General features: G+C 27.5%; 2 protein-coding genes across 4 annotated transcripts; both read right to left on the bottom strand.

Moving 5' to 3' along the window:
* Positions 1 to 4,554: 4,554 nt before the first annotated feature.
* LOC135930066 (probable serine/threonine-protein kinase clkA) lies at positions 4,555 to 22,507 on the bottom strand. 3 transcript variants are annotated; one of them, XM_065466854.1, is made up of 13 exons: positions 22,427 to 22,507; positions 12,206 to 12,277; positions 11,901 to 11,993; positions 10,586 to 10,892; positions 10,271 to 10,315; positions 9,763 to 10,140; positions 8,682 to 9,417; positions 7,577 to 7,732; positions 6,205 to 6,274; positions 6,049 to 6,161; positions 5,941 to 5,993; positions 5,801 to 5,893; positions 4,555 to 5,401 (listed from the first exon to the last, which is right to left on the bottom strand). In XM_065466854.1, the coding sequence occupies exons 1-13, from the start codon at positions 22,430 to 22,432 to the stop codon at positions 5,145 to 5,147; spliced, it is 2,379 nt and encodes a 792-aa protein (XP_065322926.1). In that variant the 5' UTR covers positions 22,433 to 22,507; the 3' UTR covers positions 4,555 to 5,144. The 3 variants fall into 3 exon arrangements, with proteins under 3 accessions (XP_065322926.1, XP_065322932.1, XP_065322939.1); XM_065466860.1 differs by lacking the exon at positions 11,901 to 11,993 and having other exon boundaries at positions 22,427 to 22,506; XM_065466867.1 differs by lacking the exons at positions 11,901 to 11,993; positions 22,427 to 22,507 and adding an exon at positions 22,294 to 22,312.
* Positions 22,508 to 30,042: 7,535 nt separating this feature from the next.
* Positions 30,043 to 42,947, bottom strand: LOC135922967 (brahma-associated protein of 60 kDa-like). Its single transcript, XM_065457525.1, has 11 exons — positions 42,871 to 42,947; positions 42,734 to 42,821; positions 42,571 to 42,693; positions 42,449 to 42,527; positions 41,953 to 42,362; positions 39,375 to 39,536; positions 32,760 to 32,963; positions 32,501 to 32,581; positions 31,589 to 31,711; positions 30,722 to 30,823; positions 30,043 to 30,261 (listed from the first exon to the last, which is right to left on the bottom strand). The coding sequence occupies exons 1-11, from the start codon at positions 42,912 to 42,914 to the stop codon at positions 30,211 to 30,213; spliced, it is 1,467 nt and encodes a 488-aa protein (XP_065313597.1). The 5' UTR covers positions 42,915 to 42,947; the 3' UTR covers positions 30,043 to 30,210.
* Between the last annotated feature and the right edge of the window lie 18,001 nt (positions 42,948 to 60,948).

Genomic DNA, 60,948 nt, shown 5'->3' with positions numbered 1-60,948 from the left:
TTTTGGATATTATAATATTCATATTCTAAAATATTTAGTTCGGATAGGATTTGAATTCCATTTCGGGCTTTTTTTTTTATAATCCGGGCTCGGGCCTTGAAAAATAATATTTTTTTACCGACCTCTACTACCACTATCGCTATTTTTTTTTTGAAATGTAGCACACAACTTTAACAACGCTAAATTAGATTGATTTTAACAAAAAAAAACTCACTTGCACATTTTTATGCAGAAGTCCAATTTTCAGGCCCAGTCTGGATTTTAATATCTATTCCAATTTTCCAGATTAGATTAATAAAAATATTATGGCGGAGATCGGATTTTCAAAATATTGTAATTCGTATGAAACAGCAATCAGAATTGGAATGATTCACTTAGAAAATTTTCCTTTATAATTTAAATAAGAAATACATATGTTTACAAGTAGTATTATTAAACGGCTCAAGCCTATTTTTAAATTAAAATATTTAGCCAAAATAATATTATCTCGCGATTTCAAATTAAAAACCATTTTTTCTAAGACTGTGTAGCAATGTTTGCTAAAATATTGGGTTAGCCTTTTCACAACACTAAGATATAACAGGAACCAAATTTATATTTATTTGGACGAGTTTTTGTTTAAACAAAAATATGACAAGTGTAAATCAGATTTAGTTGGTTATAACTCATATTTTTTTCCACTTCGGGTTTATTAAATTTTAAACAAATATAGAGATAAAATTATTTGCGTTATTAGAAACCGTTTCATAGAAAATTTTAAAACGGATTCTTGTAAAATAAGAAACTGGCCGTATCCAAATAAAGAAGATCCAGTTCCGTTTCAGTAAGACTAAAGTGAAATATATTATAATTATTAATAATAGATCCATAAAATTACTAAATAATATAGTATATCAAATATAATTTTTTATAAAGTGAGTAATTTTAATTTATTTAATTTAATAAAAGTAAAATATAATTATAAAACTATTATAAAATTAAATCATAAATTAAATAAAAATATTAAAGTACAATACAAATAGTAGAATATTATATGTCGTACATTTATAGTATATCTAATTTTATAAATTATCATATGACAATGAAAACTATAAAATATTGATAAGGACATTAGAAAATATCTTTTAAAGACATTGTGGGATGAATAATATGAAGATTATTTTTTAATATCATATTTATTTAAAATAAATAGATGGCGTTAAATAATTGAATGCAAATGGCTATATTTATTATCAAGAGCATTGATTAGTAAATTTTGTTAAAATATTAACTATAATACATTCTCTAACTTTCAAATATGTCTGTAAAAGTAGAATTTTACCTAGTATTTTCTAACCAATTCTATATAATAGAGGAATATCAACTATATGTCTATTACTTTTTATAAATATATTTCTTATACTTGTTTGGAATAAATTATTACCATGCTTTTATATTAATGTATATGCACGTAATTTATTATATTTTATATAAACTAATAAAAATATATTTCATATTTGTTCCAGGCTTATTTATTTTATTAAAAATAACCTCCTCTCTTGTAAAAATATTTTATGACTATATATAGACTAAGGGGTTATTCCATGTCAAATCAATCACTTTTCGGCCGACCCCTTTCGATTTCGATAAAAAATTGTAGGCTGGTTATACATGTTCCCATTAGATCATAAACAAAATTTTAACGCATTAGAAATATTATCCGTTTACTAATTTTTTAATAATTTCTTCAACAATTAGCATGGCTGGATATTTATTTAAAAAAATATTGCGATTTTTATACTTTTAAAAACTAGATGGCGCTATATATAATAGTTTTAATATGTTAAATTCATTTTTTTTATTGATTAAAAATATTTTAATGTAAATATAACAAACTAAATCGATTACAATGTGCATTATATATATTTATTTGTCATTCAGATCATGATATTTTTAAAATATTCACAAAATTTGCCTAATTAAGAGAGTTTATAAATTAATTAAATCTTACTTCATCTAAAGAAATACAAAGCCTGGCTGGCTTGTGAGATTTGGCCAGATTCAGGAAGCTTAAATTTTAATGATAATGATAACGAAGGTAATTTCCGTGGACTTTCAGGAGATAATATATATGTTCGACCAGTGGGAGTATAAGAATCGACCAGTGAGAGAATATTAGGTTTGGGCAACACTAAAATATCATCTATCAGAAGAAATTAAATGAGGCTGAAGGTCCACAAGAGTGTAAAAATTGGATTTTTATTTCTTCATTTGTATCATTTTTATCGATTATAAATCCTAACCATCATTTGTCATCATATACACATGTTACATAAACATTAATATTTTTAAATATAATTTTCTCATTTATAAAGGAAACTTGTTTTATATTATATTTTTTGGAATTTGAATATTATTTTGGTTTTTAGTTTATTTTGGGAATAATCCCGTGAATTTTTTGGGTCTCGTGTATGGGCAATGCAGAATTAAATCTTTTACGAAGGGCTAATTCTCCTTCGATGTATTCTAGATAGGATATATATTCAAATTGCATACCATTAATATTTTTTTAGCATAATTATATAATTCTAATGGGGTTAGGATTTGATTTTTATTTGGCCTTTGAAGACTAGCTCTGGCAAACTAATCTTTTGACAGTTCCTCCGATACCGTCACATGAATATTTGCCGTGAGCAGTGACGAAGATGTCATTCGGCAGGAATATTAAAATCGTATGTATGAATGAAGGCATATGTTCAGAAAATTTTTGCCACGGTTCCATCTGAAAAATATATTTTTTCTGGTTTACTGATAAGAAATTAATAAAAAAATTTTGATGGACTGCATTAGTATTATAGTTTAATGATACGGATATAACAAAATTTATATTTTTTAAATCTTCTCCAGATTTATAATATGCTAGAAATGGGTGTATAGTGGCCTGCACGTTGTCAATGAAATCCCTGAACTTCATCTTGTAAAATAAAGGAATAATTTTTAGAATAATCTTGATTTGTTAAAAATTCCCCATCTTTTAAATTTTCCATGACATATTCTATACGATTTCTCTGAAACAATTGGTATAATTGGCCCTTAAGAGATTCTATAACAGGGCATTGATCACAATTTCTTAAATAACATTTTGGCTGAGATGGATTACAAATAATTTGCGCCAAAGATAGTTATAAAAATTTATACATTGATCTTCTCCTGCTGTAATTTCAGCTATTACATTTGTCATTAATTTCATTGATGAATGGCGCAGACACAAACAGTGTGTGTGCCACTAGCTCCAACTAAAATACAGTTTTTTGGCCTTAGTTCGGCAAATTTAGATAATCTAATTGATATATTTGAGTATTCTTCCTTAAACAACTTGAATATATCTTTAAGATTATTTAATATTAGTCTATTTTGGACTGGTTCTTTCTCGCCTATAACAGATACACAATCTTTTATTCCACGCATGGGTCGGCTTATTTCATCAGAACTATAAAAATCCTTGACGAGTTTAAATGCTTTCGTTTAGCGTCCTGTCTTATGTTTTAAAATGAAAGAATTTTACTTGGGGATATAAATTCTTCGGGAATGTGTGGACCAATTTTACTTAACTGGTAGCGGCACGAATTACATATTTTTTGTTGAAGTTATAAATCACTATTTATATTAAGCATCCAAGGTAGTAGAGAACGTAAATTCTTTTTAAATTTTTATGGTTTGGTTTATTCAATGGATTGCAACACTTTAGCTTATCTTTTAAAGGTTTCATTTAGAAAAATTTATTCATGTTTAAAGACAAGTAAAAATATAAAAAATTAGAAAAATGTTAAAGAAAAAAATCAAGTTTTATTTTTACAATTTGTGAAAAAATATTAAAGAAATCAATTTGTATTTTTAGCAACTGCGATTTCTTGTTAGTGTTTTCACGATTTTCGCCTATTAATTTTAATAATCAGTTTATATTTTATATAATAAAAGATAAAACCATCTGGCTTATTAGATTAATTTTTTTAGTGTTAAACATTTGCTCAAAATTCAAAGACTTTGATCATAGAAATTTTTAGCAAAAATATTTTGATCTTCGAAAAAAATACAATTTTGTTTATCTCTGGTTTTTTTTAAAATAATTTTAAGATGATGACAATTCTATAAAAGAATCTTAGGCCTAGTAATTAATCTTATTTTTCCACAATTTTATTGCACTCCTTTAATCCTGCTTTTTTATTTGTGTGCTAGTCGGATTTTTAAATTATTTTTAATTTACATTTAAATATTAAAAAAATTATTAAAATTTGTTATCCTGTGAATATCTCAGGAGAATGAGGATTACAAAGTTATATATAACCGAATTTTATGATATATTCCCCCCCCCCTAAGAAAATCCTGGCTACTACGCATATGTAATGTTTAATCTAAATTTGTTATCTCTTTATGTAAGATCAAATTTTTTTATTTTTTATATTCACTTGATTTATTGTACATTAAAAAATACAACCGAATGAACTAAATTGTCTTTCAAAACAAATTATTTAAGCAGCAAAATATAGTAACAAAAATATTTCTAAAATTGGGCTAATAGAATTCTAGTATAAATGAATAAAATATAAATTTTTTAGATGAGGTATAATTATCGCTGACAGTCATAATATATAAACATTAAAAATATACATAATATGGAAGGAGGGATTGTGTTTGATTAATATAAGAGATGACCCCGTAAAATAAAAATTTTGATAATTTAAACATGTGTAGCATATTTTGTCTCATAATTAATATTTTTTTAAAATATGCTAAAATTATTAAACTAACCTTTAAAAAAATATATTGAAAAAAAAATCAATTAGGCTAACTGCAAAATATATCACAAGTTTGTATAAAAAAATGAAACAAAAAAATAAAGGGAAACAAATTGCTTATTGAAATTGCGCTAATATTGCCAAGCGCATCGATGAAATAATAGTTATATTTCTCATGCATTTAATAATTTTAAACTAAAATTATCCTTATATCTTTGGCATAACAAAAAAAAAATTAGCTGGAAGGAATAGGAAATATCGCTAAATAATAATAAATGCTAAAAAAAACAAAGAAAAACATATAATATATTTCTGAAACAAATGTTACATATAATAGGAATTGGGAATTTATTTTTTTTATTCAAATTTTTATTGGCATATCAAAATGTTGTTGATATTACTGTGCCGCGTTGCATACCTAAAATTGGATATGGGTGGTTTATTTTTGTTGTTTTTAACTGGACTTGAATCATCGTGAGAAAGGTTTGTCTTATTGGGTTCCTCGTGCAGTGATTTTGAAGGGGATATAGTAGTGATATCGTCTGTTATAAAAGTGAGCGAGGAAGTGGGAACAGGGTTATTTGGCGGTAGAAAATTTTTACCGCTATCGAGTTGAAAAGAATCGCCTTTAAAAAATAAAAATATGAAAGACTTTAAAGTTTTAAATAAAGAGTTTATTGATTTAATCGCTCAGATTAAACAAAAAAAAATCTCATTACACTAAAAAGGATACTTTGATGTTCAATGAATTGTTAAAAATAGTATAACACGCTCAATGAGCCGTTTCGCTAAAAAAAATAAATAGGTTCGTGGCTATGCCTCCCTTCAGTAAATCTCTTAGAAAACTTTCTGGTTTCTCATTGGGAATGATGACTGATTTATGGATAACCCTCAAAAACCGTAGATGTAGTAAATTTATTATGGAAAATCAGTCGCTATTATATTTGCTGAAAAAATTCCCAGCAAAAAAGTTTAAAAATTTGAAGAAATTTTTTAAAAAAAATCATATTTGGATCTAATCTTACTTGTCACACTTTTAACGCCACAGTGAGTCGAATCATCTTGGGGGCAAAACAAAGAAACGGTGAATTTTGTATACCCTGAAATATGTTTTCCTCCTATAGATTTAATTATTATTTATAAAACCAAATGATTTGACAATTACTTCTGATAGCTGTTGTGGCATCCCTATGATTTGTGTAGGTTATGAATGCGGCACTGTTAAATAATAAAATAAATTCACGTTTCATAATTTAAACAATGTAAATTTTACTCGTTAATGATTTCGATATTTTTGATAGGACCGAATTTTTTAAACAGGCCTTTTAGTTCCGTTAAACTCGTTTCCACTTTTAAAGGATGAACCTTTACAATAGCCTCTTCTTGCTGTAAAAAAATAAATATTTTTATAATTTCTGAAATACGTTACCTTTTGATTTTCTACAATTTTAGCGTCATCTTTATGAGGCGGAGTTATTTGAAGCGTGGCTTGTTGCGAACTAAAATTTTAAAAATAAAATAAATAATATATTAATTTATTTGTATGAGGAACATACGAAATGATCCTAGACTAAAATTAATTTATAAATTGAACTTTATTTAACATAATCTCAAAAATTATTTAAATTCAAACAAATTATTAAAATTAATTTTAACTCATTCGTAGCTGTTTGGGAATTTGGGAATAGGAAAAAAAAAGCTTAAGCAAAAAATATCCTCAAAATTATTGTGTAAGGAAATCCCCACTCATATATTGTATACATTTGTAAGAGTTTGAAAAAAAAAATTCAAAAATCTTTTAAGATTTTATTACAAAAGCATTTGAGAGATTTCATTAAAAGATTACAGAATTTACCTATAAAAAGATTTATTTTACAAAAAATATTTAGCATTTTTAGTTAAAATTTGATCCTTTAAAACAAAATCTTCAAATGGGATATTTTTTTCATTATGTTGCAAAGCAGAATTCGGAGAAATCATAGAGTAGGCCGAATAAAAATTGAAAAATATTCATTATTCAAATGAATATTCGTCATATTTTAAATTGATAATTTTAGTCAATTAAAAAATAGGATTCTTATTAATTCAACATATATTTAAAACGTATTTATATATTTATAAAGATAATGAAATAGCGTATTACTTCAAAAATCGCTCTATTATTAATTGGATTAATTAGATGGCGTGGCTCGAATTGAGCTGATTTTATAAAACGGCTAATTCACCAGAAAATTATTACACAAGCCTTAAAATTTTGCTCATAAATGGAAAGGTTTGGACATCTAAGGGTTAGACAATTCTTCTGACTAAAATAGTGAGTTAGCCGTTTTTTTAAAAAATCGGCTCAAATCGAGCCGTTTAACACCTATAAATAATGATTAATGTAAATCACAATTCGCAAATTGAAAGGTTTGGTATCTTTTTTTTTAAAGATTACTTTAAATTATAGATATTACATGTCTGATTTTTCTAAAATTTATTTTTTTGTTACTAAACATAATTTGGTGTTCGCACATGAGTAGTAATGAAATTAGGACTACATGTAATGGGTAAAATCTATAAAAATAAAACTATGCTCCTTTTTTTAAGAACACAATATGTGTTCTTTAAATATTTTTCTTTATTCGCACTATTATATGATGCATATTTTCCGAACAACTTTGTAATAGCTCTAATAAATTGCCTCAATAGTACTACACTTATTTTAGGGGTAATGGGCCTCTTACCCAAAAATATATAAAAAAAATTTCCAGGCCTTCCCCCCTAAAAGCTAAAAATAAATTGAAATTAACGTGACTAACTTTGCTTGGACATAATTTTGTGTAAGGGTATCAACATTATAGTCAGGCAATGTAATATCGTTCCAAGTTGAAAACAGGGAAGCTGCTACGTTCGAACAATTACTATTTGAGTCACTTTGATTGCAAGATTTTTTGTATATAGTGTAGATGGTAGGGCTATGAAAAAAATAAATATATTAATTAAAACTTTTATTTTTTATTAATTTTAAAAAAAATTAACCAAGATTTAAGAATTAGTTTTTTGACAATCTATTTGAGCAGGCAGCTATGGGTTATAGATATTGGATGTATATTATAGGGGTTTAACTCAACTTTCAATCTAAATAATGGATCATACCCTCCATACCACATGAAATCAAAATCTTTTAGGTAACATCTTTCAAATCAAAATTTTATACACTGGTTTAAATATGTTTGTGAGGATTACTGAAATCAAAATTTTATTGGTCTAACTCTATTAGTTCCTCAGATATGAGCGTTTAAAGTTTAAAAAGCACGCATAATAATAAAATAAAGGATTAGTCGAAAAATAAAATAATAGCAGTCTGTATATATTTGGTGTCATTCAATAGCTGAGTTCTCTATTTTTTTAAAAAAAACTAAAAATTTTACAATTTGGGACTTTTCGATGCATCTAATTTCCGAAATTATATAAAAAGGCTCATTAAAGTAAGGTTAACTAAATATTAATCGGTAAATCAGTTTTATCAGGAATTCAAGGATCAGTAATCAACATGGATCAAAATATATTAGAAAAACAACAAAATTAATAAACCACCATTTCTTGAAAAATAATTTTAATAATTAAATTCTTCACCACTAATTATTGTAAAGCCAGCAGAAATTGAAGATTAATTTTAAATCTGAATAGTTTTAAAATATGGTTACCAAATTCTTTACCCCTGTCTGAGACATGAATGAAAGCACGAAGAAATATAAAAATTGGAGCTCCTCACGTTAGTTATTAAACATACTCAAATACAATCAGAGGATATTTTTCCTTACGCATTTCCATATTATCAATTTTTAATCATTTAATGCACGGATTAAATCAATTACAGGTTTTATGTAAAAATAATAGGTTTATATAATATATATGATGTACTCAGGCTTAATATTAGCTATGACATTAGTTGTATCGTCCTTGTTGTTCAAAACGAGAACTTTGCCCATATTGTCACTTATAGTGATGATGGCTGATCCATCTTGCTTGCCATTAATATTTGCTAAGCGTTGAGAGGAAAATTTTTTCCCGGATAGGGTGGCATCACAGGCCATGCTATTCGAAATCTGCCGTTTCCTGTGATTATGATTGTATGCGCCGATTCCTTCTGTCTTGCTCGATAGATTTTGTTTGGCAAATGTCCCAGCGTTAAAAAGTAAGGATACGAAACTCTTTTTGCCGAAATCAGAATTGTTTAGGTTGATGTGGCTAGACCAATTGAGGAGCGATATTTTACTGTTGCATTTGGTGGGCTTATCAGTTTTTTCGTCGCTATCACGCATACCGTCATGGCAAATGCTACCCGGCGTAGAATTTCCAAAGTAGTTTGAAGTAGGACTGTTAATTTTTTTAGGCAAAAGCGTTGGTAAGTTCTTAGTCATGTTTAAAAGGTTAGATTTAAGCTTCCCGAAACCTATTTTTGTGTTATTGTTAAATGATGCATTGTACACAGACTTTTGAGAAGTGTTAGTGTTGTAAGAAGAAGCACCGTTGGCATATTCCACTTTTGTGGAATGGTTAATAACCGTATAATTTTCTCTACCTCCAGAATTTATGCAATAGTCGTGATCAACGTGATTACATTTCGGATTTTTTTTGGTGTCCGCTTGAACGTTATCTAATAAATTAAGAAATAATTATATTAAAAATTTAATAATCATAAAATTATTTGGCTATAAAAGAGGAGTTGAAAATTGCTAACTCACCTCTAGCATACACATACATATATAAATTTAAGGCATGAGCAGAACATATAATAAACCATTTTCCTAAAATTCGTATCTATATTAGGCTTATACAAAAACGAAAAAGCATCGAATAATGAATTATACCAATCAAAAATGGTGTATTTTATTAGCCATACAAATATCAATAATTCAAATTCATGATTGGATTCGTATTTGAATAAGCTTATTGTCCATATAAGTATTTAAAAAATAATAGTTTTTTCTTTGCAACATACCGATATTTTGGACTATTTTAGTCTTTGTAATTCCTTCCAAGTTGACTTTTCCCGTTTTGCTATCAATGACTAGAGATGGGTTTGGAGCGACAATATTCATTTTATCGATGTTAACAACGCCTTTCGAGTTCTCCTTTTTAATAGATTTAGAAGCACCTGACGAATTTAATACCGCATCATTATTAACTAAGGACATGTAGGAATCCTGGGAAGAAGCGGAAGAAGAATTTTTAGATTCAAATTTACTATTTTCGTCGATGTTAATGCTACTACAAGCCGAAAAGATATCGCAATTCGAAGAAAGATAATTTTCGAGGTCCAATTGAAGAGATATAATTTCTTCTTCCTTTTTGCGCGAGTTATTGCCATTGTGGTCATCTGTTTTCATTTTTTTTTTTATTAAATTAAATAATTTGATTTAACAACATATGTATTATAACATGTTTGTAAATGAGTTTCATTTCATTTAAATTTTTTTAAAAAAATATATAATCAAACAATAAATTACTTTCGAATTGCATCAGCAATTGGGATATGTCAAATTTTTGGAAATCTAGTGATATAAATTATTATTATTTATTTCACGTGTAATTTAAAAATTTAATCAATATAAAACTATCCTGAAATTTTCTAATTTCTAAGTCTTTCCAAAACTAAGCTAAAGTGAAAAATCAACATAATCATTATGGATTACCGGATCTTACTCCTTACTTGGATCTAAAGAAAAAATTTGATAGGAGACAATATCTAATTGCCATAAATCTCCTTACTCTCAGTTGACTTATATTTTATACATCAAACTCAAACAAGAATTTAGTTTTACCATTGGTGCTATCATCGACTTCGCTATATACTTCGTCGTTTCTTCGTTCACTACTATCCCCGTTTTTCTTACCATTGCAATCTCCCACATTGCTCAGGCATTTAAAATCGAAAAATTTCTCGAAATGTTCGATTTGATGATGATCGTATTTGTTTACGCCCGTCGTGTTAAAAAAGGTGGGGGAACCGAGTGAGAGGGAAAGAATCGAGGATGAGCTAGTATTCCTTTTGCGAGTTTTATTTTCCGCGTGGTAATTATTGATAGGTGACGTGGATAGCAAAATATCGTTAAAAGCATTTTCATCGTCCTTTAAAAATTAAATTGATGTATAGGTGTTAAAATAGGATTTTAGATTTTACAAACACCAGCTGTTCTATAGCACTTGATATAGATGTTTTTTTAAGACTCACATAGTGCCATTTTTTTGAAATGATTTACAGTAACAACCGCGATTTTAAAGTTTCTCGCTATAGGACAAAATTTAAACGTTAAATGCTGGGAAGGGAGAAAAATTGATTAAGCTAGGGAATATTTCTAATGTCTATAAAAGATTTCCAGGACCAAAAATTCTAAAACTCGATGCAAAATGCGCTATAATAAAAAAACAAATTGCGAGGTATAATAAATGTCAATAGATAATTAAATTTTTTTTGGCTTGACTCTTTTTTAAATATATTTTTAATGTCAATAGATATGAATTAAATCTATTTTGGCTTAACATTGTTTTTTTTTAAATTAATGTTTAGTGTTGTTAAAAAGACTCGATTTGGACCTACTTTTAAAAATGGCTAACTCAATATTTCAGCAAGATAAATCTTGCCTAAGCCTTGAGAATTCCCAAATAAATGTCCAGACCTTTGTACCGTCTATAAGCAAAAATTTTAGGCTGGCGTAAAATATTGAGTTAACAGGTTCAAATCGAGCCTTTTAACATCATTTATGTTGCTATTGGCTAGGTCCATATTGCGCAGTTTGTACCGTGTCTAAACGGGCCAATCCAAAAAGAGCGAATATAAAACGAATAATGAATTATTCGTATCGATCCCTTTGAACGAGAATACTCGACTACTCGTATTCGTATGAATAGGCCTACCCTAAATCTGATAGAGATCGATTACTTTTAAAAAAATTGACACCATGTGACAAAAAAAGTTATCATATTTATATATTTATTTTTTTAAAAAATATTTCAAAATGGTTGCCCTATATTTACGAAATGATAAACAATTTTAGGTTTAAAAAAATTGTAAATAATATTTTAATCGAATAAAAATTATATTTCAAAAAAAAATAAAATATAAAATGAAAAGAAAACTGAAAATGGGAAAGTTGATTCTAAAGCTTGTGAAATAATACCATCGTGTGATTCAAAAAATAGATCGAAAGTGGTTGATGGGGTAAAATTTTGCTAAAAAAGAATTTTAATAAAAAAATAAAATATAAATAGGTCATCATTATTTCAATTTTATGTTTGTAGCTAATTTGACCATTTGAGGCTCAAATTTATTCAAAATGATTTTTCTTGATTAAGGGAATTAATTAATTAAATTCAACCTCGAGTTTAAATTAAATGAAAATTTATTTTTTTTTAAAAATAAAATATTAATCAACAAATTTTACTTCAAAGGTATAGGGTGTGTCGAAGAATGATGTCTCTTCACAATATGAATACGCCAAATTGGTCATTTTATTCTATATATATATGTGGAAGAAGAAAATTTTTTTTAATAAGTTTATACTATAATAAAAAAAGAGGAATATTGAAATTGTCAATATTGACAATTAAAAAGAGTGATTTTGGCAATCAACCACGATTGTCTTATCGACAAATTTATGTATAATATATAAACCTAAAGGTAGCTACCAAAAAAATAAATAATATTTCTTCCAAAATTATTATCAGAAAAAAAATAATCTCGCAGAGATATCAGGATTGAGGGAGAACATACATATCAAGGGCCTCAATAAGTAAGAAACAATAAGCCTTCTTTCAAATTAGTTTCAATAAAATTTTGTGATTGGTTAAAAATTAACTGGGGAGGGGGGTATAACGTGGCGACATCAAGAGTCGATATTAGCATTTCGAAAAAGGATTAGTCAGGTTGTTGTTATTCTAAAAATATTAATTTTCAACCTTTTGACATTTTAAAGACTTTTTTTAGGTAAAAAGTTCGATTAGACCATATTAGATTTGGCTAACATTAGGTGCTTTAACTGTACCAATTGCTAGACCACATTATATAGGGACATCGGTCCCAAATTTTAACGAAAAAAAAAATTTAATTTAAATTTAAGCAAAGTAAAAAAAAATGAAGGACGAATCACAATAGGGAACGTATTTTCTTTAATGCCCAAACGAGAATGGGGGAAAAATGAGCGATCCCTGGTTAAACGTGTTTATACTTATATTAAGTAACATGGTCATAATTAGCAAAAAAATTCTTTGTGAATCTTTGAAGCTGAGCTTGAATCTGGAGTCAGAGGCATATATTAATCATGAATCAAATTCGTTTTTGAAATTCAAAAAAATTTGGGTGTTCAGTTCAGTTGATAAACTATTGTTATCCCATTAATTTATTATTTTTTTAAGGCGTCTTCTTACCTTAAAATTAATAAATGTAGACCCGGTGATCAAATGGATTTTGCCGTTTTTCTCCGAATTAATGTCATAAAGTAACAATAATTTATATGCCAAAAACTACGGACGAAACAAGGAACACTTTAAAATTTTCCTTTCTCTCAAGGCCAACGCCAAGGCGATATTTGGTGCATTATCGTGAATGGTCAGTTTGTTTTTTAATCCCCCAAAAAAGTTAATCACTGATTAAAAATATGGACAATGTTTATGGCCGAATGTGGCTTGTAAAATATTTTAAAATCCTTTTCTTATTGTAGAAATTAAATAAATATCCTATTTTTATCTATGGTTGTTACATTGCGTGTTATATTTTTAAGTCGAAAACAAGATTTTAATATTTCTTGAAATAACAAGGTCGTAAGTGCAAAATCAACAATTTTTTTACATTTCCTGCTAATCAAATTATTTGTTATCTATTAGAAACTTACTAAAATTTATCGCGGCAATTATTAATTTTTTTTTTCGGGGAAGGAACAATTGTTATTTTTGTAGGAAACTATCTCTTTTTTTCAGTAAGACCATACACCACCCGTTTTAAAAAACATAATTTTAGAAGATATTGCAAAATAAAAATCGACATCCTATAATATGTCATGTAAAACAAGTATATCTTGGCATAGATAATCTACAGGTACGGTAAAAAAAAATTTTTCTTAATAAGCTAAGCTAGTCTTTTTAGGCCAGATAAAAAAAATAATCATATTTTGCGTATGACTTATTAATATTCTAAAGGATATTTTTTATTGAATACGTCCAAATAATGATCATATTCAAGTGCAGCTGATAAATATAAAATATTTAATGAATTTTAATGGATGGCGTCACATTTGAACGGTGTTGTTAAACGGTTCGATTGGAACCGATTTTTAGAAATGGCTAACTCAATATCTTAGCCAAAAAAATTGCCTAAGCCTCGAGATTCCACCAATAAATGTGCGAATCTTTGCGTCATCTATGAGAAAAATCTTTAGGCTCCGCGTAACATTTTTTTGGATAAAATATTGAGTTAGTTGTTTATAAAAATCGGCTCAAATCGAGCCGTTTAACACTACATTTGAAGGAGGATAAATGATGGCTAAGATTCGTAATTGACGAGAATGCAACAAATCAAGAGATGAAAATAAAAATTTTACACCTCAATGGACCATCGGCGTCTTCCAAATTTGCCATTATCGACGAAATTTTAAATTTATCAAAATCAGATATCCCCCTCTTCGGTTAATCCAATAACACAGCCCGAGGACATTTACATATATATATTATCTCCCGAAGAAATCTCGTTAGCTAATCGTCAGAAACATCATGTTAATTAATAAAATAAATATTTAAGCGGAGATATAATAAATATTAGTGTTCTGTGTCGGGTCTAATTTTAAAAGTATAGCCCGGCCAGAAATTTATTTAATTTTAACGACATCTATAACTATTTGTCTACATTACTCGCGATATTTTTTTTTATATATATAACTCGACTTGATGAATTTTATTACTGCATAAAATATTATTTTATATAAATCCTTCAAAAAAAACTATTCAAAAACACAAGATGGCCATCATAAAATTATTTTTAAATACATCTACACTCCACCTTAATTAGTAATCATTTACTTAATTATAAATAATATTTTAATTTCCTTTATTAAATAAAATTAAAATATTATGAGATTGTAATCTAGTAGATAAAAAAAAAGAGAAGTAAATTTAATATTATTAAAATCAAAAATAATATTATTTAAATTATAATACGTGTATTATAAATTAAAGAATAATTAGGTAGAATAATATACAACTAAATAAATAAGTATAAATTATAATACTTCTAATTTTAATAATTAAATATATATATATTTTATATATTATCAGGCGTTATATTTATAAAATATATCACTAATCAAATCGTTATATAAATTTTTAAAAAAATATAATAAAAAATGTAATTATTGTTAATATTTTTAAAAAATTAATTTCTTATAATATTATAACAAATAATGTGTTGATAGAAAAGTAAAAAAAAATGGTTGATTTTTGCGCTTTTACCCTCTAATATTTCGGGAAATAAAAAACCTATCAATATTTTTTTTGGTTTAACTATAAACATAATTTAACCAACATATAAATTTTTATTGGAAATCAAAAGGTATGGGCTGTGAGGGGTAGTGTTGTTAAACGGCTCGTTTTGAGCCGATTTTTAAAAACGGCTAACTCAATACTTCATCCAGAAAAATATTACGCAAGCCTAAAGATTTTGCTCATAAAAGGAACAAAGGTCTATACATAAATTATCAAAATCTCAAGGCTTGGGAAATATTTTACTGGCAAAAATATTGAGTTAGCCGTTTTTAAAAATCGGCTCAAAACGAGCCGTTTAACAACACCAGAGAGGGGTGTGTAATTCGACATGCAATGATCCTATATTAGTAAGATAATCAATATTATGACATAGTTTGACTAAATAAAAATTACATGGGCAGGGCCGAAAATTTTTTTTTAAAATAGCCGGGCCGGGCTTGAAAATTTTTTAAAAAATATTCGGGCCGGGCGGTATATTTTTTAACCAAATATTTGAAATCGCCATTATTAGGTAAAAAAAAAAAAGCCGGGTCTGGCCTGAAAGTATAAAACGCGGGCCGAAAAAAAAATCCGGGCTGGGCTGTACAAATGGTACCTCCGCAGATCTCTAATAAAAATATTAAATACTCTCTAAAAACTATTTTTTTAAGATAAATGATTTGTAAAATTTTTGATTGACTTTGCCGTTTCTAACCCAAACCAAATTTGAACCTTGCCAAAAAAAATTTGCCATTATTGATGGATGACCCGCTTAGGAGATCACAAAAATAAATATTTTTTTTGTAATGGTTCTTATGCATAACGAATCATTTACTATGAAATCGTAATAAATATTATATTATATGGCATAATTAAGATGCTAATTTTTTTTTGATTACGATTTTAGTTATGAGCAAATGTTATATTCTCGTTATAAATTATGTATGTGGTTAAGGCTTTATAATAATAAAATTTTTAATTTTATTCCAACTATCATATTACAATTTAGAGTTTTTTGTGTTTATTAATTTTTATAAATTTTTTTCTGCCATATTGATTCAGGTATAGGGAAAACAAAGAAATGTGCAATCAAAATTGGTCTGGATACTTCAACTAATATTTTATACAGAACCGAATTGGGGTTTTCCCACTCAAGCATTCGCCATTTTCCTATTTTCTTCTAACTGATCTATTTAACCCTTCAATACTCCAGTGGGTATGCTAGAAATAATATTGCATAAAAACGGTTAATCATTATGACCTGGATTCTTCAGTAGCTTCATCAAATATATCTTAGAATCTATATTCCAAATTTGATATTTTAATTCTTAATTTTTTTTTAAATTAAAATTTTATTAAAACGAAATTTAAATATCTAATATTTTGAACGAGATGTATGAAAAAGAACAAACATTTTTCCTGGTGGAGTTATTTTATTTTTATAATCACCAGCTGACCCATTTCTAAAATTATTTTTATCATTTACCATGATTTTTGCAGATTCTAAAATTAAATATAAAATTATTTAATATGATTATGACAATGTAATTAATAGTGAGGATAATTATATGATAGTGATCATGATACATAATCTAAATTAGATGAAGATATGTTAGTAGTTGAAACAAACAATAGACTTAAATATTATTTAGGTAAATATGTAAAAGAACTGGCCAAAAGATTATTTGCCAGGATTAAAAGAATATGGGAAAGAAGCAGACACTCTAGAAAAATGTTTTTTGTTCCAAAAATGATTGAAGAGATTAATTATCATAGCAATGAAAAAAAATAAAATTCTAAGTTAACTGTACTGACAAATATGAAAGTTCTACTAAAGAAGTTGATATAACAGACAAGGCATTAGTGAGAATTCTTTTAGCTGGAATTTTTAAATCTAACCATCAAAATATGTCAGATTTAGGGAGATTTGATGGGTTTGGAATTGAGATATTTAAAGCAACAATGCCATTCAAAAGATTCAAATTTCTAATTCATACAATGAGATTTGATGACATATTAACAAGATAAGAGAGAAAAATGATAGACAAAGCAACTCATATTATAAATATTTTTCAAGCTCTTGTTGATAACTGCTCCTTATCTTATACAATTTCAGAATAATTGCGTACACATAAATAAACATTAGTGGGCACATTAAGGAAGAATAAACCAAAAATTTCCAATGATTTCATATTAACAAAGGAAAGGAAATCTGTGATAGCATAGTTAGATTTCAAGAAGACATAACATTATTATTATTTTCAAAAAAAAGGAAAAATGTCATAATGCTATCAAAATTTCATCATAATATAAATGTTTATAATAATAACCTATACAAACCTGAAATCATAACATTTTATAATATGACTAAAGATGAGGCAGATGTGGTAGACCAAATGACAGAATTTTATAAAATTTCAAGAAGGTCATATCAATGGCCCTTAACAATTTAAACATCTTAACATAACACATTCTCATTTTATATATACAGCATAGTAAAAAAAACCTTTACTAGAAGTAATAAAAAATTAGCTATGGAACTAAGCCCACATTTGGAAGTAAGAAAATATGTCTCAGATTGCCACGACTTCTGAAGGAATCTATATACAATATATTAGGCAAAAAACAAAATGAGAATATTAAGCCTTTAAGAGGAAGATGTAGTGTGTGTCCTAGAAAAAAAGGATTAAAAAAAACAAAACATTTTAGTCAAATATGTAAAATAAAATTATGTTTAAGCACATTAATGTTTTATGTAATAAATGTCTCGCATGTCACATTTAACATATTTCAATGTTCTATATTTTTTTTAAATGTTTGAATGTATTACTGTAAATTTTATTTTATATTATATTCAAGAATAAAGATCCATCAAATTTTTTTTTAAAATTAATATTAGAAAATTTTGGTACAAATTATCCTCATCAATTTTATTAGCTTAAGAAATGCAAATAAATAAATATTTTGTCAAGTTTAAGGTCAGATCTATTATCCAAATATTAAATCAGAATATAATGAATATAACTCTGGTGATATACATTTGGAATTGGGGTCTATTAAACCCCACCAGAGTGCTAACGTCATTTTTTTTCATCTGAGTATTGAAGGTTAATAGGAACTGGTTCCGAATCTAATAAAATAGCAAGTAAATTTAAATATGTTTGCTATGCTACTATGTGTTATTTTTTAAACTTTAGATCATTTTTTTAATTAAAAATCTTATTTTACTGGATATGTATTCCATTATGTTTGGAATTATGAATTTTAGACAAATATTTGCTATGATCTTTTGAACTTAATATAATTTATATTAGTTTTTCCATAAATTTTTTTAAAAAATATATTATAAATGACTCAAAGGTCAACAGAAAAATTGTCTACATTTCAATAAGATAGGTATTCTAAGCATGCTGGAAAACATTTCCGGTAAAACCAGATTTTTAAATTTAAGAAAGCGCGCTCAAAAATGATTCATAGTTAAAAAAATAACATATTGACGATAACATACATATGTATGTAAATGATGTATGTAAATGTTTAATTTTAGCTGTTTTGTTTATTTTTTTGCTAATGCTTTACTTTTGTTTTACACTTTTTTTAAAGTGTACCTTTGTCTCTACAACAATTAAGTGACTATCATCATTTTGTGAATTTGGAGGTAACGCCTATTCTTCCTTTTTGTTAAATATCACTAATTATATGGTTAGGGTTAGACCATGCTCTTTTCAAGAAATCTTAAGGCTTTTTTGGGGGAAAGGTGGTCTAAAATTTCATCTTAATGTGGCTGTTTTTAAAAAATAACGGGCAGGCTATTTCCTGATTGGCCGTCCTAAAATTATCATTTTTTTCGATATAGCGCAAATTACATAATATTTTTTAAAAAATACAATTAGGTCACAAATCATTTAAAAATAAATAAATATGTTTGTTATTGTGTCATGTGTGTTTTGCGAAAGGAAGGAAAAAAGAAAAAAAAAAGGGTAAGCGAGATAGCAAGAATCGATAATTAGATTTTTTAAAAAAAGAAAATTTAAAAAAAAATATTTATATGAATATACCATCATTATCTGTAAAAAATGATTTTATACCGTAGTGGACTTAAATGAATGAACACTTTTTAAGGCACTTTAATAAATGAGTCATCAGTCTAGATAGATTATGTCATTACGTTGATTAGTTTTATTAGAACGTTCCCAAATTATATTTTTTAAAAAATTGAAACAAATGCTTTAATCTCAAAAAAAAAATTCATGACCTAAAATTTAAAAATATTTAAAAATAAAATTCGAAGAATGCGAACAAAAAATAAACTTTAAAAAAAAGTAAAAAATAAATTCGCAGAAAAAGAAAAGAAGGAATGACATTTATATCCCTGAGGTAAGTAGGGTATTATTAAATATCTTCATAAAAATAAGATGATTTATTGGTTTTTTTATAAATATGAAATGTAATAATAACAAAGCCGATTATTTCAACTTGACAATTCGCTCAAATTATTTTTTATATTATGCCGAAACAAGTCTAATTTGTAATTCAACTTCTTATTGTCAATTTTTTATTTTATTTTATTGACAAATAATACTATCAACAGTCTATGTCAGGTAGTGTTGTTAGGATTAATTTAAGCCTATGGCGAACTCAATATTTTGGCCAGAAAATATCTTCCAAGCCTCGAGATTTTGTTAATAAATGTCAAAAACCTTTGCACCAACTGTGGCCAAATCTTCAGGCATAAAATCGAGCTCTTTAAGTAATACTTAATGTCGGATTTAAATGTTATAAAAATAACTCCCTTTAATTTAAATTCTCGTGAGAAAAATTACGATTTAGTTATTTGGTGTCCGTCGCTGCTATAAATATAAATAAAGTATTTTTAGAAAAAAACAGACTTTTCTATATATATAATTAATATTCAGGAATGAACATCGCAATACGCGAATAGATATTATATTATAATAATTAAGATTATTTTTTCTGACTGACAAAATTGAATACAAACAAACATTATGAAAAATTTTTAAAAATACCATATTATTACAAAGTAGGGCAGGCCTTTTTGTTTCAAAATAAGTTATTTTTTTTAATTATTAATTATTAAATTTTAAGTTGTGGCATTACAAAAAAAGGAGGCTATTTATTCATTAGTTTTATCTTGAAAAATAAAAAATATAACTAATCTTCGTTTAAATCAATGATGAATAAAATAAACCGGGTACAAGGACTGGACCTAAAAAATTTTAAAAAATTCCTGGCCGGCCGTGTAAATGGTACCTCTGCAGGTCTCTGATATATATTACTAGATTAGATTCATTCATTTAATGTATTTAAAAGTATCTATACATAGGAGTCATCTGTTGTTTTGTGGTTTGCGCGTCGGTTAAATGACATTAATGTGCATTCATATAATAAGATAATTAGCCGAAGCGAAAACCACAAAATGATCAGCGGACACCTGCGTGTGCGCATTTTTAATTAACGAATCGCCAATCTAGTAATACATATACACACGATTGGTTCGAACTATAAATTATTCTATGTTTTAACATCGTGAACTTTCGCGAGTGAATAAAGGAAGAAGCGCAATATGGCGTGATATGTTAATGAGAAATTACAATGTTAAACAATATTTTTTTTTTAAATATATATAGTACAGCTATAAATAAAAGCAGAAAACTTTGAATTAATTATTTATTGTTTTATTTTGTGAATAAATAATGTAACTATTAATTAATGGATAAAATGAAAGAACTAAAAAAAATATTAAATTTACATAATTTATTTTTGCAAAAAAACCCGCATATTAGTTCCTCTTAAATTTAAAAAAATTTTTAGAGGGTTTTGTTTAAGGAAAATATCCATTAAATGATAAACTATATATCAGAGATGCAGACCCGGCCATAAGCCGGGGTACACAAACCGGGCCGGACCGAAGATATTTTTTAAAAAAAAACACCTCTGCAAGTCTCTGCTATATATAAGGATGAACCAAAACAAACTAATAACAATGGTCATAAAATAATGTTGTTACTTTTTAATTATATTATACTTCAAAAATCTCCAATTAGGGTTCGCGTAAATATTTTATGTGAATGACGAAGATAAGTGTATTTGTGATGAAAGGTTAGATTATTTAAAAAGTAATAGAAAATAAACTCATTTTTTATTTACATAATTTTTTTTTTCGTTTAATATTTTAAAATAATCTTTAATTCATAAAATTATATCAATTCAGCAAATATACAATACCAACAAAATAATATAAGCTTATAAGCAAACAAGCGTAATTTATCTAAACGATTTTAAAATGCGTACATTAAAAATATTTTTTATCTTTCATTCAAAATAAAGAAATAACATATTTTCAGGAAATATCAAAATATTTTTTTTTAAAAAAATAAGGAATATTAAATATTTATATATTGCACATATCTTCAGGGTCAAAATGTTCGTTTAAATTTAACCATTTCAAAAATAAATTTTAATATCTCAAAAATTTATAACTTATGAACGCATTTTTTAAAATAATCAATATTTTAATAAAAAAAAAAGATTTGAATAAAGTAAATTTAATTTGTTCTATTTGTAATAAAATAATTTGATTTTAATGTCTATAAAGGACCTTCGGGTTAAATATTTGAGCTCACACTATTTTAAAAATATCTATTAAATTAAATTGTTTATTTTTATAAAACTATTATATGTATATAATATATATATATATGAATGAAAAAAAAGGAAAAACGTACCCAAATATATAACATTTTTTGTTTGTCTCAAAAATAAAATTACGTTTTTTATTTATTCAAAAAGAAAATGGCTATATTTTAATTTAGAAAAGGGTGGAGTTATTTATGAATTAAAAATCAATGTTTTACGTTTTAAAATTTTTTAAATGTTAAGGTTAAGATATGTTAAATTATTTTGATAAGAATAAAACTATTATTTTATGTGGAGGGTATGATTTAGATTGAAAATAATTATTATATATTAGGTGTTTATTTTAAAAACTTATAATTCTTACATAAATAAATTAGTAGTTAGAATGTCAAATAGGAATGAATTACTCAAATTTTATAATGTCATTCATTTAAAATTTAAATTCATAAACTTAAACCAAAGTTATAATATATAAATGTCAATATATTTATTATTACCAGCATGATATATCATTATGAGAATTAATAATTTTTCTTGAAATAAATGAGAATACGCAAATTTACAAATCAACAAATCAAAATGTGAATATTTAAAAAGCACGTGGAATTTGTAGTAAAAATAATAAAAAATAATAAACAAACACTACGTTATTTACATCAGACTGATATTTAAATTTAAAATATTTAATTGTATATTTTTGTTAGTTTTATGTTTTTAATAATTTATTAGTTATATATATGTATATAATAAATTTTATTATTTTTTAATTTATCTGTTTGTATGATATTAAATATAAATTATTTATATAACTTAACAAATATTGAATAAAACGTGAAGTTATTATAAAAATATATTTTCATTTTGGTGGTGAGTAAAAATATAACTTTAGATAACATTTTAAAAACATATAAAAATATAAATAAAAAATGGAGTCAAATATATATCATTAAGGAATAAATTAGATTGACATAAAATCTTTGTTTTATTTATTAAATGATAAAATTCAAGGGGCCTTCTGTAGTAAAATTTTTTGAACGAAAATGACCAGGCCCTGCCAAAGTGTGCGCCGTTCATAACCGGAAAAAATAATTATGAACTAGAGAGGAATATTTCTTAATTTTATTGACTTCTATCAATATTTTTTAAAGATTGTCAAAAGTGATTTTACAAAATGCAGAGAAATAATACATTTAGATCATATTTTGCTTATAAATAATGATAAGGTAGTTTCAAAGATAACTTCTTACTTTAGCCGATAATAATTATTTAGGGTTTATCTAAACACTCTCTAAGAAAATTATTAATATATTATAACGAGGACACCGACACTCAGGTATCATAGTATTACAAATCCCACAGCCATCTAAGAAATCGGGCCAATGTGTTATAGAAACTCCGTTATACATGGAATATAACTGTAGTAGCCGTTAAAAAAAAGAAGAAATAAATTTTATATAATATACTAAATGTCAATAATTTTCGTATATAAATAATCAATTTTTCCTTGGGGGTGATGGATTGGGGTTGTGAAGGGGAAAGATTTTGGGGGAGATCACCTGATGCAATTGTTGTTAGGAAGAAAGGATAAGGATATCAAGACTGAACGAAGAAACAAAATGATCATATAATTATATTGATAATATATTGATTGTTTTAGATATATTAGATAACTGTTTTGGATACATTATACAAATATATGAATAGTAAATAATACACATTGAATTGAGATTGGTAAATTAATAAATATTAGCCATTAAATGAAGATTGGTAAATAAATTGGTAAGTGGGAGATTCAATAATAATCAGACATCCATGGGAATAGTGATGTAAAATCACTATATTTAAGCAGATTTTTAAAAATGGCTAACTCAGTGTTTAATCCCTAAAAATATTACGCAGGTCTGCACAAAAGTTTGAACATTTATTAGCGAAATTTTGAGGCTTATGCAATATATTTAGTGACTAAAATTGTCTCAAATACAGCAATTTTTGATTCATCACTACCTGTGAATACTATTTGAATTTTGGAAATCCTATTGACAAAATACTGGATTGGGAATACTGCATATACAAATTTAAGGACAAAAAAAACTTCGCAATAGGACGTTATAGGATTGCCCGAAATGTATTAGATAACGAACTTCATATATCTCAGATGTGTTAAGTTAGTTTTCTAGGTGTAATATTATTTATATTAAATACTAACTACCATATTGAGGAACGCATTGATCAAAGGTAACTTTATGCAAAAAGATAACGATATTTTTGAAATTAGCGAATATGTTAAGAATAAGTGTTTGGTTGAAGTTTTTAAAGTCTAATGTATTGAAGAATATTGCTCTATGTAAGACAGCCCCTTAACTACACATTTATTTTTGGAAGGCAGTGCTAGATTAGTTATGACCGCCCGTACAGTACTCAACATAACAAAATGGAAAATAGACATAACGAACGTTCAATGATTTGAAAGTTGAGAAACCGATTTAGATGCATATAATCGAATATTTAAAAAAATGTGGAATGTGATGATAATAATATCTTTTTAATAATAGTGTTAAAATCTAGTTATTACAGCTCTGAACTAGAATTTCAAAACTCAATGAGTTGGCTCGATGAGTCGGATGAAATTTATTTGAATCGGCCTGCTATTATTATTTACTCCAGGATATAAATATTTAAAGATTTTTACCACCTTGATGAGAATTTAAATATTTTTAAATTCGAAATTTTAGGACTTATGTATATTATTGTAAGAGTATGACCATGCTATTATTAATATTGCTTAAACCTCAACATTACGCTGATAGATATCCAAATTTTGGTGCCATCTATTGTAATGTTTCCTATATAAAATATTGACGTTTTAAAACTAAGCTCAAATCAAGCCGTTTAACATTACGAACTTATAATATACAAATAATCAGAATATATATAAAAACAATAACAGTTTTAAAAATCTTAAGTTTATAAAATTATGTATTATGATTATTATGACTACTTAACCCTTAGTCATTCATTCCCTTCATAATCATATCTACTATTAAATGATAATGGGACTTAATAGTATTTAGGTTCCAATTTATCTTTGTCAATATAATTTAAAGTTTAAGGATATATATGTTAGCGTCAATCTGTTTTTTCCGGCATTGTATTTATCGACTTTAAATAATTTTTTGAGCGCATTTTTTTAAATTTAAAAATCTCATTTTTCCGGATATGTATTTCATCATGTTTGGAATATCTACCCTATAAATTTCAAACAATTTTGCTATAAACTTTAGGACTTAATAAAATTTGTATTAAATTTTCCATAAATTTTTTATATAAATTATAAATGACTCAAAATGGAATGTATTTCTGGTAAAATCAAAATTTAAATATAAAAAAACTAAGTCAAAAAATGATTTAAAGTTGAAAAAGTAACTAAATTGCAGGAAAAAACACATTGACGCTAACATATACAAAAAATATTGTAAATTCAACTGGGTAATTTTTTTCGCTAACAAAAAAATATCGAATGAGATATTCAACAAACTCTACAATAAGCACAATTTTTAAATGATTTGATTATCCGGAGTCTTCCCTTTTCCGTTTTCAGGTTGTGGTAATATTTTTGACATTGACTCATGATAAGTCCGGAGAGATAAGGTTTATTTAAATAAAAACACTCTTATTTGTTATTGATGTCAAAATGAAGGACTCATTTAAAAAATTTTTATTTAAAAATGATACATATAGATTAAAAATATGGTTATTTAAGTCATAATTCAAGAAAGCGATTTCAAAGTATCGTTTTGTACAACTCGAGTCATTAATTAAAGTCGCGACTCGAGTTTTGAATTTGAATCCGCTACTTAATTGAACTTGGTTCATGAACTCACCAGGTTAACTTAAATTATATGAAACTCGATTACATATATTAGTGTTGTTATTTGGTTGGATGTGTAAAACCTAGTGCCGGTGTGGGTCTAAAAATCGACTAAACCAGCTATGAGTACAAACCTAGAGCTCAAACCAGGCGTTCAGATCAATATATTTTGATTTGTTTTTTTTTTAGATTAATAAATATATGGCTATTAAAGATATCAATCGATAGCTAATTAGATCTATTAAATAGGTAGCAAGCCAAGCGCTACTTCTCAATGGGCAAGGCTTACTACGTGGGTCATAAATAATTTTATAAGCACCAAATATCGATATGATGATGGATGGGTATTAAATAAGCCTAGTTCTACCTTAATATGGTGTATATAAGTACTACCTGGAAGAGGGGGAGGAGATAAAAGCAGATATTTGATACTGTTACTCATATAGTTTATCATGATATTTTTGGGCAACTCATGGCTCTAAATTGGTAGGTCTAGATCTTAACATTTTATATTTAACTTTTGTACAATATTAAGAAAAAATTATCCACTTGATTGCCAAATTAAGTTTTCAGACCCGAATTCGAGTTCAGGAGTTTTAAATTCTATTTAACGTAAATTTTTAATACATGAACATAATCGAAAATCAATTTCCTAAAAGTCCGAATCCAATCCATACTACCCCGGTTTAATTGGTTGCCAAAAAATTGGTTTCTGGTTTCAAAATGCTCAACCAAACAATTTTAAGTTTCTAAACGTGCTTTATTATTTTTTTACTTTAATCAGTATAGTGGCCAGCTAAGATATGAAAGTGACTGAACCTGTAAATTTTATCAATGTCTAATCAAATTGTATATTAATCCGTTTGTTAGACAGTATAAAGAAAAATAAAAATTCACAAAATAGATATGGTGCTAAAATGCAAAAACTATATATATAGCGTGTTCTATTATATTCCTAACTCAAATATGAGATCCACCAAAAAAAAACTGAGTTATGAACAAAATGAAAACCAAAATGTCACGCTTAAAGGGTTAAGTGAACCTAGCCTTTGTAAACACTAATTCTGAAACCTTTATTAAATTTTTATTTTATTGTAATATATTTGGTAGTTGGCTTAAAGCATGGATCCGAAATAATAGGTTTAGGTTCAGGTTCGGATAAAAATAAGTCTTCAAGTTTCCGGTTCGGTTAGTAAAAAATATTGATATAGGACCGGTTCGAACCTCTAAAAACCGATTTGAACACTTTTGTTATAAACCTGCATTCGATTTATATATTTTATTTGTTGAGATATTTAATTATAAAAATAACCAATCTCTTATTTGTGTTAAAATAAATACACAAAAAAAATACTTAAAATAAATAAAATACTCCTCAAAGATTTAATAACCATAAAAATAATAAATAAATGGAAGATATGTGATAAAGGAAAAAAAATTATTGTTTAAATTAAGGATCCAATAATATTGAAAGAAAATTGACACTATTAAAAAAAATTGTGTCAGATCGCAAGCTGATATATTCAATGGGTAAAAATAATAATTCAATAATATTGGAAATAAAGTAAACCAATAAATAGATATTGCATTAGTTTCATATATAAATGCTGTTATTTTATATCATACATGAGGGTGCATGGGAGAACCTTTACCTTTGGAAGCAAGAGGCAAGTGTTTATATCTGGTGGTTGGCAAAAAAATATTTCTTATCCTAAGTCAAATTTAAAACCGAACTTCCATTTGGTCGGGCCGGATCGGCCGGGCATATATATTAAAAGTTTAACATTGAGTTATATATAGTCATAGGAAAGTAAATAGATACATTTAAATTGATAAGATAGGAAAACAATTACTTAAAGATTATGAAGATTGTATGTTAGATTTCTTTTATTTATTTACATTAGTTTAAAAAAAAAAAAATATTTAGAGATATTTAAGTTTAACCTAATTATTTTATCAAATATCTAATTATTGTAAATAAATAGATATCAGTCTTTTTAAAATTAATTTTTATTACTCTCTTTTGCTCTAACTTTAATAATATTATTCCTTTATTTATTCAATGAGTAGGTTTTTTTTTAATTTTTAGGGATTTTTATTTAAGCTACGTTCGCCAAAATTTAATTTATTTTCATTGATTTATAAGAAAATTATCACTTTTATTAATATCAAATATATAATATTAAAGATTATAAAATGAATTTCCATTTTTTTAAATTTTAAGAAATTATATATATGGTTAATTCCATGACATATCAGCATGAGCTCCTACCCGACCCCCTCAGATTATTTTATAAATTTATATTGCTATAGTTTGCACATATTTAATAAAATAATTAAATTATAGCATTACCAACAGCTGCTGAGATACAGGCCTCTAAAGATCGAAATAATGATTCATTTTAGGCAAAATGCACTCCTTATAGTTTTAACTATCTTTAGATATAATTAAGCTAAAAATCGTTATTTAAATATCTTTATGTAGCCTAATGGTAGACCTTTATAATTATATAATATTAAATATTGTTTTAAAAAAATATAAATGTCAAAAATCGGAAATAGAAAACCAAAAATAATCATAAAATCAAATTGATCTTTTTTTCTCTCAAATATTTTTTTTATGTAACTGCTATTAGATTATGTAAAAATATGCAAAATTTCAAGTTGGGCCTAGAACAGGTTTGTGAATTTAATTAGTCAATTTTTAAAATTCCTAATAATTATAAATCATTGATTGAAATATATTATGTCGGAATCTTTAAAATACTTTATGTATTTAAATAAAAGATTTATTAATTAAGAAGTAATACTTGAGTTGGAAAAAAATATCTTATTGAAAAAAAATTGTAAATCCAAGAAAAAATTAAGAGATATTTTAATAATTTCGCCAGATGATAATTTTAATTATGAATGTGTAATTAATAACTAAGCAATCGAAAATATAGATTCAGTAGAATATCGAAGTGAAAAAATATAGATATTGAAGGTTTTATTCAATTCTTGGATCCTAAACAAGAAGAATTTTTTAAGACAGAATTCATGGCAAATATAGTGAAAAAATTGGTCAAAGAAAAAGTAGCTTTTCAATCCAAATATTATAAAGGCTGGAAGTGTTCATCGAGCCTATATTATAGATATTATTGGAATTTCATAATTCCGATCAAAGTATAGTGCCTGGTAAAATTCGTTTTATATCAATATAAGGTAAAGAAAATACTCATTTTATGCAATCTTAAAAAAATATATAATCTAATTAAAGACAGTTATAATGGTATAAAAGTGAACTTTAGTAAATTTGAAGATTTAAGACCAATTTTTTAATATTCAAAAATATTTTTTTTTCCTGATCGTGTAGTATATAGATATACTCAATATAATAATCATAATCTAAGCTAAGCGGGATCTTTCTTAACAGTCCATGGTAAATATTACAAAAGATTATCAGAAAGAGCTACCTATCTTCAGTGTTCATATGAGAATAAAATATTAAGCCCATTAAATTCATTTAATTTTAACTCCATATTTTATCCAGAAAACTATTAAGCAAACCTTAATATTGTGGTCATAGATGGCACAAAAGTTTGGACATATATCAGCGAAATGTCGAGGTTTATATAATATTAATAATATGGTCATATTCTTATAATAATAATACATGTAAATCCTAAAATTTAGAAATATAAAAATATTTAAATGACCAAACAAAAGTGGTTTTTTTTTAAATATTTTCATCGTCGAGTAAATAATAAGCAGGTTAATTCAAAATAAATTTCGGTCAAGTTTTGCCACTTAAAACTTTACTAGAACGACTTAGACGATTAACAACATTAGTTAAACATTGATAATCTGATTCATTAACTTTATGATTAGCCAAAAAATTACTGTTTAATAAGTATATATGTCTACTTATATAAAGTGCTACTAAAGAAGGTAACCTATTAGATATCTATTTTCAAAATAGATTAAAATTAAAAGATTTTTATGTGGTATGCAATTACGAAAATTTAAATTTAGCTCCGGGTTATAGGTATTGGAATTTTTCCAAGAATAACTATAGCATGAAATAAAATCCTGTCATAAAACCACTCTTAAAAAATAATTTAGGCTAAAATTTGAGTATGATGCCAAAATAAAAACTCGTAACATTTAATCAATGTCATCATATAATAAATAGGCATTAAATTCTGAAATAATTCAAAAATTATAAATATGAAACCATATTATGTTAAAATGGTGTATTTTAATCAAAAAAAAATTAATACACCTTTGTATGAGAAGATGTAATAAATATAAATAAAGGAATATTTAAAAAAAATGAAATTAAGATTAATACAATTTTTGAATTTTACTGAAAGATATTAATTTCTAAAATTGTTATTTCTATTATAGTCTCATTTCTTAAATATTTCTATTTCAATTCTTTAGTCCCAAAGCTTGTTCCAATTCGAATCTCCTCTGTTGAACCTTAGCAAAATATTATTTGTAAAAAAATATATATTTTAAAAACAATTATTGTATGAATTTAATATTCACAACGATTTTATTCCGATAAAAAATGATAAATAATCATATAATCGTCAAAAAAAATATAAAACTGCGTCCTAAGTTGACTTAATACTTAAAGCCGAAGTAACGGCTAAATAGCCAAATAAGCAAAAGAAAAAATGAAAACATCATCGGAAAAAAACAAAGAGAGAAACGAGAATAATGCCATCAAATACTTAAAATAAACTCGATCAAATACTTTTTAGCTTATACTAAATGTATCCAAATTAAGCTTGCCTAGGAAACGACCTAAGGATTTTTTTATAAATTAGCGAAAAAAATGCCTCTAACCTAATGGTGATGTTTATTCAAAGGATTATATATTTTTTTTAACGATACCAATTGATATCTGAAATTAAATGTGTATTTTTTGAAAAACTTTGTTAAAAAAGTATCTGCCGACGGCTTCTTGTACCCAAGGTTGGGTGTAATACGAGGCCAATCTTTCGCTCTCTGGGTTACCAACGGAATCAGTTATGGTCTATATATTTATAAAATCACATATAAAAATGGTGTATTATATAGCATTCATTTAAACTTAAAATGTGTATCCTTCGAACCTTTAAAAATTGATTCATTACCAATTTAAAATGCTATTTATAGCATTTTATTAGTGTGTTTTTAGTAACTCTTTTAATTCGGGTAAAAGAATTGCTTGTATATGGCATAAGGAGGGAGGGGGGAATCAAATTAAATAGGTAGGTTAGAATCCTACAAATAGATTATATAAAAAATTAGGTTTCGTGCTACGATTAAATATACATAGCATTAGCCATAAATATACTTTTCTAAAAGATTTTCGCAATTTTTTTTTTGCAAAACTGATAATCTTTGATTTCATATCATTTTCAAAAGATTATATAAATTCTTCATCGGTGTTTTAAATTCCATCTATTAATAATATTATAAATTATATTGAACACAAAGAAAAGAAATTTTAAATAAATTCAAAAAAAGGTATAAAAAAAATATCCCAGAGAAATAAATATATTATTATTTTTTTATTGCAATAACAAAATATTTTGGTCGCAAAAATTTTGGGTAGTATAATCACAAGAATCAAATAAAAAGGAGAGAGATCAAAGTATTGCATAAAATTAATTTTTAATTCTAAGAGAGTAGGTCCAAAAGTCGTAAAAATAAGTTTAAAGATTTACATATTTCATCATAATCTTATCCACATAATTCTGTTTGGAACAATGATATAAATCTTTTCTTTGGGGGAAAAATAATTTTAATAACAAACTTTTAGATCCTCGCATTGAGATCTGAGCCAATCGTCAATAAATGTTTGGGGTTCGGAAGCGAATCGGTTGAAGAACTCTCTGTTAATCTTGAGGGTATTTATTGTCTCTATAGTTTCCTGAATCTTTTGAAAAAAAAATAATATATTAAATAAAATATTATGTAATTTTCATAATATCCTATCATATCATATATGAACACTAGCGAACTTTTTTCTTTGACACTTTTATCACGGATTCAAAAATTATCGATGATTGATTGTAGTGCAGTGTAAAAAAAATTTTTTATATACATTCTAAATTATTTTAACCCCTTTTTTTACCCAGTTAATTTTTTATAAAATGTTCCTTTTTCTTCTTATTTTTTGTGTAAATAAGAAAAGTGAACCTAATTTTTTATTAAATAATCTCTTAGTTCTATAGAAAATTTTTGTTACTTTATCGGTACATAAAAACACTTGGAATTTAACGTTGTTACAAAGGGCAAAAAAAAATTCATTGAATTAATATTAAAATATAAATTTTTTGGAATTTAACGTTGTTATAAAAGGGCAAAAAAAAATTCAATGAATTTATATATAATTTAACTATTTAACTTAATTGAATAATATGAATACAACTGCTGTATACAATTGGTCAAAACAATAGGCAAATTTGCAAATATTTTTATGAAAACTTAATTGAATAATATGAATACAACTGCTGTATACAATTGGTCAAAACAATAGGCAAATTTGCAAATATTTTTATGAATGATAACGTTAAAACGTGTAACGGTTTTTGGTCATATTTTATTAACAAAATGGACATAACTATCAGAAGGCGCGATTAAGGATAATTTTTTGTTATATTAAATTATGAAACATTCTAATATTAAAGTATTACAAAATATGTTATAGTATTTGTGAGTATACCTTGTGATCTAACTGCATAATCTCAAGTTGGCTAGTCGTTGACATAAGAAAGTTTCCCATTTGCCCTTTCAAATTATCATCCTGAGTAAATAATAATAAATAAAATGAAGACATAATTTTGTGACATAATATGTGAGGGGAAAAAATAGTTGCTTTGATTTTTTTCTGAATAATATTTATTACCCATTTTGAATTGAATTCTAAAAAAAAGGTCCATCATTTCCTATAATTCAAAAAATAATTTTATTTTTAAACTCACAATTTCCACTTCGACATCGTAACACGAGGTATTTCTTTTTTCGCCACCCGTGGCAATGGCCGCTGGATTGACATTAGTGCCAGCAGGAACGGAACTCATGTCCCACTTGATAGTGTGATGAATTATGATAGGGTCCGGGGGAAAGAGCAAAGAGTTCAACTTTTGAGGTATCTCCGCGAATTTGAGTCTTTGACATTCGAATATCTGAGTTTATTTTTTTTAAATTATATTTTGAGAATTATATATCATGGCTAGAAGTATCGGTTAAAAGTGGATAACTATTATTTATATATGATTCTTTGAAGGAATTACAAATTAGTAATATTGGGATTTTCTAATCCAATTTTTCCCATAAATTTCTTTTAAAATTATATATTAAAAATATGATCTGGTAAGAATTGAAAATATGTTATTTTAAATTTAGCAAGCCACTATAATACTTGCAAAAAGTAAAGAAGAAATTTTTTTAAAAAATTTTACGCATATTTTTTTGTAAATAATTTTTTAGACGACCTCTTATTTGCCAGAGGGAGGATATATCTGATGTAGATATTGAGAAGGATGAGAACTTTGAAAATGCCACAGTAGTTGATCTCTGACCTATGATATTTTACCAGATATTAGATTAGAACTGGAAGATTATGATAATGATAGTATCCAAAATAATAGGATAATCCTTTGGCGAAATAAGGATTGATATAAATATAATACAGAAATTAAACAATAATTTTTTCCCTCCACCCGACAAAGAAATTTCGCCTTTCAAATATTTTTAAAAAAAATTTATAGACGATGCAAACGGAATATTTATTCTTTTCAATTATTTGGAAAATCAACAAATACAAATACTAGTGAAATTGAAAAATTTCTTAGAATTCGCCTATACTGGGGCAATGTTAAATTGCTATCAATCAATAAGGCAATATTGGGTTCTAGAGACAGTGATTTCCTCATGTTTCTCAATGCATGGCAAGAAATCGATTCTCGGAATTGAGAAAATACTTTCACATTAATGCTAATAATAATAATATAATTCTTATCTTTCAATTGACTTAGACAATTCACCTTAGGAAAAATTATCCATTAATGAAATGATTATCCCCTTTTAAGAGCGATGTGAATTTAAACAATATGTTCGCTCATACCCGCATAAATGGGGAATTAAAATTTTCGCTTTATGTGGATCATCTGAAATGCTAAATGATCTCGAGATATATTTAGGAAAATCCGCAAATATATAAAAAACTTTGATGGGAATTAGCGGATATCGTTTTTTCCGACTCTTAGAAACTGTTTCCCTACATAAAAATTATATGGACAACTTTTTTTCTTCGTATAATTTAACAGTTGCTCTCAAAGATAATGGCTTTATCATAGTCGGGGACCCTAAGATCTAATCGATTATTGGGATGTCATCTGGTTGATGACCTTCAAACTTAAACTATCTGCACTTTTAAGCCTTAACTTGATTTTTTTTCTTTATCTTATTCTTCTTTTTAACACACTATTGAAAATAAACTTAAAAACAATAAATAAAAAAATGAATAATTTTATTCTGCTTTTTTTTCTACTTTTTATAACCATCGCGAAAAATAACAAAAAAATAATCTACAAAATAACATTTTTTTTTACAAAACAATACTAACAAAATATCGATAATCATTATTTATTTAAAAACTATTTTCTAACTCTAGTTAAAACAATAAATTTCATTACATTAATATACCATTAACAAAATATTTCTTCCTCACCCTGGCCCTTCAAGATCTGGCTCCAATACTAATTCCATCTCCGAAACAGTCACGGCACATTGTAACCTGTCAAGAAACTCCGGCGTCAAATACCCCTCTAGCGCCTCCAACTCCCTCGTGTTTACAGATTCTCCGTCGTCATTTCCCCCATTAGTCATTTCCGTGTTCTCTTCAGCCGGCTCCTCATTATCTTCCCCATCTGACGTTTCTCTATCTCAATTTCCTTCGCACTGCTCCTCCCTCGGCCAGGCTATCTTTCCCCAAGTTACCCCAGAATCCTACGTCTCCGTTCCGACGTTAGCCGGTCTCTCCCGGAATGGGCATTGACTTACTATATGTCCCAGTCTCCTGCAATGAAAACAACGCTGGTGCTCTACTCAGGTCTGTGTTATCTGATAAAAATTCCCCATTCGTGCCCAACAGTCATTCAATCGGCTTGGTCGTATCGAAACTTGCACTTCAAAATCTCTAAAAACCCAGCACTGATTCATTCTTATTCATAATTATAGGTTTACTGATATATACTGTATATATGCCCCGGCCCTTCTATACCCCATTCCCCTATGATGATTTCAAAAACTATTTTTGTACTTTATAAAAAAAGAACCCCTCTTCACTTTACCCAACCAAAAAAATATATTATAACTCCCTCATCTTGTTTCGTAACTTTTGAATATATATCTGTTGATATCTAAATTTCCTTATAAGGATAATATATTAGTTGGATATATATGATCATCGTGATATTTGGAAAATGTAGGGCTATCATTATAAGATTTTGCATCTTTATTGTTATTTACAATTAATAATTATGTTTAAACGCGAGTCAACCTTCCTAAAACAAAAAATACAATTAGAAATTTTTAAACATAATTATACATGTTTTTTAGGTACTTTTTTACTATAAGCTCTTTTAGAGCCATCGATATATTAAAATTTACACTCATTTTTAATATATGACTTATTATATTAGATATATTTTATTATTGTAATTTTAAAATATAATATTTTCTTACAAAAAAAAAAAAAAAATATAAGAAAATTAATAATTTGGTAGAATCATTATTTATGTGAAAAAGCTTTTTATTTAGAATATCATGGTCATGTAGCTGGAGACGCCATTAACAACATGTTGAATACCACATTTGTCTTACTACCAATTCTTAATATAAATAGATTGCTATGAGTCGCTGCACATCATGCAACTATACAAGCTTAACTTCTAATAAAAAAAATTTATTTTCATAGATTTCCTATCAAGAATAAAATTTTGTTATCAAAATGGATTGAAGAAAAATTTCATTCCATCCAAATTCACCAAGCTTTGTGGAGCGCATTTTACAGAAGAATGCTTTTTCCCCTCAGTTACAGGATATGCTATTCTAAAGGAAGGATCTGTACCATCCATTTTTAATTCCAGACCCTTTCAGGATATAACAAATATTCCATTAAATAGAAATAAAATTCTTATAAGTTCTAACTGCATAGTAAAAATTGATAAAACTTATGCTGTTAATATTTACTCCTCAACTAAAAAAAGAAAATTAAATATCCTTAATAATATTCTAGAAGTGGAAGGCTTAGAAGAGCCTGTTAGAGATAATAGCCCATACATCTGCCAGCTATCAAAATACTCCTGAAGGTGAGTGCTTAGATGAATCGATAAAATTTCTCTTTTTAGTTGAGGAGTAAATATTAGCAGCATAAGTTTTATCATTTTTTATTAAACAGTTAGAACTTATAAGAATTTTATTTCTATTTAATGGAATATTTGTTATATCCTGAAAGGGTCTGGAATTAAAAATGGATGGTACAAATCCTTCCTTTAGATTAGCATATCCTGTAACTGAGGGAAAAAAGCATTCTTCTGTAAAATGAGCTCCACAAAGCTTGGTGAATTTGGTTGGAATAAAATTTTTCTTATTTATTGCTTTAATCTATTTTGAAAAATTTTATTCTTGATAGGGAATCTATGAAAATAAATTTGTTTAAGTTAAGTTTGTATAGCTTGTATTGTGCATGATGTGCAGCGACTCAGAGCAATCTATTTATATTAAGAATTGGTAGTAAGACAAATTATCATCGTGGTATTCAACATGTTGTTAATGGCGTCTCCAGCTGATTTCAATTGATACATGACCATGATACACTAAGTAAAAAGCTTTTACACATAAATATTGATTCTACCAAATTATTAATTGTAAATGACAATGAAGATGCAAAATCTTATAATGATAGCCCTACATTTCCCAAATATCACGATGATCATATATATGCAACTAATATATCATCCTTTATAAGGAAATTTAGATATCAACAAATATATATTCAAAAGTTAAGAAACAAGATAAGGGAGTTGGGATATTTTTTTTTGGTTAGATAAAGTGGAAGGGTTTGTTTTTTATAAAGTATAAGAGAAATAGTTTTTGAACATCATTATAGGGGAATGGGGTATAGAAGGGCCGAGATATATATACAGTATATATCAGAAAACCTATAATTATGAATAAGAATGAATCAGTGCTGAGTTTTCAGAGATTTCGAATGCAAGTTTCGAGACGACCAAGCCAATTGAGGGACTGTTGGGCATGAATGAGGAATTTTGATCAGATGACACCAACCCGGGTAGAGCACCAACGTTGTTTTCATTGCAAGAGACGGGACCATATAATAAGTCAATGCCCATTCCGGGAGAGACCACTGTGTGTGACCCAGGAGGAGAGGCTGGCTGACGTCGAAACGAAGGATTCTGAGGTAACTTGGGGAAGGATAGCCTGGCCGAGGAAGGAGCAGTGCGAAGGAAATTGGAATAGAGAAAAGTCAGAAGCGCCAGATGGGAAAGATAATGAGAAGCCGGCTAAATAGTACAGGGAAATGACCAATGGGGGAAATGACGACGGAGAATCTGTAAACACGAAAAGTTGGGGGTGCTAGAGCCGTATTTGACGCCGGAGTTTCTTGACTGGTTACAATGTGCTATGACTGATTCGGAGATGGAATTAGTATTGGGGCCAGATCTTGTAGCGCCAGGGTGATGAAGAAATATTTTGTTAATGGTGGCATGTTATATTATTGTAATGAAATTATATTGTTTTAACTAGAGTTAGAAAATAGTTTTTAAATAAATAATGATTATCGATTTTTGTTAGTATTGTTTTGTAAAAAAAATGTTATTATTATTGTTTTTATGTAGATTATTTTTTTTTGTAGATTATTTTTTAGTTATTTTTCGCGATGGTTATAAAAAGTAGAAAAAAGGCAAATAAAATCATTCTTTTTTATTTATTGTTTTTAATTCCTTTAATTTAAAAGCAATAAATAAAAAAATTAATGATTTTATGCAGTGATGAAGGGCTGGTTTACAATTCCAAAATATATACGGGTAAAATTGAACAATAAAATGGATATCCTGATATTGGGGCAAGCGGAAATGCGCTATTTCAACTATTGGTAAATATTCCACTAAATTCCAATTTTAAGTTGCGTTTTGATTTGGTTCTATGACATAGAACTCCAAGTATTACTAGCCCAAAGGAATTTATATGATAATAGGTCTGTAATTATTCTAAGTACGTTTATAGGTAAGTTTACCCTGTTGGAGATTGTGAATGGGTTGATAGAAAGGAACGACGGAAAATTAAAATTCCGTGTACTTGATATGATGCTCATAAATTCTAGATTAATGAATATACGAGATTTTGTAGCTTTAAAATTACCGGTAAAAGGACAGATGCCATTATTAAAATTTAAAAATTTCAATAGCAGAGATACGCCGTAAATGTAACAAAAATATGAACGACTAGCGTAAAAAAACGAATATCAATTGACACCAAATATAAAGAAAAATCTCGCAAGGGGCCGATAAGTCTTATTCCGCAGAATGCAATAAGATAGGATTTAATAGCACACATTGGCTAAAATATAGTAAAAAAGGCGCGATGCAAAAACCCTGGGTGTAAATTGGTTAAGTGATTTGTACCAAATATGGTGTATCATTATGTTTTACTACAAAAAAAAAGATTGTTTTAAATTATTTTATGAAAATTAATATAATTATATGTCAGAAAGAAAGAATTACTTTTTATGTGAATTGTATATTTAAATACACATTGAAATTTTTTAAAAAAAATTAATTATTAGTTTTATTAAAGGCTCTTTAAAGGCAAAAATAAGTTTTTTTAAAAAAAAAATTATATCATTTATTGATATGTCGCGCAATAAGAGGGTTAAAAAAATTTTTAACATCAAACTTGTCTTTAAATTGTAATTTGTATATAATTTAAATTAATGGAATAAAATTAGAAAAAGAATGGAAATACGAAAAAACTTTATTTAATAAATCAAAAATCATTATTAGGCTATTTATAAAAAAACTGTTAAAATTTTAAATAATAAATTGGTTAAGTTCTAAAAACATCATGGTAATATAGATTGGTCTTTAAAAACTATATAAACTATTTTTGATTATTTTCTATTCAAACAAAAATTTATGAAAAAAAATAGGGAGAATTTTTATTAAGAAAATCGGGAGAAAGCGTAAATCAATAGACGCCGTGTTGTGGTGTAAACTAGAGTTTAAAAAAAAACATGAAAAAGCCAAAAGCGGGAGATATGGCACCTGTCCATAGCTACGGGGATGACCCGGGCTAAGTGCATTGTGAAAAGATATTAAAAGCTAGGATAAAGAAATTTGAGGTTGGATTAAATTATAAAGTAAACTCAAAATTATAGGCCAATTCCGGTTTACATTAATACAAATTCGATTCGTCTTTTAAAGCCTTTATTTTTTAAAGTACTATATATAAATCAGGTAATATCGATTTGATATGATAATTTAAGTAGTTGAAATTTTTTTAATATAAACTTGGCTAAGATAGGAATCGCAATTAATGTATTCTCTTTCGTGGCTATCTTGCAGCTTGTGGGTTTTGATGTATTGCCACAGGGATGTTATAATGACGGGTCTCGTCTGAGTGTGTATAGCTAATAGTCTGCCCAATCTGGGATCGAGTTTAAATTGCGGAGGCTTTTTTTAGGTGGGTGTCGTTTATCAAATAAATAAAAGTTACAACCTTACTTAATAATTTTTTTTAAGTAAGAGCAATAATTGTATAAAACGGGGTATTTGGTTAATAAATAGGCAATCTAATATTGTATTCCTGGGAGAAATATCCCATAACACGAGCTTAGAAATACTTTATGAGATTTTTCTGGATTCTTTTCCAGAGTTACTAACTAACAATTTTTCTATAAAAATAGTAAGTAAGATGTTTCAGTGTTGTATAGATTTGATAGAAAACATTTCCTTATTCTTTATAAAAATTTATTTGCAAATAAAATAATTTAGCTTGCTAAATTATTATTTTCTTTATCAATTTTTTTTTACAAATTAAATAATTTTATTTGAAAATAAATTAAAAAAATAATGGATGTTTTTTCCATCAAATCCTGCACAACACTGTAGGTTAATAAATAAACAATGGAAGTGATGTAACATAAGGAATCGTAAAGAATTATTTATATATTTCAATTTACAAAGATAACTACATTAAAAAAATTCAAATACCATTTAGATGAGTTAATAAGGAACGTATAAACAAACGTTTATAAATGTCTCATTGCAAGAAATTTCTAATTACACCTTTTCGGTAATCATGTCCTAAGTTCCTTAGAAGAATCTTATAACCAAAAAAATGGCTGACAGTCGTTTATATATTTCTTTTTACATATCACTACTGCTGGTCAGTTCTAGATTATTAAAGCCATCACAAGTGGCCCCCATTAATCCCTGATAACTTCTAAAAAAATTCTTCTTAAGAACATCATTCAGACCCCATGATATTAAATAACAAATTTTAATTTGGTTTATAAAAAAAATGTAATTATTATAATATAGCATTCAATGGTAACAATTCTTTCAAAAAATTTAACATGTAAAAAAAAATCCAGTTCTTTCCTGGCAAGACAACCCAGTAACCAGATATACAACATTTGGCCTCATTTTCATTTTTTTCAAAACTTTTCCCAAAAGAGATTTAATGGCTATATTGGCCCTCCACAGAAGCCCATTGTCTTGTGGGTGATAGGCACATATGATATGCTGGAGGTTGGTCATCTCTCTAAATATTCTATCAACCTTGTTACAACTCACTATGACGATGACAAAGAAAATGCAATAAAACACCTAAGAGATGTCAAAAACTGGATGCTAAGAATGTAAAAAATAATCCTAAATTAAATAGTGTCCCTATTTTTTAAAAAAGAGGCTTACGGCCAAATAGGAATGAATATAAATGCCAACACTGCCCTAATCAATTGAAAGAAATAAATATTTGGTTGTCACTATTGACTATTACAAAAGCATCATCGAGACTTAAATTCTAAAGATATGATTTTCTATTAATAATGCTTGCTAGATGTTAGTTCTTGGATCCCATAACAATGAGTCAATGACTAATGGATAATTTTTTTGTAATATATAACAAAGGTAATAGAATATTTTAAGAGATGTGTCATGTTCGACAAATTACAAGTAGTAATCACTAGATGTGTGGAGAAGTCATCTGTTATGAAGCATCTCATATTGTAATAGCTTATATGCCCCGCCAGAAAAATCCAATAAATAATCTCATACGATTGTCCATTTTAATGAACCTATCATAAAGCCGGTGGACTTAATATTTCAAAAAACATTATTATAAGCCAGATTCAAAAAGAATATAGAATGATTTAAAAGTCAAGGTCTGAGTTAGTGCCCAAAATTATTCTTCATAAAATTATAAATGGGGATTTTAGACTGAAATTATAAATCTGACTCCTCATATTGCAAAATTTTAAGAATAGCCAGTAAAGGTGGCTGCAGAGTATGCTCAAAGAAACAGAATGATTCAATATCCTTTTCTTTAGGCTATGGGATTTTTCTATGAATCTTAATGAGTGATGACAGATGCCCGATTTTAATTTTATAAGATTTAGCAAAGACAAATTGTTCAAAAAAAATCATGCAATCTTAAAATAAATATTTAAAATCATCTACCATTCATTTGTAATAAGTTTTTTTAATTTTATATTTTTTTGAAAATAAGGCACCATAATTTGTTTATATTTCCTGATCACTACCCAACCTGTACCCTTCTAAATCTTCAAAAAAGTGGGCGGGTTATTTATGAAACCAGGGATGGGCTGATTAGTATAAAAAAATCAAAACGATGGATAAGCAGATTTTGAATAAAGAACCTCTTAACTCAGATCTCTTACCAAAACTGAAATGGATATTTTGTATATCCAATAGAAAATCTTCTTACTTCAGAATATTTTATAAAGCTATATTTAAATAACCCAGGAATCATATAGTTGAAATATTATATTTATGTATGACTGGTCACTTGAAAAAAGGTATTGAATTTTTTTTTAAATTATGAAGAATAAATTATAAAAAAAACTTGATAATCCAACATCAAGAGCAAGGTGCATTTGATGGGTTCAACTACTATGATATTTTCACTTCTTGCTGGAACTTCCCCATTTCCAGGCATAGTGATAGGTGGGGCCTTTGTAACAGATATTCCACCAAGTCTTTTAACTTGAAACCCATCTGTTTCTTGAGTGTGAGCTGTTCTATGCCATTCTACCAAATGATTATCTGGACCATATAAATTTTTATCCAATTCTATAACAAGACTCTTAAAAAAGGAAGAGAATTTTTTGTTAATAGGATTAGTAATAAGATTCAAATTTGGATTTGAAGGTGCACCCATTGGTGTATTGAGAGAGTCATTGTTATCAGTCAGTTGATTAGAAGATAAAAGTTTGCCTTCGACTCGCAATTCCCAACATGGTGGAACCCTATTTTCTTTATAATATTAATAGGTTAAATATATCTATGTGATTATAAAATATTTAAGAATAAAATAATGTTTAGCAAGTAACAGTTTTAACCTGTATTAGAATTACTATCTTGAAATGCCGAACCTGGAAAACATGTGTGAGATATAAAAATTCTAAGTTTTCTTTTAGTCTAATAATAATAAAAAAATAATATAAATGAATTTTAAATAAACTTTCATTGGTCTTTTTAATGCTTCTTGTATATCTAACCTTTTTCTCATAATAGTGGTGTCTAATTTCTTTTCAAAAGATAATAAATCAAGATAAGCTTGAGATTCTGGCACCAATTCTCTTATCTTAAATAAAATAAATATATTATAAACATATTCGTATAACTTTATTTGGTAAAGATCTTTCAACTATTTTAGCTTTCTTTTTTAGAATAGGAATAGAATTTGAAAAAGGAGGTATAGGATATGATGGTCTAAATGTTTAAAAAGAATTTTATATTGTATAATAAATATATATAATACCCTTTTGATTTCGACTCATAACGTTTTCTATGTTGTTCGGCCATATTAGGTTATATAACGCAAAGGTTAAAAATCAGGTAATCAATGCTAAACTATGACCAGTGGTAGTGAATAAAATAACTTTTTTGACGTTAAATCTTATACTGCCTAATAAACAGGGGAATATTGCGAAGGATGATATGGGAACCTTATTTTTAATATTTAGATCCCTTTTCAAAATTTGAGGAGTGGCTAAGCCCCACCCCTCAATACATAAATATATTATACCTTTTCAAAAGGGTTAAATTTGAATCTCTTCTCCATATTATTGTCTTAAGAATTAAAATTATATAGTGGAAATCCTTCATATTATTTCATAGTAAAGAGCAAAAAGTATTATTTTTTAGTATTTTTTACTTAATAGGCAGTGTTTTTATTAAATGGGCATTAGAAAAACATTTGGCAGGTATTTTAAATTTTTAGACAGTTAATAAGTAATTTCCTAGTTTTTCTATTTATTTGGGGGTTTTAATTTTTCCCTAGTATACCAAAATTATATCAAGTTGAGATTATAGATGATATCAATAAATTATTAGCTCAAAACCAAATTATTTTTGCTATAGCCTAGACATATAAAAATACTGACCATTTTGATTAACCCTTCAATACTCTGGTGGGGTATATGAAACCCCAGGCATGCTAGAAATGATATTGCATAAAAACGTTTAAATATTATGATTTGGATTCTTCAGTAGTTTCATCAAATATATCTTAGAATCTATATTCCAAATTTCATATAATTTGGTTGAGTAGTTTTTAAGATATCAGTATTTTGTGGCTGATTGGGGTTTGTGAGACCCTATCAGAGTAAATTTGTAATTTTTAAAAAAAAATTTTTTTTAATTTTTATAATTATAAATATATACTATTATATTAAACATGACTATAATATAAATAAATATATTTATAAATCATCATTGAAAAATAAATAATTAATATAATTAGTAAACAATTACGAAAAAAAAATCATTATAACAAAAGGACAATATTGAGGCATAAGCGAAAGCAGCAGAAGAAATTATTCAAAACCTCCTTCATCTAATCATTAGGAGAGATCTTAAAATTTATTAAAACAAAATTTAAATATCTTATATTTTGAATGAGATATATGAAAAAGAAAACGTAAAGATTTTCTCTGGTGAAGTTAATTTATTATTATTTTTCACCAGCTGACTCATTTCTCAAATTATTTTTATAATTTATAATGATTTTTGCAGATTCTGAAACTAAATATATAATTATTTAAGATGTAATATCATTTTATTTGAGGTGATTATTACAATATAATTAATAGTGAGGATAAAGATTTTATATATGATATTGATCATGATACACAATCTGAATTAGATGAAGAAAATGTTAGTTGAAGAAAATAAACTTAATATTATTAAGGTAATTATGAAATCATTTATCATAGTATATTTCTCTTTAAAACTAGAAAAATGAGTTTACTAAATGGAAAAAGGATCTTCCTAATCAAAGAATAAGAACTCATCAACAAAATTTAATTATTCATCTGCCAGAAGTAAAAGAATAAGGGAAAGAAGCTGACATTCCAGAAAAATGTTTTGACTTGTTCATAATATCAAAAATGATTGTAGATATTATTATCAAAATTTAAAATTATATGTAAAAACTATACTGACCAATATGAAAGTTCTACTAAAGAAGTTGATGTAACACAATTCAAGACATTATTGGGAAATCTTTATTTAGATGGAATTTTTAAATCTAACCATCAAAATAAAAAAAACAAAATATTTTTTTTCAAATATGTAAAATAAATTTATGTTTAGAACACATTAATATTTTATGTAATAAATGTTTTGCATGTCAAATTTAACATATTTCAATGTTCTATATTTTTTTTATGTTTGAATGTATTAGTGCAATTTTTTTTTATACTGAAGAATAAAGATCCATATTATGAATTATCATGATTATATGATAGATAAGTTATTTTTTTAATTTAATATTTGAAATTAAAAAATGTAAGCTTTTTTTTAGAAAATTTTGGCACAAATTATAATTATCCTCATCATCTTTAGTCTAAGCTTAAGAAATAAAAATAACTAAATATTTTATCAATTTTTAGCTTAGTTCTATCTTATAACCAAATATTAAATAAAAATAATGAATATAACTTTGAAATTAGCGTCTATTAAACCCCACCTGAGTACTAACATCATTTTTTTCACTGGAGTATTGAAGGGTTAGTTTACAACCCAAAAAAATCATAACCATTTAAAAACCAAAAGAAAAGTCATTTAGACCCATAAAAATAATAATCAGAAGGAGGAATGGAAAGGAAGCTATTTTTCTCAGTTGCAAGAATTTTGGGAATGGATGGTGGCGTAACATTCTTATGTCCATTTTGCAATAAAATTTGTTGCACTAAATCTTCATTTTTAGCGTTTTGCAAGATTAAATCATCTATAGTTAAAGGTTTTTTAGTGGTTGGTTGTTCTTTATTTGTGAGAGTTAGTGAAAAGACAGGGGTATCCTTGGTAGAACATAATTTTGATTTCATTTTTTTTGTTCGGAATTTTTAGTGCGAATCCCTCATCAATCAAAATATTGACATTTTCAATCTCTAGGTTTCTATTCATATCGTTCTTGAAGTGCGGCTCATCTAAGATGTTTGATTTCATTTTTGTTCGGAATTTTTAGTGCGAATCCCTCATCAATCAAAATATTGACATTTTCAGTCTCTAGGTTTCTATTCATATCGTTCTTGAAGTACTACTTATCTAAGATGGCTCCATTTTTAATTGTATCAAAATTTTTGATTTCGAAAGACAACTTTTCTGCCACGTTGTTTCTGACAATACTAAAAAAATATAAATGTTTTATATTTAAAATTTATCATCTAAGATATGAAGATATAATCGTACAAATAAAGTATATATTTAAAATAAAAAAAAAATCACAATCAAGGGTGTCGAGGTAAATCGAACTGCGAAATATACCGTTATAAGAAAATTTCAAAAGGGGAGTTCTCGGGGTCAGGGTTTCGAGTCGAATCAAACCTACGGGAAACTGGAACGAACCGCTATAATTTTCTGAACTGTAACCGAACCGTTATAAACAAAATATAAAAAGAGCGAACCAAACTGTTATAAATATAATGAAATCGCGACACTGTTTTTATTTAAAGTATATAACCATCAACAACTATTGATAATAAATAACTCCATTTCAATAGTTTTTGAGGCAAATCTAAAAGATTAAACAAGTTTTTTAAGCGAAGACGGCTGAGCTTTTAAACTAAGGATAGCTCAATCTTGAAATTTCTTTCTTTCCATGATCCATTACCTTATTTTTAAAATATTATATTATGCAAAACAAAAAATTATTTCAACAAATTATGTTATGTACCTCCTAACCAGCCAGTTGGAAAAAACGGTATGTTTGAAAATAGCCTTGCATAAAAAGTGGAAAAAAAAAACATTGCAATTTTTGTTAAAAGCAATTAATCCTTCGAATTTCTAGATTGGCAAGAACTTTACCTTTTTTTTTTAATCCTATTATTTTTGGACCTTATTTTCTTCTTTCAATTATTATTTAATAAATTTTGGGTAATCTTTTCACTATTTTCTATTTTCAGTAACTTCTTAAAGAGTTACCTATTTTAAATTACGAATATAATATTTTTGGATTTTTTTGGGGGAAGATTATCTCATTCCTATTATCAGTTGTTTAGGTTGAGAATAGCTAATTATGAAGCTTTAAAAAAAATGGGATAGACGCAGGATACTTTTTAATGACGAAAGTTATAATTCCAATAGGGAGCATCGATTGAGCATTTAAGTTTTATCGTATAGCATTCCTTGTTTAAATTGTGGTTGCCTTTTTATTTCATTAACTTCCAAATATTCCATTTTAAAAAAAAACAAGTTTATAGTTAAATAAGTTGTGATATATTTTTACCCCCACCCCACCTCAATTCTATTATTCTTGTCTGGGTAATAAGGGCTTGTCGGCTTTTTTGCGAAAAAAAAAATAGCTCTTAAAACATTGTTCATAGATTAACAAGCGCAAAATGAATGAATAAAAAGTAAAAAAGCTACGCAGTTTTTTTTTAAAAAATGGTTTCTAACGCCAGGTGAATTTGACCAATTTGCGCGATACCATTTGAAAACTATTATTTACGTTTACAACGCAGTATTTGATGAGCATAATTTGTGAGCACTGTAATGTAACAGATGATTATGGATTCCAATTAAAATAATCCGTAGTCACTCGAATGGATGGTGTCTAAAAAATATACCATTATCCAAGCAATTAAGAATAACTTTTTTCTTTTTGGTTTTATTAAAATCCACTCCATACTCCGACATTTTGGAAAGTGTAGGCCTTCAAAAAAAATTTTTATTTATTATTCGTAATCTCTAGATTCGATTATATTTACGAATTCGAATAACGAGAAAATCGAATAGGTGAAATCAATTATTCCGACGATTAATAATAGTAATAAAAATAAGAAATTTTTTTCAATTAAATTTTTTTGTTATATACAGCAGGTTAAAAAAAAAGAAGTTTTGAACATATTTGATACCCGAAAGAATTACATATCATATTAATTAGAGTTTTTCATATTCTTGTTTTTCATGTCAAACGCCTAATTTAGATTAATATTTCACCGAATTTTTATATCGATTATTTTTTTAAAATGTATGATATGAATCCTTTATTTTATCTCCGGCCCGATCCCGATTTTTTTTTAAAAAAAAATTTCGGCGAGCGATTTTGCGAACCGGCCCGTACATTTATTTTTAATTTTTACGGCTAATAATGGTGATTTAAGATATTCGGTTTCAAAATATAGGGCCCGACCCAGCCCTGGATTTAAAAAAAAAATGATATTAAGCCCGGCCCGGGTCGTTTTTTAAAATTTTGGGGCTCGGCCAGAGTATATTTAAAATATTACCGTCGAGTCTGCAGGTCTCTGACATATATATATATATATATTTACAATTACCAACATATATGGTAGCCAAGGGGAAGACATAGAATGATTTCCTATTTTGAAGACTAGCCTTTTTTTTTAGTATATTATATCTCATTAACTCTGCTTCTCCAACCTATTGTTTATTTTATGTTAATAGATGTTCAAATCTTTCTGTCTAGGAGCAAATTCCTAGGCTTGTCCAATAAGTTTTGGCTAAACTATTGAGTTAGGCGTTTTTGAAATCGAATCGTTTATTTCTCAAAAAAAAAATTTGTAAATGTCGCTATAAACATTAGTTTTAAAAGGTAAAATATAATTTCAAAAATTAACGGAAATTTTTTTTTTTTTAAATAGTCAAAAAAATTTGTTTTTAAATTTAACCCCGCCAAAGGCACACAATAAGTAGAGGAAATTTACACTAATGCCTCTCTCACTCGGAAAAATCTCGGGTAGGCTATTGACCTTCAGTCAGACTTAGTGTTGTTAAAAAATCCTATTCGAGTCGATTTAAAAAAAACAGCCCTATTAAGATAATAACCTAAATAACATTATGCAAGCTTAAAGATTTTGCTCATGGCTGGCTGAACTGCTTGGTCATCGCTTACATAATATTATTTTAGTTAAAATGGTAATCGGGTTTTTTTGAAAAATCACCCATATCGGGCTTTTTAACAACACTATTCAGACTAAGTTTCCGTATAACTTCACTAACTATTATATTGATTTTGGGAGAAAAAAATTGAATGGTCGGTATTATAAACTTATTTAAGTTAATAATTCTGGTCAATAAAAATGTTTCTAGTATAATAAACATCTGATATTGAGCGTATGCCTACTAATAAGATATCCTCATCTCTCCGAATAATTAATTAAGCAAATTTTTGCGAGTTTAAAAATAAATAAATAATAGAATCAATATATTTATGGGTAAGAGAATTCGACACATATTTATATCTTTTCCTTGATTAAAAATTATTATGAGCCAGGCCGGTCAGCTTCGACCCAATTATTTTACAGTCCGGGCTGAGCCGGGCCTATAAATCCGATACAGAATTTTAACGGCTCGGTTCGAGCCCCGCTCAATGTTTTATCATGTTTTTCATAACTCATAATATATTTTTTTTTTAGCATTACAAATAAGTATTGTTTGATTTATCAATATCATTTTTCTCCCCTTTTTTTTTTGTGTGTGTTACAAGGAAATGTTAAAAAAAAGGATTATAAAAATTTTTATATTTAGATTTCCCTTTCTTTTCTTTGTTTGTTATTTTAAGAAGTTTTTTTTAGTGTAATATGGAATTAAACTATGAAATAAGTAAAAAAAAAAATATTTTTTTTAAATAATATTTGATATAAAATCATTTATAAAATATATATTTTTTTGTGAGAATATAAATCAAAGGAATGGATGGACGTTAAAAGCCATTTTATTATACGAGATGTCTCGATCACCATTCATTTAGGGGACAATAATGGTGGTCTTGGTTAGTTTATTATGGGCTTGACATGAATAAATAAATATTTACAAACCGCCGGCTCACTTTGACTTTTTTTAAAAGGTTTATTATTTTTTTTTTGAAACACGTGACCTTGAATTCAAAAAATTTGTTTTGGCGCTAAAAAAAAGCGCCAAGTCGATTTTGGGATGTATACGAGTAACAATATCAAATGTTTATGACTCTGCAGGCAAAGGCGTGTTAGTTTAAATTTCTTTTTATTTTAGATAGAAAAAAAAAATCCCAAATCACTGAATTATTTATCTTTTGAAAATTATATAATTTTTTTCCCCTCTTTTCACCTATGCCATTTTTGTTAGCGGATACCACATACCAAGATGGTATCAGCTGAAGCCATCGATATAAAGTATCAAACAAAATGACGTCATATTATTGGAAACAGAAAGAAGTGAAATAATTCAGTTAAAATAAAAGTTTCACGAATGTTTCGTGAGTTTATGACCCGAAATTTTGGACATCTCTTAAACTAATGAAAAACCAAGATTCGCCCCATGTTATAGATTTAAGTGCGAACTAATCCCCCCTCCGCACCTCATCCGCATGAGTGGAGTTGCAACTCGATAAATGTAGGCGAATGCTAAAATACACCAGAAGCCAAGGTCGAGAGCTACGTCATTACCTCTTCATTAATAAAAAGTTAGCATTCCTAAACATTTTTTAAAATCCGAGGTTCAACTTTAGGATTACACCTACATGTCAGGTCTTTCCTACCAATATCAATAAAAACTCAATAACCTTGACATATACGAAAATATTAAAAAATCTTTGATGGACCTCCCATATTCACTTATCAACTTTAACAAAAAAAACATAATCTCATAAAAATTAAGCATCAATCCACGAATCCAGAGGAATTTTTATTCCCGATGCAGAATATCCCAAATTTAAAATTTTTAAATCCAGTGTGGGCCAAATTATTAGCGTTGTTAAAAAGCCCGGTTTGCATCGATTTTTAACAACAGCCCGATTATGATTTTAGCCAAAATAATATCATGTAAGCTTCAAGATTTAGAAAAATAGATGTCCAAACCTTTCTTTCTACCTGCTATGAGCAAAATCTCCAAGCTCACATAATATTATTTTGGTTATAACCTTAATCGGGTCGTTTTTAAAAATCGCTCCAATTCGGACTTTTTAACACAACAAATTATGCTTTTATTAATTGTACGTCTATTTTCAATCATACGGTATATAATGACCTATATATATATTGCAATATGGTACTGAAGTGTGTTTATATAGTATCGAATGAAAAAAAATACAAATTGATTATTTAAAAAAAAAACATAATTGTATTCTTATTCATTCATTTTAACAAATTAATATATTAAACCTTTTTTTTTTCAAATTGAAATTAGAGTAATTTCTCACACAACATAGACAGGAATTTTCTATAAAGAGGTGAGGGGAGGTAATTTTTTTTTTGAATATTAAAAATAATATTGAAACTAAATCATCATATAAAATCTATTATAACCAATCATGTCTTGAACACAAATAGTGATAATATATTGGAAAATACAAAATATGCTAATAAAATTAAACATTGATTTAAAAAAATTCATAAAAATTTCTTTTCTAAAATGAGAATTTATATGATTGCACCAATTTCTCAACAATTAGTTCTGTATTGGGGATTAAATCTCGATGTATAGCAAATCTAGTCCATTCAATTGATTTTAAAATGTAGGACTATTGAAATAGGTTTTCATTTTCCACATGGAAAAAAAGATCCTCTTATTGGTGATTGTATAATAATTGACATTGTTGTCAAAATTGATAATTTTATATATATTCGAAAGAAAAAAACTCTTAAATATATTCTAAAGTAATGAAAAGCTTCCATTGAGTTGGAGAATTCTCTATTAAAATTAACATACATACCAATATTTAAATTACTAAATTAATTTGACTTCAGATACATTCATGTCCCTCTGAATAAAATTTAGCGAAATATTCAATTTTTTCAAAATGAAGATATAGATTTTCAGAAATATAGGTAATATAATATTTAAATTGGATAGGGCCATTTGATGAATCACTAATGGCATAATTGATTTGAGTCAAAAATATATTCAAAAGTTGAATAAAAATGGCGTTATTTTTGGAACGATTTGTTTGTCAATGTGCAAGTCGAAGCTGGTGAATATCGAAATCATGTAATTTCGCTTTGGCCTCAACAATCACATAAATTTCATAAAACATTTGATAGATATTATCTCACAGTTTTCTAAGTTGTAATAATTCTCATAACTACAGCCAAATCCATAACATTTTTAAAAAATATGTTTCATAAAACTTTTGTGTAATTAAATAGCAAAAAAAATCGACTGTGGCATTAGATCAGACAAAATATCTGGTTAAGGCTATTCTAATATTTATCAAGGCAACTGAAAAATAGGCTTTTATAAAATCCTTAGATTTAACACTATGTTGAGCATATTCCTTCTCTTTGAAAATATGAAAATTTCATCCAGTCTAAAAATTTTGCCTAATCATAATTATTATTAGAGATAAATTGAATATAATTTTTTTTTGGCTTATGATAAATTTCTTTTTATATTTGTCAGTGTTTAAGGGTTTAAGAAAAAAATATAAGTGGAATAAAATATTAATACACAAGGAGGCAATATTTAAATTAATTATTTAAACATTTTGTTATAATAATGAAATATAAAGATTAGAAAATTTTAACTAACATAAATTTTTTTTTAGTAAGTGTTGTAATTGTTGAAAAAAGAAAAAAGAAATTTAATATAATACATAAAATGTCAGTTATTTTCTGACAGGGGAATTAAGTTTTCCTTGGGGGAAGAAGAGTGGATGATGATCACGGGGTGTTTCATTGTTAGGAAAAACCCCTAGTTGGAGATTGGGAGATATTGGATAAGATGTCAGCTGTGGACCTTTGGGAAATGAAGAATTAGATAATTATGATTTATTATATTGTATTTTTCTACATATTATATATTAGATTGTTGTTTTATTTAATGAATAAATTTGGGTCGTCTTGTTATGAAATATGGTTTGTTTTATGTTATGGAATATGGTTGGTAAAAGTAAGGGCACTACAATTAAGGATAGCTTGAGCCCACTAATGCTCCCCCCCCCCCAAGACGTTACTATTTTTGCCACCCACTAACACCGAGATCGATTAGGGGAAAAATGATAATGATTTTGACCGAAACTCTGGGCCGAAAAGTTGCGAATATAAACGATAATGATGGAGTATGGATATTTATATTGTATAGACACAACATGTTGCTCGGCGGTTTTGCCCGGCTCGGTTTTGATTTTTTTACTAAGGTTTACCAACCCGGGTTTTAAAGGCCTAAACCGAATCAACAATTATTTATAATATTGGGCCGGAACGGGCTGCGCGGACTTCTATTGGTAATAACGTCCTTTCCAATTAATAATTTTCCCTTAAAATATATATATTATCAAGAAATTTTCCAATTTCATTCGCAAGGAAAAGTAACATCTTATCTAAATATAAACCAGACATTTATAACACGAACGGGAATGTGGGGTGAGGGGTTGGATAAGGTATAATCGTCATTCAAAATAAGGGAGACTGGAAGGAGGAGGAGAGAATATATGATTTGGATTTTCTTTTTATTGGCAATTTTAAATTAGATTTCCTTCTTTTTGGATAAGAGTTTGTTTGATGATTTGGTAGAGGATTGAAGGGGGGTTAAGGAGGTAAAAAGATGATGGAGTGATAATATCGTAATTTGATTTTAAATGGGGTGTAAAAGCGTCTGAAACCTATTCAAATTTCTATTCCGTTTAACATTGTAATATCCTAGTGTCACCAACTCAATTCCCGTTTATAGGAAGAATATTTACTATACCATTTTATTTAAAATCTTTTATAAAAATGAACTGTATTAAAAACTATATTAAAATAAAATTAAAAAGCCTATAATTATAAAATTGTATAACTATCATTATGAATTTAACAACTGTGTTTGCCAAAAGGAAACCATAATTACATTTAGAAATTTCGATTTGTATTTTTTTTGCTAGCATTTTCGCTTTCTTTGGTGAAATGGTTCTAATTTTACCACCAGGACTTTTTAAAAACTTCAATGTTACAGGCGAAAAAGAGCCATCTGACAATTGATTCCAAATTCTGTGAAAGTTCATTTCTAGGAGACAAAAAAAATCCTTGAATTCATTAATTATTCGATTTAATAAATTTATAAAATCTAAAACACTGTATCAAAAAGAAGAGATTACTTTTTGAAATTTCTCTTTATATTTCATTTCTTATATGAGAATTCACACTTTTTAATCATCAAATTAACAAAAAAAATTATTAACGCGTATTTTCACTGTTAATTAGATATAATGTGTAATATTTTTTTTCCAATTCGGAACTAAATGAAAGAGAAAACAATGATAATTTTGAGAAGACGATTCATACCCTCATTTTATTTTATTTTTTACATATCACTTTTTTCTTTCTTTTTAAATAAAATCCCTAAAAAAAATATAAAGGATAGTTAACTAGATAAGTAGTTTTAGAAAATTGGATAATAAAAAAATTTGTATAATTTTAATTATATTTTATTTGTTATATTTTAGATATATTTTTGTTAATATTTATCTTTTTATAAAGATGACATAATTCTTTTATGTGAGGTAAATTAAGGATAAAATTAATTTTATAAAGGCAAACTTTTATTTTTTTTAAGACATAATATAATTTTTACTTTTTTTTTAAAACAATGAAATATTTTTTTTTAAATAAAAAAAAACAATGATTTTAAATATAAAACGATGCTAAAAATTAAAATTTTGTCGATATAGATAATGTATATGTTCAATTTTTTTTTAAAAAATATTTGTTTTAATTATGGGATTTTATGGGGATTTAATAGAGAAAAGATTTTAAAAAAATAATAAAATGTGGCATAGGATAAGTGAATCAGAAAATTAAGAAGCGGGAAAGTAAATGGGAGAAAGAAAGAGGGGGGGGATAAATAAAGGGAAATCGGTAATGAAATACCTATAGAAAGAATTTTAGATAAAAAAAAAGGATTTCCATATTGTGTTGTAAGGTAATTAAGGAAATATAAAATGAGAACAATATAGAGAAAGACTTACACATAACAAATTTTTACCGTGGGTAAATAAAGAAATCTATACAATATAAGATAGATAAAATTATTATTTTGATTAATAAAAATTTGCTAAATTTTTTTGTTTTTTAAAATATAAATGTTTATTAATTATAATTATGTAATTATAATTTAATTACGCGGCTAAAAATAAATAAAAAAAAATAGCGGTAATTTTGCGTTACGAAAAATTATTTTAAAAAAATAATAGTATTAAGAAGACTTAGCGCTTTCATCCATTTTCAACCAATTTTAAGGAAAATATATATAATATTAATAATATTATAGGATCGGTTTAATTTCTATAGAAAAAAAAGAGATTATTTTATTTTATATTTTATTATAAAACTATTTATAATATTAAGATATACCTATCTCATCATAATAACTTTTATATTTTACCTCAAAAAAGATTGAATTCATGGTCATATATATTCATGCAAAAATATTTTAATATAAAATTAAACAATTTTATTTTATAAGGGGGGTGATAAATAACAATACTAGACGGATATATCCAAGGATGATTCTGAAAATATCTAAATAAATGTGAATAGATATTGTTTTATCTTCTTTTCACATATATTGTTTTTTTTTTAAATATGGGATAATAAAAAAATTAAAATGTCATTTAAATTTATTTTTTCTATTCTTATTTTTAAATAACTTATATAGGGGAAGAAAAATTAAAATATTAATAATTAGCACTATTAATATTAGTAAGAGTGTAAAATCGAAAGTTTGAAGTCAAATATCATTATATCAAAATATTATAATAAAAATATAAATCATTAACACCTCACACCTTTTAAAAAAAGATAGATAGATAGATAAATACTTCTTTCGATGATCATCTAGAAAATTTCCTGACTTCTCATTCGATTAAAACGGAAGAAATTCCTCAAAAAATTGTTTGACAAACTATTATATAAATAGAGGGCTAAATTCAAAATTTTATAGGTAATATTTATAAAATGTATAGTATTTATATATTTTTTTGTTTTCAAATTATATTTTATCGAAGAGGTAAGGTCCGGGGCTCGGGTTCATTCAATTTTTAGACCGTATTAATTTTATAGTAAGCTTTTTAAGATTATTTTATTTCACCTTGTATGGTTAACTAACCAATCATAGCCGTTACACTATACCCGCATATAAATAACGTAACAGTTTAGTTGGGCATATATTTTTTTTAAGTCATAAAAATTTCCCAAAGTTCAATATTCCCAGAATTCTAGATATAATTCGCAAAGCAGGAACCGAATATTTCACTAATTCTAGTATTTCAATTCGTCGTTCCAAAAAGTTATAAGGTATTAAAAAAAAACAAATTGAATCAACATTCATATAGTATAAGCCAAAATTGTAAATTTCAACACTTATATTGAATAGAAGCTTACGAGTCAAAATTATACCATGAAAATTGCAAATGCGTCGGATTATCCAGCAAACGATTATTTTTCTCGTTTCCCTAATAGTGAAGGTCACGTTCCGGGCTTTGGTCCGGACCGAACCGGAAAATGGCATTTAAAAAAGATTGATCCAGACCATGGTCCTTCTTTTTATTTTTCCGGTATTTTAAAAATATTTTCGTTTTTACCTAATTTAATTCTTGTTTTATTGAGACTATAGATAAAATGCTTCTTTGAAAAAATTATGATTTTCATATCGCAAATTAAAAAATGAACTAAAAATTGACAAAAAGCTAGAATAATTCCTCTAGAAAAAATAACGTAAAATAAGATATACCAAAAAAATAAAAAGATCGGTAAGTCTATCGGTCCAGTCCGGTCCCGGTCTAAGACGGATAGGATAAGACCGTAGACCTTCACTATTATCTAATAAGGATTATATGTCAATTTGTTAAAGGGCTCGATTTTTAAAAACAACTAATGCGAGCCTTGAAGTTTCATTAATAGATGTCCAAACCTTTCTGCCCAACTGTGAGAAAAATCATCAGGTTTATGTAATATTTTTGGATAAAATATTGGGATCGCCATTTAACAACACTAGGAATAATGGTTTACATTTTAAAATTTTTTACTGAACCTAATTTCTAGTTTTTAACCAAATTGTTTACATTTTCATCTTTCCAAAATGAAAGAATGGATTATGTAAATTTTAAAAAAACCTATTAAAGAATCCGATTAAATAAAAAAAATATATTGGGTAGAAATCCATTCAATCGGCACCTTTCTGTCGCGAAAATTTAATTTTATCTCTTACCCGTAAAAATTTACTAATATGTATTTTCCATGCGACAAATTTAACTTGTCATAAATTTTTCGAGGAAATTTTTATCATGATCATTATAACTAAGAAGTTAAATATTTTTTAATTATATTTTTAAAAAATATATAAATATTTAAAATAGGAAAGAAGAATTTAATTTGCGGGACCATGTTAAACATGTACAAATGTAGAATTCTCATATGGCTCACGTGTGGAGAGATTCTGATATATGTAATAGATTTTGCACTTCATGATAACTATAATTATTAATCATTACTCGATTTTGGTTTTTTTTTAAATCACAGTGTGAAAACTAACATATTTAAATTTTTAAAAATTAGGTAAACGCAGGTGGTTTAGGTCCTATAGAATCTCCATCATTTTCAGTGCCAGGTGGAGGCGCTCTGTCCCCAACCATAAATTCTGTGGCATCCTTCCAAAATCAGGATCAAAGAGATTCGGAGGACCCATCTCTAATCCAGAACGGTGAAGAATATCCATCTCAATCGTCCCAAAGAGGCCGCCAGGTAAATGGGAGTCCTACAGGTAATCAAAATCGTTGGCATTCCCGATTGCAGTCGCAGCGATTACCATCCTCTGTTCGTTCGCAGCAACAAGGGCGGTACAACCAATTGTTAGATCCTCAATCCTCTCAAGTTTTTCAAAAGCCAAATAAATCTATTTTTCAAACTAACGATCCTTCGAATCAATTAGGATCGGATTTGGATGATAACGCACAACAGGATCCACTACGACAAGAGGAGATAGAATATAAAGATTACGAAAACAAGGATTCCCTTGGATTAACAACAATAGCGAACTTAAACCTCTTAGGCAGTGGCCCAGAACCAAGTCCATCCCTACTAGGCGCAAGAGGCACGGAACTTTATAATAACCAGCCGGGTTCTAATAATTTGCAACAATCTGGTTTAAGGGGGTCTCAAAACGGAAATTTAGGAGTAATAGATGACCAGAACGATTTATATAATATTCCTATTTCGAGGTCAAGTATAGATCCACGGGGAAGAATAACTGATCCTCAGACTGGACGAGCAATAGAAACAGAAGGAGCGAATGGTATAGCTAGTCAAAATATTAATTTACTACCATTGAATAAAGATTTAAGTCAAGTCGATCCAAAAGACAAGGACACGTTGGTTCCAGCTTTTCGAAGTTTGACATTATTACCTGGTGCGAATATTCCAATAGATCCCCCTCCATCTGAACCCACTATAGTCAACAGAAATGATCAAATTGGTCAAGGTGAATCTACATTACCCACACAAAGGCTTGATCAACAAGATAACATTGATGCAATACAAAGTGGTCAGGGTCTAGGACCACTAGGAAGAGAAAGTTTAAACTTAGGTAGTTTACCTGGAACCCAAGATACTAGTCAATTTGACGATAATGATAATGACGATTTGGCGCAAGATCCTAGAAGAACTTCATTATTTTCTGACGGGACTACTATAGATGAACCTCCCTCATCCGATATCGCTACAAGCAGTTCGTTACTTAATTCTTTAACCACTTTTCCTCTTAGAGATTTCAAGCAAAAATTTAGACAGAAATCTATCTTTTTAGATCAATTGCGAGATATTCAACAGCAAAATCCTAATTTATATCAAGAAATAATAAGAGAGGCTGATAGATCTCGACCTGATATAATAAGAGCCTCAGGAATTCAAGATGGCACTCCCGGAGTGGATAAAGATTTGGATGAACAGCCTGGAACTGTAGGCAATGGTGGTACGACAATCAGAGGATCCGATATAAATGATCCCAGAAATACTATCAGTTTTCGTCCAACATTAGATATTGGTCAAGATATCGGCACTCAGCCAGGGATATTAACAGCCTATGGAACCTCAACCTTAGACCCAAGTTTTGACACTAGCGTAACAAATCAAAATCTCAAAATTGAATTTGACCAAAAAGATAAATTACCGGGTTTTGACTCCAGCGTAACAAACCAAAATCTCAAAATTGAATTTAACCAAAAAGATAAATCAGGTTTTACGGGAGGATTTGGCTCATCCAGAACTCCACAAGGGTTCTCGCCGGTTGGTGCAACAGCAAACCCATCAGAATCTGGTATATATCCAAAATTTTTATGACCGGGGAATAGGTGTCACATATCTTAAAGAGGAAAGGGGAAGGCTCTTAAAGTAAGGAGTACATATTTCTGGGTGTTGCCAATTTATTTTAAAGATGTTGATATTATAAATTAAGCATCAACTATATTTCATTTTGTTTTTATCAAATGTTTTACAGGATTTCAACAAATTTCACCATTTGGACAACAACCACTTTCATTCGGGCAACCAACCCAATATGGTCAGCAAACGCAATCATTTGGACAACAACCTGCGCAAATCGGCCAACAGTTGACCCCTTATGATCAGCGCCCACAACAATTTTTACAACAACCGACCCAACAATTACAACCAACTCAGCAATTTCAACAGAAAACACCAGAGCAACAGTTTCAAAAATCGCAGGTACGTCAGCCTTCCCAAATTCCATTAGGCAGAGAACAAAATCAAGGAATTGGGCAACCAGGGCAATCGCAGTTTACCCAACAATTTCAACCAGGGTTTCCTCAGCCAACTCAACAGGACCAGCGATTTCAAGGTCAGCCATTTCGAAGAGGAGAGCAGCAATTTCAACAGCCTGAACAAAATAATCAGGATGGGATAGAAACATCGACATATCCTTTGCCCGAAGCAGTTAATGGGCAAGGAACTTTTCCTCAAACTCAATTTGGCTCACAAAATCTTCAAGATCAGCTACAGTTTCCTTTACCCCAACAACCCGCTGCGATAAATCCATCTTACCAAAAATCTGATAAATATGGAACACCGGCATCGATTAATGATCGTGAAAATTTACAAGAGGGAATATCGGATCTGTCTCCTGGTCAGGATAGCTCATTCAGTCAACCAACCCTGTTGACACCTTTTGGGAACCAAGGAGAAATAGATGGTTCCGGTAGAACTTCTTCGTTTCCCGGGCAAATATTACCCGTAATAACTCAAAGATTGGACAACCGTCGTCTTGATCAACCCGATCCAAGATTTTCACAATTACCAAGTGGATCCTTAAGACAACAGGGTATAATAACATCTCCTGATCGACAAGCTGATCAAGGATTAGGTGACAATTTTTATCAACCTGGTTCAAGATTTGGTAGTTCACAAGGCGGCTTACTTTCACCAGGTGAAATACCAGGACGGCAAGGCTTCATATCCCCAGGAAGGCAACCTAGTATCTTTGGTCCTGGCCAACAGAGTAGTCCAAGAGAGCAGGATTCATTTCAATTTCCTGGTTCACAAAGTACTATTTATTTTCTAAATTTATTGGCAACAACTGTCTTCTTGTCTTGGTAAATAAAATCTATTTTTAAATAATAATATTTTCAAGTATAAACCTGGAATGGAACAAAGTTTCTTTTTTGTTCTGCTTCTTTCCATTTCATTTACAATTTAAATATTCAGTTTGCCGTTAACTTGATTTTTTTCATAGCCAAAAACGTTCTAGGAAGTCGGAATGCTTTATAGAAATTTCTGAAACATGTTCCAGAACCTAGGTAACGTATTCGAGATAATTTTTCAAAAAATAATGTCCCAATCCTATTCTCCTTATATTTTTCCAAAAAATATATCACTTTTTTGGTATGGAAATGTTTTTAAAGTAAAAAGTTTTAAACATGGAATTAATTTTCCTTCTTTTCCTAGCAATTATATTATAAATTATAGTTTCGAAAATAAAATGCACACCAGATGGGTTACTAGGGCAACAGGGTATAAGTTCCCCTGGGCAAATACAACCCGATTCAAGATTTACAGGCAGTTCCCAAGATGGCGTAATCCTACCAGGTGGAAGACAGCAAGTCTTTATATCTCCAGAAGGACAACAGGGTATATATGGACCTGGCCAACAGGGTTTTCCAAAACAGAAGGGTACATTTCCAGCTCTTGCCCCACAAGGTTGTTATATATATATTTTTTTAAGAAAATATTTCTTGGTGAACGAAATCCGTTTGAAAATAATTAAGTTTTAAAGTTATCATCATGGTATTAATTAGTTTTATTTTTTTTTATAATTTAAAAGAATAGTAATATTTATAAAATAACCCAATATTATGGTATATATATAATAGAAGATTTGATTATCTACTAAAAGCAATAGTTTTATTTATCACTTT

This window comes from Gordionus sp. m RMFG-2023, chromosome 1 (assembly GCF_954871325.1).
Source record: "Gordionus sp. m RMFG-2023 chromosome 1, tfGorSpeb1-WG-v2, whole genome shotgun sequence".
Classification (NCBI taxonomy): Eukaryota; Metazoa; Nematomorpha; class Gordioida; order Chordodea; family Parachordodidae; genus Gordionus; species Gordionus sp. m RMFG-2023.
This window is presented reverse-complemented; position numbering and strand designations above follow the sequence as displayed.

Coding starts and splice junctions, on each gene's coding strand:
- LOC135922967 (XM_065457525.1), bottom strand. CDS start 42,914: ATGGCCGAACAACATAGAAAACGTTATGAGTCGAAATCAAAAGG. Junction 42,528..42,570: donor CATTAAAAAGACCAATGAAA/GTTTATTTAAAA, acceptor TATTATTATTAG/ACTAAAAGAAAACTTAGAAT. Junction 32,582..32,759: donor ACGATGTCGAAGTGGAAATT/GTGAGTTTAAAA, acceptor TTATTTACTCAG/GATGATAATTTGAAAGGGCA.
- LOC135930066 (XM_065466854.1), bottom strand. Junction 7,733..8,681: donor ATAGCTAATATTAAGCCTGA/GTACATCATATA, acceptor TTTTTTTCATAG/CCCTACCATCTACACTATAT. Junction 5,894..5,940: donor TGCCACAACAGCTATCAGAA/GTAATTGTCAAA, acceptor TTAAATCTATAG/GAGGAAAACATATTTCAGGG.